We start from the raw sequence: 58,595 nt of genomic DNA, 5'->3' as shown, positions 1-58,595 counted from the left end.
TTCTTGTACATAGGAGCAGTATTATAGTAGTTATATTCTTGTACATAGGGGGGCAGTAATAAAGTAGTTATATTCTTATACATAGGAACAGTATTATAGTAGTTATATTCTTGTACTTAGGGGCAGTATTATAGTAGTTATATTTTTGTACATAGGGGGCAGTATTATAGTAGTTATATTCTTGTACACAGGGGCATTATTATAGTAGTTATATTCTTGTACATAGGGGGCAGTATTATAGTAGTTATATTCTTGTACATAGGGGGCAGTATTATGGTAGTTATATTCTTGTACATAGGAGCAGTATTACAGTAGTTATATTCTTGTACATAGGAGCAGTATTATAGTAGTTATATTCTTGTACATAGGGGCAGTATTATAGTAGTTATATTCTTGTACATAGGGGCAGTATTATAGTAGTTAAATTCTTGTACATAGGGGCAGTATTATAGTAGTTATATTGTACATAGGAGGCAGTATTATAGTAGTTATATTCTTGTACATAGGAGCAGTATTATAGTAGTTATATTCTTGTACATAGGAGCAGTATTATAGTAGTTATATTCTTGTACATAGTGGCAGTATTATAGTAGTTATACTCTTGTACATAGGAACAGTATTATAGTAGTTATATTCTTGTACATAGGAGCAGTATTATAGTAGTTCTATTCTTGTCCATAGGAGCAGTATTATAGTAGTTATATTCTTGTACATAGTGGCAGTATTATAGTAGTTATACTCTTGTACATAGGAGCAGTATTATAGTAGTTATATTCTTGTACATAGGAGCAGTATTATAGTAGTTATATTCTTGTACATAGTGGCAGTATTATAGTAGTTATACTCTTGTACATAGGAGCAGTATTATAGTAGTTATATTCTTGTACATAGTGGCAGTATTATAGTAGTTATACTCTTGTACATAGGAGCAGTATTATAGTAGTTATATTCTTGTACATAGGGGGCAGTATTATAGTAGTTATATTCTTGTACATAGGAGCAGTATTATAGTAGTTCTATTCTTGTCCATAGGAGAGGATAGACGTGTGCTTGAGAGCTCTCAGCAGGGCGGAGGCTTCTGACCCAGGTGGAGGGGAGGGGAGCTGGGCTGATGATCCAGGGAAAGCCCCTGGTCTGGAGTCTGGCTTGTAGCATGTATCTGATGGTAATGGAAAGCTGGAGATGGTGGCTGCTTGTTATGTTGGAGGAATAAATGCTAAAGTAAGAAGGCAAAGTATATTTAAGCTGGAATTGCATATCAGCAAACTAAAAGAAGAAATTAAGAAAGAGACTGATCCTAAGGTAAAGCTGATGAAGTGCGAGTGTCTGGATGATTGCAGCCGAGAGCTGCTGATCAGGAAAGAAAAACTGGAGAAAGGTTTAAACTCTGCGCCCAGAAAGGAGACTTGGGCTAAAGAGAAAAAAAAAGAATCCAGAGCCCAGACTGTGAGCAGAAAACGCTTTATAGGGAATAAGGACATTAAATATAAAACTGTGTACAGCATTGTGGAGCAAGGAAGCCCAGTGAGAAGTGCAGCGCTGATATCAGGGGCACAATGTGAGGGGTCCGAGACACCAGAAAGTGCTGCAGAGGAAAGTGTGCCAGCCAACGAGGGGTTAACTGCAGTGACCTCTCTATGCAGCAATGAAGTGAGCTCAGCTGCTGAGAGTGAGAAAGAAAGTGCACCCTGTACTGATACTGTGAGTGAGACCCCCCTCAGCGCTGTGAGTGAGACCCCGCTCACTGGTGCTAGTGAATGTCTGTCTGCAACAGATAATACAAATATTATAATGGACTCTGAACCCTCCATGTCAGTGAATGGAGACAATACTGTGCAGCAATCAGTGGTGATGGACTCTATGTCATGTATGTCAGCGGATGGAGACCACACTGCAGTGGTAATGGACTCTGAACCCTCCATGTCAGTGAATGGAGACAATACTGTGCAGCAATCAGTGGTGATGGACTCTATGTCATGTATGTCAGCGGATGGAGACCACACTGCAGTGGTAATGGACTCTGAACCCTCCATGTCAGTGAATAGAGACAATACTGTGCAACCATCAGTAGTAGATCTGGGTGTTGTTGCAGCACAGTCAGGTGTCAGTAATCATGGAGCTAGGGAGAGCTCCAGCACTAATCCTCCAGCAGCGGTGGAGATCTCCAGCACTGATCCACCTGCGGCTGGTGAAAGCTCCGGCACTGATCCACCTGCGGCTGGGGAAAGCTCCAGCAATGATCCACCTGCGGCTGGTGAAAGCTCCGGCACTGACCCATCTGCTGATCATCAGTTCAGGAGACTGTTCTCTAATGTCACCAGACCAGTGAACCCCCCACCTCAGAGGAGAAGCGCAGTCAGGATAAAATACACAGGACCAGAGGAGAACATCCCATCCAGAATTTACATTGTGAAAGTTCTCCTACAAGACTTCATGAAGTTCAATGCGTCTGAGGTCTACGCTCTGATCCATATCCCATCCAGCAGGATCTATGACATCAGCTTTAAGCTCCAGTGCGATCTGGATTTGTTCTGGAACATCTATAATGACACCAGAGAAGATAAGATCTGGGATCACCTCTATTGTGTCCAGCTGTCTAAGCCGCAAGAGATAACGGCCACTGTCCTGTTCCAGTCTGAGGTGGTGGCGGTGGCGGATCTGCAGCACTGGCTGAACCGGCAATGCATAGTGAGAAGTCATCCCGACAAGATCTATGATGAGGAGCAGATATGGAATGGAGGATATACACTGAAAATCCAGCTGATACAAGAGAGCGGTGTGACCAGACACCTGTCGCACTCCTTCTACCTGGGCTCATAGAGGGGGATATGCTACTACCCTGGTCAGCCACGTCTGTGCCATAGATGTGGGGGCCGGCACCTCGCCATAAACTGCTCTCGTATCACATGCTCATTATGTGGACAGTCAGGTCATACAAAGGACAAATGCACAGGACCCGTCATCTGTAATCTGTGCTCAGAACCAGGGCATACGTTCCGGGATTGCCGGCATGCAGAACACAATAAATATAATGGCCAGACCTCCTCAGAAGTTATTCAGGAAGATGTCACCAGAGGTTCTGATGTCCCAGAAGCTGGTATGGATGAGGACAGAAGTCACAGTATCAGTGAACCTGCTCCAGAGTCTGAGGTACTAACGGATGCTGCACTACTAGGACCACCAGCCACTGAAGAACCACCTAAAGGCCCACCAGCCACTAAAGAAAGACCTAAACCACCATCAGCCAATATAATAAGACCTAAGCTTCGATCAGCCACTAAAGTAGGGCCTAAAATGCCAGTTGTTAAAGAGAGGCCTAAGGTGTCCAGAAAGCCTGCCACCAAACCATCCAAACATCAGCCCAGTACATCTGTGGAAGCAGTTAGTCCGCCTGCACTGTCCAGTGTGGATGAGGAAGGCTTTGTGACCGCAAAAAGAAAAAATGCATCTGTGGATCCAACCAGAAAAGTCACAAGAGTACAGAAAACCTCTGAGCCTCCAGTGCTGGCGATAAGTCCTGGACGTTACAATGTGCTGGGAGAAGACCAAGATGAAGAGTCACAAATGGAGCAAAGTCCTTCATGCATCCTCGAAAACGTCTCTGATGAGGGGGATCCTGACCCTCCCGTGTCCACAAAGAGATGGGGCACTACAGGTGACAGCAGTGGAAGGAGGAAGAAGACCAAAAAGTCTAAGTGATCAGGATGCGGCTGAGAATAAGCTCCATTAATGTGAACAGTGTGAGGACTGTGAGCCGGCGGCAGGCGATTTACCAGCGTTTGTCTGACGAGAGATCTGACGTCTTCTTCTTGCAGGAGACGTATTTGAAGAGCAATGCTCATGTGTATGCAGCCAAGAGAGACTGGAGACTTGGGCCGTCATACTGGTCCTTCGGTCTGGAGAGAAATGACTGTGTGGGGGTCCTCTTTAATACCATGAATGTCCAGGTGGACAGAGTCCTGGAGATCTGTCCGGGTCGCTGTCTGATGCTGGACTTTACATTGGACTCCATCCATTATAGAGCGATAAACATTTATGCTCCGCAGACCAGGAAAGAGCGGAGGGAGCTATTTGACCACATGAAACCATATTGCTTTACATCTAAAGTATTTATATTGTGTGGGGACTTTAATAATGTGTCCTGTAATGTGGACAGATCCAGCAGTCATAAGCAACTAAGATATGATGAGGCGTTCCTTAATAATATAGTCCAGCAGGCCCACCTAGTAGACCCCTATGGGTCTCATCATACCAGTAAGACGTACACTTACCATAAGGGTGGTAATGCCAGTAGGATAGACCGGGTATATATAAAGAGGGAGGTGAGATGCTCTCAGTACAGGATCAGCCCCCTGGAGTATTCGGACCATTGTATGGTGAGTGTGACGCTGGATCTGGCCCAAGCTGTAGTCTGTGGAAAGGGGTACTGGAAGGTGAACAGCTCTGTGGTCCAAGATCCTCGGTTCAGAGAGGCCTTCACCACATTCTATAATGAGCGTAGGACCACCCAATGTATGTGTGATGACACAGCTGAGTGGTGGGAGATCATGAAGAGTGACATCAAGCAGTTTATTATACGAGCAGCCAGGAGACGTAGTAATATGGATTATATGAGATACACAGCCCTGAGACTGCTCCTGAGGCGGCTATACAGCAGGATGAATGGTGGTGAGGAGGTGGACGGACGGAGCGTCAGCTATATAATGCAGCGGATGAGGGAGCTGCAGTATGATCGCCTCAAGTCTCTCAAGGCGGAGGGACAGTTTGATAGTTGGGGCGTCCATAACCCAGATCCCTTTATTGCCTGTAAGAACAGGGTAAGTAAGAAGCTGATCACTGGCTTGTTAGATGAGAATGGGGTGGAGCAGTCAGAGCCGAAGAAAGTCCACAGGATCATTGGGGATTATTATAGAGATCTGTATAAAGGTGCTCATATTGATAGGGATAACATTAAAGCCTATCTGAAGGGGGTGTCCCTACCAACGTTAGACCTGGTGCAGGCAGATAGTATGGCCGATCCCATAACTGAGGATGAGGTGAAGAGGAGCATTGACTCCTTAAAGGCCAACAAGAGCCCAGGACTGGACGGCCTGACCAGCGAGTTTTACAAAGAGTTCAGGGACTTGTTGGCTCCGGACCTGGTGCAGGTCTATAATGATTGCCTCTCTGCAGGGAAGCTCCTACAGTCCCAGTATAGATCTGTTCTGGTTCTCTTAGCAAAGAAGGGAAATCTAAAAGATGTAAAGAACTGGCGTCCACTGTCTTTGCTAAACACTGACTATAAAATCCTGGCCAAGATCTTGTATTATCGGCTGAGTGAGGTGGCGGGTGAGCTGATCATCGCCAACCAGACGTGTGGTGTGAAGGGTCGGACGATAGAGGACTCATTGCTGCTGGTGAGGGAAGCTGTGACGTACATTAAGCAGCACAATGTGGGGGTGTATATTGTGGGCTTAGACCAATGTAAAGCCTTTGATAGAGTCCATCATGACTACCTGTACCAGGTGTTGCTACACTATGGCCTCCCGATGCGTTTTGTGCAGTGGCTGCAGGTTCTGTATAAGGAGGCTGTAAGCCTGCCGCTGATTAATGGTTACTTGGCCGAGCCCTTCAGGATCATGTCAGGGGTGAGGCAGGGCTGTCCTCTCAGCCCATTGTTGTATGTCTTTAGTCTGGATCCTTTCCTCAGAAAAGTGCAGGATCATAGAGGTTTCACAGGGCTGAGGTGTTGCCTGCAGAGTACAGTGGAGGATGTAAAGTTCTGCGCCTATGCGGATGACGTGTCGGTGGTGGTGTCTTCTAGAGAAGACTGTACGGCTCTACAGCAGGAGATGACAGCCTTCTCCAATGTGTCTAACTCCTCTGTGAACATGGAGAAGAGCGAGGCGTTGTGGTTGGGGGGTGACAGTGATGTCTTCTCTGTGCCTATGCGGATGACGTGTCGGTGGTGGTGTCGTCTAGAGATGACTGTGCGGCTCTACAGCAGGAGATCACAGCCTTCTCCAATGTGTCTAACTCCTCTGTGAACATGGAGAAGAGCGAGGCGTTGTGGTTGGGGGGTGACAGTGATGTCTTCTCTGTGCCCTTCAGAACAGTTCAGGGTCAGATAAAGATTTTGGGAGTACTGTTTGGAGCTGTAGATGATGGGAAGGTGAACTGGGAGGAGAAGCTGGTGGTGTATGAGCAGAAGGTGCAGAGCTGGAGACACTGGAAGCTGACGTATCTGGAGAAGGTCCGTCTGCTGAAGACCTTCCTGCTCCCGCTCTTCCTCTATATCAGTGTGGTGTTCCCGGTGCCCGATGTGTTACTCCCCAGACTTACCAATGTCTTCTTTCACAACAGAGTGAATGTGGTCAGGAGAAACATTGTCTATCTCCCTCATAAGGAGGGTGGTCTCTCCATGCCCTGTCCTGAGCTCTTCTTTAATCTCATGTTTCTTATGAAGAATTTCTCTATTTGTAAGAATTCAGAGAAGACGCCATGGTCTTGTTTGTTTAAGAGCCAGATCCAGCAGTTTGTGTCCGTGTGGTCGGTAGGGGACCCCATCAAGAGAATCTCAGGCCAACTAAAGAATAATGTTTCTTGGTATGGTGTCCATGTAATAAGTAAGGTTATTAGATGGAGGATCCTGTATGAGGACGTCAGGCAGCTCAGTAGGAAGGAGTTGTATAAGAACGTGCTGTCATCTCACTTTAGTGTCCATGTTCAATTGAGGGGCGCCCCAAGTCTAGATGTAAAACAGGCTGCAAAAAATGTACTAGATCCCAGAGTTCCCCCTCATATGAGAGATGTGGCGTGGCTGGGGCTCCATGGTAAGATGTACGTCAGAGATAACCTAAAGTGCAGGAATGTATCAGACAGATCCTGTCCTAGGGAAGAGTGTCCCCGTATACAGGAGACTATGGAGCATCTGCTTCTAGAGTGTCCTTTTAGTATGCAGGTATGGGAGTGTGTGTCCTTTACCCTAAAGTTACCGCACCTGGTGGGACAGTCGTATGGTCAGCTGCTGTACGGAGACTTCCAGCCTGAGCTCAGGGCGTATAACCGAAGCTCACTATATGTAATAAATGTGGTGACCATCTATCATCTGTGGTGTGCACGGTGCTGTCTGCTCATCAATAAGGAGGTACTGTCCTGTGATAGTGTCAGGTATAAGATCCTGGAAAGTCTCAAGTCAGTGTATAAGAAAGATATAAAGATTAACTCAGGTAATGTGAACTGGAGGAACATTCATGTGGCGGGATTTATCAATGTTATCTAATATTATTGTGTAAGTGATGTAACAACACAGTATTTATTTTCTTTAATATTTATTATTTTGTGATTTTAATGTAATTATTCTGTAATATTTGGTTGTCAGTTTTAAATAAAAAGATCATTATAGTAGTTATATTCTTGTACATAGGGGGCAGTATTATAGTAGTTATATTCTTATACATAGGAGCAGTATTATAGTAGTTATATTCTTGTACATAGGGGTCAGTATTATAGCAGTTATATTCTTGTACATAGGGGGCAGTATTATAGTAGATATATTCTTGTACATAGGGGCAGTATTATAGTAGTTATATTCTTGTACATAGAAGCAGTATTATAGTAGTTATATTCTTGTACATAGGGGGCAGTATTATAGTAGTTATATTCTTGTACATAGGGGGCAGTATTATAGTAGTTATATTCTTGTACATAGGAGCAGTATTACAGTAGTTATATTCTTGTACATAGGGGGCAGTATTATAGTAGTTATATTCTTGTACATAGGGGGCAGTATTATAGTAGTTATATTCTTGCATATAGGGGGCAGTATTATAGTAGTTATATTCTTGCATATAGGGGGCAGTATTATAGTAGTTATATTCTTGTACATAGGGGGCAGTATTATAGTAGTGATATTCTTATACATAGGGGGCAGTATTATAGTAGTTATATTCATGTATATAGGGGCAGTATTATAGTAGTTATATTCTTGTACATAGGAGCAGTGTTATAGTAGTTATATTATTGTACATAGGGAGCAGTATTATAGTAGTTATATTCTTGTACATAGAGGGCAGTATTATAGTAATTATATTCTTGTACAGAGGAGCAGTATTAGTAGTTATATTCTTGTATATAGGAGCAGTATTATAGTAGTTATATTCTTGTACATAGGGGCAGTATTATAGTAGTTATATTCTTGTACATAGGAGTAGTATTATAGTAGTTATATTCTTGTTCATAGGGGGCAGTATTATAGTAGTTATATTCTTATACATAGGAGCAGTATTATAGTAGTTATATTCTTGTACATAGGAGCAGCATTATAGTAGTTATATTCTTGTACATAGGGATCAGTATTATAGTAGTTATATTCTTGTACATAGGAGTAGTATTATAGTAGTTATATTCTTGTACATAGGGGTCAGTATTATAGTAGTTATATTCTTGTATATAGCTGGCAGTATTATAGTAGTTATATTCTTGTACATAGGGGCAGTATTATAGTAGTTATATTCTTGTACATAGGGGGTAGTATTATAGTAGTTATATTCTTGTACATAGGGGCAGTATTATAGTAGTTATATTCTTGTACATAGGGGCAGTATTATAGTAGTTATATTCTTGTACAGAGGAGCAGTATTATAGTAGTTATATTCTTGTACATAGGGAACAGTATTATAGTAGTTATATTCTTGAACATGGGAGCAGTATTATAGTAGTTATATTCTTGTACATAGGGGGCAGTATTATAGTAGTTATATTCTTATACATGGGGGGCAGTATTATAGTAGTTATATTCTTGTACATAGGGGAAGTATTATATTAGTTAAATATTCTTGTACATAGGGGCAGTATTATAGTAGTTATATTCTTATACATAGGGGGGCAGTATTATAGTAGTTATATTCTTGTACATAATGGCAGTATTATATTAGTTAAATATTCTTGTACATAGGGGGCAGTATTATAGTAGTTATATTCCTGTACATAGGGGTCAGTATTATAGTAGTTATATTCTAGTACATAGGGGGCAGTGTTATAGTAGTTATATTCTCATACATAGGGGACAGCATTATAGTAGTTATATTCTTGTACATATGGGGCAGTATTATAGTAGTTATATTCTTGTACATATGGGGCAGTATTATAGTAGTTATATTCTCATACAATAGGGGACAGTATTATAGTAGTCATATTGTTGTACATAGGGGCAGTATTATAGTAGTTATATTCTTGTACATAGGGGCAGTATTATAGCAGTTTTATTCATGTACATAGTGGGCAGTATTATAGTAGTTATATTCTTGTACATAGGGGGCAGTATTATAGTAGTTATATTCTTGTACATAGGAGCAGTATTATAGTAGTTATATTCATGCATATAGGGGCAGTATTATAGTAGTTATATTCTTGTACATAGGGGGCAGTATTATAGTAGTGATATTCTTATACATAGGGGCAGTATTATAGTAGTTATATTCATGTATATAGGGGCAGTATTATAGTAGTTATATTCTTGTACATAGGAGCAGTGTTATAGTAGTTATATTATTGTACATAGGGAGCAGTATTATAGTAGTTATATTCTTGTACATAGGAGTAGTATTATAGTAGTTATATTCTTGTACATAGGGGGCAGTATTATAGTAGTTATATTCTTGTATATAGCTGGCAGTATTATAGTAGTTATATTCTTGTATATAGCAGCCAGTATTATAGTAGTTATATTCTTGTACATAGGAGCAGTATTATAGTAGTTATATTCTTGTACATAGGGAGCAGAATTATAGTAGTTATATTCTTGAACATGGGAGCAGTATTAAAGTAGTTATATTCTTGTACATAGGGGGCAGTATTATAGTAGTTATATTCTTATACATAGGGGGGCAGTATTATAGTAGTTATATTCTTGTACATAGGGGCAGTATTATATTAGTTAAATATTCTTGTACATAGGGGGCAGTATTATAGTAGTTATATTCTTATACATAGGGGGGCAGTATTATAGTAGTTATATTCTTATACATAGGGGCAGTATTATATTAGTTAAATATTCTTGTACATAGGGGGCAGTATTTTAGTAGTTATATTCCTGTACATAGGGGTCAGTATTATAGCAGTTATATTCTTGTACATAGGGGGCAGTGTTATAGTAGTTATATTCTCATACATAGGGGGCAGCATTATAGTAGTTATATTCTTGTACATATGGGGCAGTATTATAGTAGTTATATTCTTGTACATAGGGGGCAGTATTATAGTAGTTATATTCTCATACAATAGGGGGCAGTATTATAGTAGTTATATTCTTGTACATAGGGGCAGTATTATTGTAGTTATATTCTTGTACATAGGGGCAGTATTATAGCAGTTTTATTCTTGTACATAGTGGGCAGTATTATAGTAGTTATATTCTTGTACATAGGGGGCAGTATTATAGTAGTTATATTCTTGTACATAGGAGCAGTATTATAGTAGTTATATTCTTGTACATAGGGAGCAGTATTATAGTAGTTATATTCTTGTACATAGGAACAGTATTATAGTAGTTATATTCTTGTACATAGGAGGCAGTATTATAGTAGTTATATTCTTGTACATAGGAGCAGTATTATGGTAGTTATATTCTTGTACATAGGGGCAGTATTATAGTAGTTATATTCTTATACATAGGGGCAGTATTATAGTAGTTATATTCTTATACATTGGGGGCAGTATTATAGTAGTTATATTCTTATACATAGGGGTCAGTATTATAGTAGTTATATTCTTATACATAGGGGGCAATATTATAGTAGTTATATTCTTATACATGGGGGCAGTATTAAAGTAGTTATATTCTTATACATAGGGGGCAGTATTATAGTAGTTATATTCTTATACATAGGGGGGCATTATTATAGTAGTTATATTCTTATACAAAGGGGGCAGTATTATAGTAGCTATATTCTTGTACATAGGGGCAGTATTATATTAGTTAAATATTCTTGTACATAGGGGGCAGTATTATAGTAGTTATATTCTTTTACATAGGGGCAGTATTATAGTAGTTATATTCTTGTACATAGGAACAGTATTATAGTAGTTATATTCTTGTACATAGGAGCAGTATTATAGTAGTTATATTCTTTTACATAGGGGCAGTATTATAGTAGTTATATTCTTGTACATAGGAACAGAATTATAGTAGTTATATTCTTGTACATAGGAGCAGTATTATAGTAGTTATATTCTTGTACATAGGGGCAGTATTATAGTAGTTATATTCTTGTATATAGGAGCAGTATTATAGCAGTTATATTCTTGTACATAGGGGCAGTATTATAGTAGTTATATTCTTGTACATAGGGGCAGTATTATAGTAGTTATATTCTTGTACATAGGAACAGTATTATAGTAGTTATATTCTTGTACATAGGGGCAGTATTATAGTAGTTATATTCTTTTACATAGTGGGCAGTATTATAGTAGTTATATTCTTGTACATAGGAGCAGTGTTATAGTAGTTATATTCTTGTACATAGGGGGCAGTATTATAGTAGTTATATTCTTCTACATAGGGGGCAGTATTATAGTAGTTATGTTCTTGTACATAGAGGCAGTATTATAGTAGTTATATTCTTGTACATAGGAGCAGTATTATAGTAGTTAAATTCTTGTACATAGGAGCAGTATTATAGAAGTTATATTCTTGTACATAGGGGGCAGTATTATAGTAGTTATATTCTTGTACATAGGGGGCAGTATTATAGTAGTTATATTCTTGTACATAGGGGGCAGTATTATAGTAGTTATATTCTTGTACACAGGGGCATTATTATAGTAGTTATAATCTTGTACATAGGGGGCAGTATTATAGTAGTTATATTCTTGTACATAGGGAGCAGTATTATAGTAGTTATATTCTTGTACATGGGAGCAGTATTATAGTAGTTATATTCTTGTACATAGGGGGCAGTATTATAGTAGTTATATTCTTATAGATAGGGGGGCAGTGTTATAGTAGTTATATTCTTATAGATAGGGGGGCAGTATTATAGTAGTTATATTCTTGTACATAGGGGCAGTATTATATTAGTTAAATATTCTTGTACATAGGGGGCAGTATTATAGTAGTTAAATTCTTATACATAGGGGGGCAGTATTATAGTAGTTATATTTTTGTACATAGGGGCAGTATTATATTAGTTAAATATTCTTGTGCATAGGGGGCAGTATTATAGTAGTTATATTCCTGTACATAGGGGGCAGTGTTATAGTAGTTATATTCTTGGACATAGGGGTCAGTATTATAGTAGTTATATTCTTGTACATAGGAGCAGTATTATAGTAGTTATATTCTTGTACATAGGGGCAGTATTATAGTAGTTATATTCTTGTACAAAGGGGGCAGTATTATAGTAGTTATATTCTTGTACATAGGAGCAGTATTATAGTAGTTATATTCTTGTACATAGGAGCAGTATTATAGTAGTTATATTCTTGTACATAGGAGCAGTATTATAGTAGTTATATTCTTGTATATAGGGGCAGTATTATAGCAGTTATATTATTGTATATAGGGGCAGAATTATAGCAGTTATATTTTTGTACATAGGGGCAGTATTATAGTAGTTATATTCTTGTACATAGGGGCAGTATTATAGTAGTTATATTCTTGTACATAGGAACAGTATTATAGTAGTTATATTCTTGTACATAGGGGCAGTATTATAGTAGTTATATTCTTGTACATAGGGGGCAGTATTATAGTAGTTCTATTCTTGTATATAGGGAGGAGTATTATAGTAGTTATATTCTTGTACATAGGGGCAGTATTATAGTAGTTATATTCTTGTACATAGGAACAGTATTATAGTAGTTATATTCTTGTACATAGGGGCAGTATTATAGTAGTTATATTCTTGTACATAGGGGACAGTATTATAGTAGTTATATTCTTGTATATAGGGAGGAGTATTATAGTAGTTATATTCTTGTACACAGGGGCAGTATTATAGTAGTTATATTCTTGTACATAGGAACAGTATTATAGTAGTTATATTCTTGTACATAGGGGCAGTATTATAGTAGTTATATTCTTGTGCATAGGAACAGTATTATAGTAGTTATATTCTTGTACATAGGAACAGTATTATAGTAGTTCTATTCTTGTCCATTGGAGAGGATAGACGTGTGCTTGTGAGCTCTCAGCAGGGCGGAGGCATGGCTTCTGACCCAGGTGGAGGGGAGGGGAGCTGGGCTGATGATCCAGGGAAAGCCCCTGGTCTGGAGTCCGGCCTGCAGCCTGCACCTGATGGTAATGGAAAGCTGGAGATGGTGGCTGGTGAGTCTTCTAAACCTGCTTGTTATGTTGGAGGATTAAATGCTAAAGTTACAAGGCAAAGTATATTTAAGCTGGAATTGCATATCAGTAAACTAAAAGAAGAAATTAAGAAAGAGACTGATCCTAAGGTAAAACTGATGAAGTGCGAGTGTCTGGATGATTGCAGCCGAGAGCTGCTGATCAGGAAAGAAAAACTCGAGAAAGGTTTAAACTCTGTGCCCAGAAAGGAGACTTGGGCTAAAGAGAAAAAAAAAGAATCCAGAGCCCAGACTGTGAGCAGAAAACGCTTCATAGGGAATAAGGACATTAAATATAAAACTGTGTACAGCATTGTGGAGCAAGGAAGCCCAGTGAGAAGTGCAGCGCTGATATCAGGAGCACAATGTGAGGGGTCCGAGACACCAGAAAGTGCTGCAGAGGAAAGTGTGCCAGCCAACGAGGGGTTAACTGCAGTGACCTCTCTATGCAGCAATGAAGTGAGCTCAGCTGCTGAGAGTGAGAAAGAAAGTGCACCCTGTACTGATACTGTGAGTGAGACCCCCCTCAGCGCTGTGAGTGAGACCCCGCTCACTGGTGCTAGTGAATGTCTGTCTGCAACAGATAATACAAATATTATAATGGACTCTGAACCCTCCATGTCAGTGACTGGAGATAATACTGTGCAGCAATCAGTGGTGATGGACTCTATGTCATGTATGTCAGCGGATGGAGACCACACTGCAGTGGTAATGGACTCTCAACCCTCCATGTCAGTGAATAGAGACAATACTGTGCAGCAATCAGTAGTAGATCTGGGTGTTGTTGCAGCACAGTCAGGTGTCAGTAATCATAGAGCTAGGGAGAGCTCCAGCACTAATCCTCCAGCAGCGGTGGATATCTCCAGTACTGATCCACCTGCGGCTGGTGAAAGCTCCGGCACTGATCCACCTGCGGCTGGGGAAAGCTCCAGCAATGATCCACCTGCGGCTGGTGAAAGCTCCGGCACTGACCCATCTGCGGCTGGTGAAAGCTCCGGCACTGACCCATCTGCGGCTGGTGAAACTCCGGCACTGACCCATCTGCGACTGGTGAAAGCTCCGGCACTGACCCATCTGCGGCTGGTGAAAGCTCCGGCACTGACCCATCTGCTGACCATCAGTTCAGGAGACTGTACTCTAATGTCACCAGACCAGTGAACCCCCCGCCTCAGAGGAGAAACGCTGTAAGGATAAAATACACAGGACCAGAGGAGAACATCCCATCCAGAATTTACATTGGGAAAGTTCTCCTAAAAGACTTCATGAAGTTCAATGCGTCTGAGGTCTACGCTCTGATCCATATCCCATCCAGCAGGATCTATGACATCAGCTTTAAGCTCCAGTGCGATCTGGATTTGTTCTGGAACATCTATAATGACACCAGAGAAGATGAGATCTGGGATAACCTCCATTGTATCCAGCTATCTAAGCCGCAGGAGATAACGGCCACTGTCCTGTTGCAGTCTGAGGTGGTGGCGGTGGCGGATCTGCAGCACTGGCTGAACCGGCAGTGCATAGTGAGAAGTCATCCTGACAAGATCTATGATGAGGAGCAGATATGGAATGGAGGATATACACTGAAAATCCAGCTGATACAAGAGAGCGGTGTGACCAGACATCTGCCGCACTCCTTCTACCTGGGCTCAGAGAGGGGGTTCTGCTACTACCCTGGTCAGCCACGTCTGTGCCATAGATGTGGGGGCCGGCATCTCGCCATAAACTGCTCTCGTATCACATGCTCATTATGTGGACAGTCAGGTCATACAAAGGACAAATGCACGGGACCCGTCATCTGTAATCTGTGCTCAGAACCAGGGCATACGTTCCGGGACTGCCGGCATGCAGAACACAATAAATATAATGGCCAGACCTCCTCAGAAGTTATTCAGGAAGATGTCACCAGAGGTTCTGATGTCCCAGAAGCTGGTATGGATGAGGACAGAAGTCACAGTATCAGTGAACCTGCTCCAGAATCTGAGGTACTAACGGATGCTGCACTACTAGGACCACCAGCCGCTGAAGAACCACCTAAAGGCCCACCAGCCACTAAAGAAAGACCTAAACCGCCATCAGCCAATATAATAAGACCTAAGCTTCGATCAGCCACTAAAGTAGGGCCTAAAATGCCAGTTGTTAAAGAGAGGCCTAAGGTGTCCAGAAAGCCTGCCACCAAACCATCCAAACATCAGCCCAGTACATCTGTGGAAGCAGTTAGTCCGCCTGCACTGTCCAGTGTGGATGAGGAAGGCTTTGTGACCGTAAAAAGAAAAAATGCATCTGTGGATCCAACCAGAAAAGTCACAAGAGTACAGAAAACCTCTGAGCCTCCAGTGCTGGCGATAAGTCCTGGACGTTACAATGTGCTGGGAGAAGACCAAGAAGAAGAGGCACAAATGGAGCAAAGTCCTTCATGCGTCCTCGAAAACGTCTCTGATGAGGGGGATCCTGACCCTCCCGTGTCCACAAAGAGATGGGGCACTACAGGTGACAGCAGTGGAAGGAGGAAGAAGACCAAAAAGTCTAAGTGATCAGGATGCGGCTGAGAATAAACTCCATTAATGTGAACAGTGTGAGGACTGCGAGCCGGCGGCAGGCGATTTACCAGCGTTTGTCTGACGAGAGATCTGACGTCTTCTTCTTGCAGGAGACGTATTTGAAGAGCAATGCTCATGTGTATGCAGCCAAGAGAGACTGGAGACTTGGGCCGTCATACTGGTCCTTCGGTCTGGAGAGAAATGACGGTGTGGGGGTCCTCTTTAATACCATGAATGTCCAGGTGGACAGAGTCCTGGAGATCTGTCCGGGTCGCTCTCTGATGCTGGACTTTACATTGGACTCCATCCATTATAGAGCGATAAACATTTATGCTCCGCAGACCAGGAAAGAGCGGAGGGAACTATTTGACCACATGAAACCATATTGCTTTACATCTAAAGTATTTATATTGTGTGGGGACTTTAATAATGTGTCCTGTAATGTGGACAGATCCAGCAGTCATAAGCAACTAAGATATGATGAGACGTTCCTTAATAATATAGTCCAGCAGGCCCACCTAGTAGACCCCTATGGGTCTCATCATACCAGTAAGACGTACACTTACCATAAGGGTGGTAATGGCAGTAGGATAGACCGGGTGTATATAAAGAGGGAGGTGAGATGCTCTCAGTACAGGATCAGCCCCCTGGAGTATTCGGACCATTGTATGGTGAGTGTTACGCTGGATCTGGCCCAAGCTGTGGTCTGTGGAAAGGGGTACTGGAAGGTGAACAGCTCTGTGGTCCAAGATCCTCGGTTCAGAGAGGCCTTCACCACATTCTATAATGAACGTAGGACCACCCAGTGTATGTGTGATGACACAGCTGAGTGGTGGGAGATCATGAAGAGTGACATCAAGCAGTTTATTATGCGAGCAGCCAGGAGACGTAGTAATATGGATTATATGAGATACACAGCCCTGAGACTGCACCTCAGCCGGCTATACAGCAGGATCAATGGTGGTGAGGAGGTGGACGGACGGAGCGTCAGCCATATAAAGCAGCGGATGAGGGAGCTGCAGTACGATCGCCTCAAGTCTCTCAAGGCGGAGGGACAGTTTGATAGTTGGGGCGTCCATAACCCAGATCCCTTTATTGCCTGTAAGAACAGGGTTAGTAAGAAGCTGATCACTGGCTTGTTAGATGAGAATGGGGTGGAGCAGTCAGAGCCGGAGAAAGTCCACAGGATCATTGGGGATTATTATAGAGATCTGTATAAAGGGGCTCATATTAATAAGGATGACATTAAAGCTTATCTGAAGGGGGTGTCCCTACCAACGTTAGACCTGGTGCAGGCAGATAGTATGGCCGATCCCATAACTGAGGATGAGGTGAAGAGGAGCATTGACTCCTTAAAGGCCAACAAGAGCCCAGGACTGGACGGCCTGACCAGCGAGTTTTACAAAGAGTTCAGGGACTTGTTGGCTCCGGACCTGGTGCAGATCTATAATGATTGCCTCTCTGCAGGGAAGCTCCTACAGTCCCAGTATAGATCTGTTCTGGTTCTCTTAGCAAAGAAGGGAAATCTAAAAGATGTAAAGAACTGGCATCCACTGTCTTTGCTAAACACTGACTATAAAATCCTGGCCAAGATCTTGTATTATCGGCTGAGTGAGGTGGCGGGTGAGCTGATCATCGCCAACCAGACGTGTGGTGTGAAGGGTCGGACGATAGAGGACTCATTGCTGCTGGTGAGAGAAGCTGTGACGTACATTAAGCAGCACAATGTGGGGGTGTATATTGTGGGCTTAGACCAGAGTAAAGCCTTTCATAGAGTCCATCATGACTACCTGTACCAGGTGTTGTTACACTATGGCCTCCCGGTGCGGTTTGTGCAGTGGCTGCAGGTTGTGTATAAGGAGGCTGTAAGCCTGCCGCTGATTAATGGTCACTTGGCCGAGCCCTTCAGGATCATGTCAGGGGTGAGGCAGGGCTGTCCTCTCAGCCCATTGTTGTATGTCTTTAGTCTGGATCCTTTCCTCAGAAAAGTGCAGGATCATAGAGGTTTCACAGGGCTGAGGTGTTGCCTGCAGAGTACAGTGGAGGATGTAAAGTTCTACGCCTATGCGGATGACGTGTCGGTGGTGGTGTCTTCTAGAGAAGACTGTACGGCTCTACAGCAGGAGATGACAACCTTCTCCAATGTGTCTAACTCCTCTGTGAACATGGAGAAGAGCGAGGCGTTGTGGTTGGGGGGTGACAGTGATGTCTTCTCTGTGCCCTTCAGAACAGTTCAGGGTCAGATAAAGATTTTGGGAGTAGTGTTTGGAGCTGTAGATGATGGGAAGGTGAACTGGGAGGAGAAGCTGGTGGTGTGTGAGCAGAAGGTGCAGAGCTGGAGACACTGGAAGCTGACGTATCTGGAGAAGGTCCGCCTGCTGAAGACCTTCCTGCTCCCGCTCTTCCTCTATATCAGTGTGGTGTTCCCGGTGCCCGATGCGTTACTCCCCAGACTTACCAATGTCTTCTTTCACTTCTTGTGGGGTAACAGAGTGAATGTGGTCAGGAGAAACATTGTCTATCTCCCCCATAAGGAGGGTGGTCTCTCCATGCCGTGTCCTGAGCTCTTCTTTAATCTCATGTTTCTTATGAAGAATTTCTCTTTTTGTAAGAATTCAGAGAAGACGCCATGGTCTTGTTTGTTTAAGAGCCAGATCCAGCAGTTTGTGTCCGTGTGGTCGGTAGGGGACCCCATCAAGAGAATCTCAGGCCGACTAAAGAATAATGTTTCTTGGTATGGTGTCCATGTAATAAGTAAGGTTATTAGATGGAGGATCCTGTATGAGGACGTCAGGCAGCTCAGTAGGAAGGAGTTGTATAAGAACGGACTGTCATCTCACTTTAGTGTCCATGTTCAATTGAGGGGCGCCCCAAGTCTAGATGTAAAACAGGCTGCAAAAAACGTACTAGATCCCAGAGTTCCCCCTCATATGAGAGACGTGGCGTGGCTGGGGCTCCATGGTAAGATGTACGTCAGAGATAACCTAAAGTGCAGGAATGTATCAGACAGATCCTGTCCTAGAGAAGAGTGCCCCCATATACAGGAGACTATGGAGCATCTGCTTCTAGAGTGTCCCTTCAGTATGCAGGTATGGGAGTGTGTGTCCTTGTCCCTAAAGTTACCGCACCTGGTGGGACAGTCGTATGGTCAGCTGCTGTACGGAGACTTCCAGCCTGAGCTCAGGGCGTATAACCGAAGCTCACTATATGTAATAAATGTGGTGACCATCTATCATCTGTGGTGGGCACGGTGCTGCCTGCTCATCAATAAGGAGGTCCTGTCCTGTGATAGTGTCAGGTATAAGATCCTGGAAAGTCTCAAGTCAGTGTATAAGAAGGACATAAAGATTAACTCCGGTAATGTGAACTGGAGGAACATTCATGTGGCGGGATTTATCAATGTTATCTAATATTATTGTGTAAGTGATGTAACAACACAGTATTTATTTTCTTTAATATTTATTATTTTGTGATTTTAATGTAATTATTCTGTAATATTTGGTTGTCAGTTTTAAATAAAAAGATCATTATAGTAGTTATATTCTTGTACATAGGGGCAGTATTATAGTAGTTATATTCTTGTACATAGGGGCAGTATTATAGTAGTTATATTCTTGTACATAGGAGCAGTATTATAGTAGTTATATTCTTGTACATAGGGGCAGTATTATAGTAGTTATATTCTTGTACATAGGGGCAGTATTATAGTAGTTATATTCTTGTACATAGGGGCAGTATTATAGTAGTTATATTCTTGTACATGGGAGCATCATTATAGTAGTTATATTCTTGTACATAGGGGCAGTATTATAGTAGTTATATTCTTGTACATAGGGGCAGTATTATAGTAGTTATATTCTTGTACATAGGGGCAGTATTATAGTAGTTATATTCTTGTACATAGGAGCAGTATTATAGTAGTTATATTCTTGTACATAGGGGCAGTATTATAGTAGTTATATTCTTGTACATGGGAGCAGCATTATAGTAGTTATATTCGTGTACATAGGAGCAGTATTATAGTAGTTATATTCTTGTACATAGGGGGCAGTATTATAGTAGTTATATTCTTGTACATAGGGGGCAGTATTATAGTGGTTATATTCTTGTACATAGGGGGCAGTATTATAGTAGTTATATTCTTGTACATAGGGGGCAGTATTATAGTAGTTATATTCTTGTGCATAGGAGCAGTATTATAGTAGTTATATTCTTGTACATAGGGGCAGTATTATAGTAGTTATATTCTTGTACATAGGAGCAGTATTATAGTAGTTATATTCGTGTACATAGGAGCAGTATTATAGTAGTTATATTCTTGTACATAGGGGGCAGTATTATAGTAGTTATATTCTTGTACATAGGGGGCAGTATTATAGTAGTTATATTCTTGTACATAGAGGCAGTATTATAGTAGTTATATTCTTGTACATAGGGGGCAGTATTATAGTAGTTATATTCTTGTACATAGGGGCAGTATTATAGTAGTTATATTCTTGTACATAGGGGGCAGTATTATAGTAGTTATATTCTTGTACATAGCGGACAGTATTATAGTAGTTATATTCTTGTACATAGGGGGCAGTATTATAGTAGTTATATTCTTGTACATAGGGGCAGTATTATAGTACAGTAGTTATACTCTTAAACATTTAGGGCATTGTTCAGATGAGCATACTGTATGGATGTTTACTGACTGTGTTAAAACTGGATAGGACATGACCATAGGACAGAATAATGTTATGAAATTGTGGTGTGCAGATGAAAGTTTTTGTGGACACAGAACCAGTGTCCTTGTGATAAATAATTGCGGCATGCTCGAGTCTCTTCAGTGTTTTGGATGAGATTTGCCCATTCAAATCTGTGGGTGTGCAAAAAATTAAACAATTAATCCCAAGAGAATCATCTCTATTGCATCCATTTTTACCGATATATTGTAACTATTATTGGCATCGAGCTTTCTGTGTGAGAAATCTTACCTCTCCTGTCTTGCATTAACCCATTATGTTTGTCTGCTGACCCCTGCACTTCCCCCGTTCACCTCCTTTCTTTTCTTTATGACCAGCCTGTTTTACTTTGCTTGTGTTATATCCTGCATTTTGGCCAATTTGTAATTATCTGATAAAGATGAGTAGAGGCCTCTCCCTCCGCTTCACACCTGAATATTAGCAGGTATATTGTGAGCAGGAATTCTGGTGACCTAGTCTGCCCAGTGTATCACCCTAGTGTGTTATACAAGTATAATGCATGAATTAGACCCGAATTGGACCAGAAGGGAACTGAAGAAAACTGGATACACAGTAAAAGTAAACAATGTTTCTGTTAGTTTTCACTCTCTTCCCTGTAATCCTCCACTTTCTATTAACCCCCTAATCCCTACACCTAGTAAGGAACTGGTCATCTCTCCCTCCATTCTCCCCATCCATCTCACCTCCTCCTCAGATCTGTCCCTGAACATTCAATCCTGTGTCTCTAAACACAGACAGCAACCTCATGCTCTCTCCTGCTCCCACCTACTAACACTTTCCCTGCTCCTCTTCACTGTTGGCAATATCTCTCCAAATCCTGGTCCTCCTCAGCACATCCCTACAGTCAGGTGGTCAGATGGTTTTCTCCTGTCAGATAATTGCTTCTCCCCATTCCCACTGTGTGCACATCTATTCCACCTCCAGCCTCCAACTGGCCGTCATTTACCACCTCCCAGGACCAGCCACCACCTTCTTTGAAAACTTCACCATCTGGCTACTTCACTTCCTTTCCACTGACATCCCCACTATCATCATGGGCGACTTCAACATCCCCATTGACACTTCCCACCTATCTGTCTCTAAGCTTCTATCCCTCACTTCCTCTTTCGGCCTTGCTCAATGGTCTTCCACAGCCACTCACAAAGATGGCCACACACTGGACCTCATCTTCACCAGCCTCTGTTTACTATCTAACCTCTCTAACTCACTTCTCCCTCTTTCTGACCACAACTTACTCACATTCTCTTCCCTCTCCTCTCCAGGTGCACAATCCCCACTCCACAAACTTGCACACACTCGCAGAAATCTCAAAAACCTTGATCTACACTCATTCTCTGAATCCCTTCTCCCTCTTACAGACATAAGTTCCTTACATGATGCAGATGCTGCTGCCATTTTATACAACACCACAACAGTTGCAGCTCTCAATTCGGTCGCCCCCCTCACACATACCAAAGCTTGCACGATCAACAGACAACCCTGGCACACCATCCTAACTAAAGAACTGCAACAGGCCTCCAGGGTTGCCAAGCGTAGATAGAAAAAGTCCCACTCCAATGAACACTGCATCACATTCAAACAGTCCCTCACTACCTTTAAGTCCACACTCACTGCAGCAAAACACACATACTTCTCATCTCTCATATCCTCCCTGTCTCACAACCCCAAACAACTATTCAACACCTTCAATTCTCTCCTCCGTCCCCCAGTGCCTCCTCCGTCTCCTCTTATTTCAGTAGAAGACTTTGCCTCATTCGTCAAGAAGATGGACACCATCAGGCAAAGCTTTTGCCTACAGTCCCCAAAGCCCCTCCTCATATCTTCTCAACCCTTCTCCTCCAAAACCAGCTTCTTCACCATTACAGAAGATCAACTTTTCTCTTTACGCTCCAAATCACACCTCACCACCTGTGAACTTGACCCAATCCCATCCCACCTCATCGCTAACCTCACCACAGTCTTCATCCCAACCGTAACCCACCTCTTCAACCTGTCACTAACAACTGGTGTCTCCCCCTCATGTCTCTAACATGCCTCAATCACATTCATCGTCAAAAAGCCCTATCTTGTCCCATCCTCAGTGTCTACCTGTCGCCCCATATCACTTCTCCCCTATGCCTCAAAACTACTGGAACAACATGTCCATTTTGAACTGTCCTCCCACCTCTCCTCCTGCTCTCTCTTTGACCGCCTACAATCTGGCTTCCAACCGCATCACTCCACTGAAACTGCCCTGACTAAAGTCACCAACGACCTACTAACCGCCAAATCCAGGCGACATTACTCTATCCTCCTCCTTCTGGACCTGTCATCTGCCTTCGACACAGTGGACCTTTCCCTCTTACTACAGACTCTCTCATCTCTCGGCATCACAGACTTGGTCCTATCCTGGATCTCCTCATACCTAACAGACAGGACATTCAGTGTCTCCCACTCACACACCATCTCCTCATCTCGCCCCCTATCTGTCGGTGTCCCCCAAGGTTCAGTCCTAGAATCCCTGCTCTTCTCCATCTACACCTTAGGCCTGGGACAGCTCATACAATCTCATGGCTTTCAGTATCACCTCTATGCTAACGACACACAGATCTACCTCTCTGGACCTGATATCACCTCCTTACTACCTAGAATCCCACAATGTCTGTCTGCTATTTCATCCTTCCACTCTGCCAGATTTCTAAAACTTAACATGGACAAAGCGGAATTCATAATCTTTCCCCACCTCACTCAACCCCCCCATCTGACCTATCCATCAAATTCAGTGGCTGTTCACTCTCCCCAGTCCCACAAGCTCGCTGCCTCGGTGTAACCCTGGACTCTGATCTCTCCTTCACACCTCATATCCAAGCCCTTTCCACTTCCTGCCGACTCAAACTCAAAAATATCTCCCAGATCCGCACATTCCTCAACCAAGAGTTTGCAGAAACACTAATGCATGCCCTCATCATCTCCCGCCTCGACTACTGCAACCTCCTGCTCTGTGGCCTCCCCTCTAACACTCTCGCACCCCTCCAATAATAAACTCTGCTGCCCGACTAATCCACCTGTCCCCCCGCTATTCCCCGGCCTCTCCTCTCTGTCAATCCCTTCACTCGCTCCCCATTACTCAGAGACTCAAGTTCAAAACCCTAACCATGGCATACAAAGCCATTCACAACCTGTCTCCTCCATATATCTCTGACCTAGTCTCCCAGTACATACCTGCACGCAACCTCCGATCCTCACAAGATCTCCTGCTCTACTCCCCTCTTATCTCCTCTTCCCACAGTCACATACAAAATTTCTCCCGTGCTTCCCCCCTACTCTGGAACTCTCTACCCCAACATATCAGACTCTCGCCTACCGTGGAAACCTTCAAAAGGAACCTGAGACCCACCTCTTCCGACAAGCCTACAACCTGCAGTAACCACCGCTCCACCACACCGCTGTACGACCAGCTCTACCCTCACCTACTGTATCCTCACCCATCCCTAATAGATTGTGAGCCCTCGCGGGCAGGGTCCTCGCTTCTCCTGTACCAGTCGCTGACTCTTTTTTGTTCAAGATTATTGTACTTGTTTTTGCTATATATACCTCTTTTTACATGTAAAGTGCCATGGAATAAATGGCGCTATAATAATAAATAATAATAATATTATTGTAGGAAACTTTTCTTGGCCATGTAAATTTTGGATAACTGTTGATTATATGACAACGTACATGACAATTGTCCATTTTTTTGGACAGTTTTTCTCATGCTTGCGTAAACCTGGCCTAATCAGGACAGCAAGCAGTGATCTTGAAAATGGTGAGAAATTGGAAGGTGCATGAGATTAGAAATTTGCTGCATTTCCCAGCATACAATCATTGTGCTTTGTTATGTACAGATCTTTACATACAATGTAGAGCGATAAACTGTAAGCAATCCCCCAGGACTACGATACTTGTCATTCTGCCTCTATAGAATTTGCAGTTTTCTCTGCTTCTTATAATTGATTCCTTGGTTTCCTGCACACTTATCTAATTAGCAGACGCTTTGGAGAGTGGGGGATGGAAGAAGAAACCGTTTCCAATGGCAATGCAAAAATCTTACAAAGTCCCTGTAATACTTACTGTACTTTAGTTTGCAACTTTTCTGAAGTGAACAATACAGCTCCTCGAGACGCCGGCGGGAAAGGAGCGCTGCGCATTTTTAATAGTGCAACCATTTCAAAACAACTTTATTTAGAGCAATTATTCTCCCGCTGCTCAAGTTACAGTCAATAGAAGGGATTCAAGCGTTTATTGGGGGTGTTCAGAAAAAAGCCATTAAAAAACCACAGAGGAACATATGCGGCTTAGACGGCGCTGAGTGGGCGCAGATTTACCTACTCTGCTCCACTGATTCTAAAATATTATATTGTAACAGGGGCATAATGAGCGCAGTCACAGAGAGTGCGACCACAACCGGGCCGCGCCGGAGGGAGGTCCGCCAACGCCAGAAGCTATTTCAGCTGGATGTCTGTCGGACACACTTTCAGATGACATGTACTGCGGCCCAGAGACCTGCCGGCTCCCTGCACTGCAAAACATGCTACTGGCCAATCAGAGGCTGGCAACTGATGTTGGCGTGACAGTTACGAGCGGCGCACGACAGTGGCGTCATACGCCGTCAATGACTGACACGCAGCTGCTGGCTGTAGAAGAGGGCACTGCACTTTGTGGGAGTGGAGGAAGTTGAGAAAAAATTTATTTTCTAAATGTGTTGTTAAAGAGCGAAATAATAGGCATTATACCAGAAAGGGGCTCAAGGGGGATATTATATCAGGAAAGGGTCTAGGATGGGGGATATTATACCAGGAAGGGGCTTAGGATGGGGGATATTATACCAGGAAGGGGCTTAGGATGGGGGATATTATACCAGGAATGGGCTTAGGATGGGGGATATTATGCCAGGAAGGGGCTTAGGATGGGGGATATTATACCAGGAAGGGGCTTAGGATGGGGGATATTATAGAAGGAAGGGGCCTAGGATGGGGGATATTATAGAAGGAAGGGACCTAGGACAGGGGATATTATACCAGGAAGGGGCCTAGGACAGGGGATATTGTACCAGGAAGGGGCCTAGGATGGAGGATATTATAGAAGGATGAAGCAGAGGATGGGGGATATTATACCAGGAAGGGGCCTAGGACGGGGGATATTGTACCAGGAAGGGGCCCAGGATGGGGGATATTATAGAAGGATGTAGCCGAGGATGGGGGATATTATACCAGGAAGGGGCCTAGGATGGGGGATATTATAGAAGAAAGGGGCCTAGGATGGGAGGCAGTATACCAGGAAGGGACAAACGATGGGAGAGTCACTGGCGGTGAATGTCAGTGATGTCATGCGCTGCCCGTCGCTTGTATGCTGAAGTCAACTGCTAGCTCCTGCGTTGGCTATGGAAGAGGATGCCGCATGTCTTCGGAGCGGGGGAAGAAGAGTATAATCGTTTATATTTGTTGGAGAAGAGCCACAAAACAGGGACATTATTACATGGAGAAGCCCAGGATTGGGGCATTATATCAGGAGGATATATGCACAACCAGGAAGGGGGAAGTGGGAGAGTCAGCTCACCGTATTCAACTGCACCTGAAGAGGATAGAGATCATCGCACGGAGCTACCCTGGTTGGGGTCGAAGTTAAAATTCAGGAAAAACAAAAACTTGCCAGCAATGACATGATTGTCACCGCTGGAGAATTTTTGCTTTTCCTACATTATACATTGGATGGGGGACATTATACCAGGAAGGGGCCAAGGATGGAGAACAATATAATAGGAAAGGTGAATATTATACCAGAAAGAATCCCAGGATGGAGACATTATACCAGGATGGCGGACATTATAGAAGGATGGGGAATATTACTGGAAGGGACCCAGTATGGGGGACATTATACCAGGAAGGGACCCAGTATGGGGGATATTATAGAAGGATGGGGGATACTATTACTGGAAGGGACCCAGGATGGGGTCACTATACCAAAAAAGGCCCAGGATAGGGAACCGTATTACAGAAAAGGGGACTTTGTTACATGAGAGGGCAAACACGAATGTCTTCACAGGATCTGGCACACCTCAAGGGCCCATACATTGGACGAACATGTAGAGGGGGGCCAAGATCTAAATTTTGCTCTGAGACTCATTGGACTCTACTTACGCCATTGACTGTAAGGCCCATTAATTGATGCATACATGAAAAATATGCTCAAATGGGTCACCACTCACACATTTCCCTGCTCTTTCACACATCCTTATGTTAGAGTATACAGAGCCTCCTGGTTCATGAATAGAATGCAAAAACTTCAGAAAGGTCAAATGTTCTGAGCCACAAAGAGGAGTCTGTGGAAAGCTGGCAGGAATGGCCTCTCAGCACATGGCTGGGGGTAAAGCTCCTCATAGAATAATTGCATTACTTTTTTCCTTCCGCCTCGTGCATCATTAAAAGATACTTCAACACAACATTTCCCCCAAGAAAGAAGAAGTTACAGTATATCTAGAAAATATTTCTGCAAATTCATACATATATCTGTGATTAATATACTGCGTGCAGATATAAACATATGTAGAGTGTTGTGAACTTTGTGCAATGCTTGTATAGATGTATAATAGGTGTATTGTGTATGTGGTATAGCGGGTTTTACATGTGTTGTGTAGCTAGTATTGTGGACTGTGTGTATATATGTATTGTATGTGTGTATTGTGTATATATATATATATTGTATGTGTGTATTGTGTATATTGTGGATTGTTGATGTGTACGGTGTATATATGTATTGTATGTGTGTATTGTGTATATTGTATTGTGGATTGTGGATGTGTACGTTGTATATATGTATTGTATGTGTGTATATATATATTGTATGTGTGTATTGTGTATATATGTATTGTATGTGTGTATTGTGTATATTGTATTGTTGATGTGTACGGTGTATATATGTATTGTATGTGTGTATTGTGTATATTGTGGATTGTGGATGTGTACGGTGTATATATGTATATATTGTATGTGTGTATTGTGTATATTGTGGATTGTTGATGTGTACGGTGTATATATGTATTGTATGTGTGTATTGTGTATATTGTATTGTGGATTGTGGATGTGTACGTTGTATATATGTATTGTATGTGTGTATATATATATTGTATGTGTGTATTGTGTATATATGTATTGTATGTGTGTATTGTGTATATTGTATTGTTGATGTGTACGGTGTATATATATATTGTATGTGTGTATTGTGTATATTGTGGATTGTGGATGTGTACGGTGTATATATGTATTGTATGTGTGTATTGTGTATATTGTATTGTGGATTGTGGATGTGTACGGTGTATATATGTATTGTATGTGTGTATTGTGTATATTGTGGATTGTTGATGTGTATTGTGTATATATGTATTGTATGTGTGTATTGTGTATATTGTGGATTGTTGATGTGTACTGTGTATATATGTATTGTATGTGTCTATTGTGTATATATGTATTGTATGTGTGTATTGTGTATATATGTATTGTATGTGTGTATTGTGTATATTGTATTGTGGATTGTGGATGTGTACGGTGTATATATGTATTGTATGTGTGTATTGTGTATATTGTGGATTGTTGATGTGTACTGTGTATATATGTATTGTATGTGTGTATTGTGTATATATGTATTGTATGTGTGTATTGTGTATATTGTATTGTGGATTGTGGATGTGTACGGTGTATATATGTATTGTATGTGTGTATTGTGTATATATGTATTGTATGTGTGTATTGTGTATATTGTGGATTGTTGATGTGTACGGTGTATATATGTATTTTATGTGTGTATTGTGTATATATGTATTGTATGTGTCTATTGTGTATATATGTATTGTATGTGTGTATTGTGTATATTGTGGATTGTTGATGTGTACTGTGTATATATGTATTGTATGTGTGTATTGTGTATATATGTATTGTATGTGTGTATTGTGTATATTGTATTGTGCATTGTTGATGTGTATGGTGTATATAGCAATGTGCATATATGTATTGTACGTATACTGTGTAGATTGTAATGTGGATTCCATATATTATATTGTGCTTTGTATCATTTGTGTGTATCTTTGCATTATGTGGGTGAATTGTGTATATTTTATTGGATGCATTGTGTACATTGGAGCATACAGTATGTATTATGCTAAATGTGACAGAATTCTAGTGCAATTTTTGCCAAAAGTGTTTCTTTCATGACTTGCGTCATATTTATTACTTTTAGAACCTTTTGCACCATGTATAGTACAGGGATGTGATTACACTGGAAAGTCGTCATGGCCTAAACGCAACACTGTGCCGAAATTTTGCAACAAATTATCCGATTGGCTTTGACAGTGATGCGTTGCCCCAGATCTCTGAAACATCATGAACCACCGTGATAAAATAGTCACCTTATAATGGGGGGTTCACCTCCTAATGTGGAAGTCAGTGCTGCCAGAACGGGGCCGGTGACGTCACATCTACCGATGATGGATTGTTAGTGATCGGACGGGAGCACGACACATGACCATTGTACACGCAACGTGGCTGATACCAGAAGGTGCCAGCTCACAGGCACAGCCAGGATACCCCTTTAAGGCTGTGTAACATAGATAGTATTAAAAATAATCTCCATTGTGTAGATTTTATTTATTTATTGTGTATATTTTTGTTTGTATTTTATGTATATTTTATAGTGGTCTGGGATATATGTGTATTGTTTTGTGAGGTTAGATTGTACATTGTTGGTATATACAGTATACAGGTGTTGTGCATATTTTATCTGTATGTACAGATCCTATCTATGTGTACTGTATATTGTGCAGTATATATATATATGTGTATATATATATATTGTGTGGTGTATATTGTATATTGTGCAGCCTGTATATATACTTTTGTATATACAGTGTAGGTTTGTTCGGTATATTATACTGTATCGGACGCCTCTTATGTAACTTACTTCTTATAAACTGATACATTTCTGTGTTACCATGGAAACCCGGTTACCCATCACTATAGTGAAGGTGTGAGGTGCAGTCAGTTGTCGCACTCTTCCAGCCTGAATACTAATAGAGTAACTCTGTGATATCTGAAGGATCACACTTTACACAGTCCTGACCTTACAAGAATGGGGACAAGGATTAGATGTAGAGCAGATTGGATGGAGACCTGAAGGTCTCCATCCACCCTGAAGGTCTCCATCCGCCCTGAGCGTCTCCATCCACCCTGAAGGTCTCCATCCGCCCTGAGCGTCTCCATCCACCCTGAAGGTCTCCATCCGCCCTGAGCGTCTCCATCCACCCTGAAGGTCTCCATCCACCATGAGCGTCTCCATCCACCCTGAGGGTCTCCATCCACCCTGAAGGTCTCCATCCGCCCTGAGCGTCTCCATCCACCCTGAAGGTCTCCATCCACCATGAGCGTCTCCATCCACCCTGAGGGTCTCCATCCACCCTGAGGGTCTCCATCCACCATGAGCGTCTCCATCCACCCTGAGGGTCTCCATCCACCCTGAGGGTCTCCATCCACCATGAGCGTCTCCATCCACCCTGAGCGTCTCCATCCACCCTGAGCGTCTCCATCCAGCCTGAGGGTCTCCATCCACCATGAGCGTCTCCATCCACCCTGAGTGTCTCCATCCACCATGAGCGTCTCCATCCACCATGAGCGTCTCCATCCACCATGAGCGTCTTCATCCACCATGAGCGTCTCCATCCGCCCTGAAGGTCTCCATCCGCCCTGAGCGTCTCCATCCACCCTGAAGGTCTCCATCCACCCTGAAGGTCTCCATCCACCATGAGCGTCTCCATCCACCATGAGCGTCTCCATCCACCCTGAGGGTCTCCATCCACCATGAGCATCTCCATCCACCATGAGCGTCTCCATCCACCCTGAGGGTCTCCATCCACCCTGAGGGTCTCCATCCACCATGAGCGTCTCCATCCACCATGAGCGTCTCCATCCACCCTGAGGGTCTCCATCCACCCTGAGCGTCTCCATCCACCATGAGCGTCTCCATCCACCATGAGCGTCTCCATCCACCATGAGCGTCTCCATCCACCCTGAGGGTCTCCATCCATCATGAGCGTCTCCATCCATCATGAGCGTCTCCATCCATCATGAGCGTCTCCATCCACCATGAGCGTCTCCATCCACCATGAGCGTCTCCATCCACCATGAGCGTCTCCATCCATCATGAGCGTCTCCATCCACCATGAGCGTCTCCATCCACCATGAAACTTTTTCAGCGCCTGTGCTCTGATAGAACAAACCTGGAGAACAGCGGTGACAGAGAACTAATGTAGGAAGGAGAACATCATTGTCATGGAGTCTGGTCGTCCCATTCATATTCATATCAACATATTTGTATTTTTCATTGAGCTCAGAATATAATGAAGATTCAGTGACTGCACCAGCAGAATAGTGAGTGCAGCTCTGGAGTATAATACAGGATGTAACTCAGGATCCGTACTGGATCAGTAATATAATGTATGTACACAGTGACTGCACCAGCAGAATAGTGAGTGCAGCTCTGGAGTATAATACAGGAGGTAACTCAGGATCAGTAATGTAATGTATGTACACAGTGACTGCACCAGCAGAATAGTGAGTGCAGCTCTGGAGTATAATACAGGAGGTAACTCAGGATCAGTAATGTAATGTATGTACACAGTGACTGCACCAGCAGAATAGTGAGTGCAGCTCTGGAGTATAATACAGGATGTAACTCAGGATCAGTAATGTAATGTATGTACACAGTGACTGCACCAGCAGAATAGTGAGTGCAGCTCTGGAGTATAATACAGGATGTAACTCAGGATCAGTAATGTAATGTATGTACACAGTGACTGCACCAGCAGAATAGGGAGTGCAGCTCTGGAGTATAATACAGGATGTAACTCAGGATCAGTAATGTAATGTATGTACACAGTGACTGCACCAGCAGAATAGTGAGTGCAGCTCTGGAGTATAATACAGGATGTAACTCAGGATCAGTAATGTAATGTATGTACACAGTGACTGCACCAGCAGAATAGTGAGTGCAGCTCTGGAGTATAACACAGGATGTAACTCAGGATCAGTAATGTAATGTATGTACACAGTGACTGCACCAGCAGAATAGTGAGTGCTGCTCTGGAGTATAACACAGGATGTAACTCAGGATCAGTAATGTAATGTATGTACACAGTGACTGCACCAGCAGAATAGTGAGTGCTGCTCTGGGGTATAATACAGGATGTAATTCCAGATCTCAGGATGTGTTGCATAATGAAAACTCTATTAAGTAAATATTAACACAAGAGATATAAAGAATTTGCTTTATCACAGAAAGCCTCTTTAACATTGGATCTGCTATGGGTCCAGCTAGATTTCCTGGTGAACTTGCCTTCACTTGGTAATTTGCTGCTGATAAAATGAACAGCTCTCTATTAAGGATCTCCTTGTCTCCTGACAAGTTTTCTAGACAGGAAAACCCTTAAATTAAACACATTGATGAAAGAAGATGGGAAAATGGGGATGAAAATACTCATCTCCACAGTCTTCTCCAGAGCAATGATACTGTATCATCTGATCAGTCAGGGAACGTCTCTGTACTCATGTATAGATAATGAAGTTTCTAATTGAGCAGCGCACAGAGCCCCGGACGGAGGAGACTCATCTAATTCTCAGTGATGTTAATAGATTAAAATCAATCAGGGCAAATTTTCATCTGTGTAAGGGGAACACATGCCGAGGGCTGGTGGGCTACCAGCCAATGACTTCCATGCCCCCCAGAGTCACTAAGTCACATAACATAATGCAGGAGACATAAACAGTTTGGGAAACATTTCAAGTTTATGTATCATAGAAAACAAGGCTGTGACCTTCTGATCAACATTCAAGGACAAGTCCAAGGATTGGAGTTTCCTCATATCTTCTTATGTCTTCTGGCAAGTGGATAATATATTAAAGATTCGGACAATGATGTTCCATAGCGAAATCTAAGTGGTCCTCTGTTAGGGCAGGTCCATGGCATTAAAGAAGCGGTGACATGAATCACCACAACTAGAGGACATTCACCCAGCCTTGATACAATGTAGCAAATACACAAATCAGAATTACTATAGATTACTTCTTTAGTTGCGGAACATTCTGATACTTGCCTCAGTCAAATTAAATTATATTATTAGCTAAGTAAATTTCTTTTTCCAAATCAAGTAAAGAAAAAAATATTAAATTACAAAAAAAAATAAATGAGTTATAGTGGTTTTCTTGTCATCATAAATGGCTAAAATTACAAAGTACTTGTAAAAATAAGGAACTGTGCAACCTCTCTGATTTGTCTAGGTTACCGGCCACTGCTGCAGTCTATCAGAGGTGTCTGGTTTCCTAGGCAAAGGGAGCAACACTTACAAGTTCTTCAACTGCTGACTAAGGCCGGTCACCGCTGCAGCCAGTGATTGGCTAAGGAAGAATTTCTGATGTGCTGAGATGGGACCAGGAGGCTGAGACCGTCAGGAACGCTGTAAGCGATGGAAAGGAGTTGCAAAGTATTGGGAGTAACCATTTATTTCTTCTTCTATACCAGCTTGATCCCTTTTTAAAAACGTATTAAGGTGTCCCATGTTCTGCTGCACAGGTTGCACCTATGGTATGCCTGCCCCGATATAGGGATTAGAAAACTTAATTATAATGTGGCTCTATTTTGCCAATCTGAAGCAGTAAACTCACTTATTTATCTTTCCTTTGTGGGAAATTTCTGATTTCTGTAATTCTGAGTACCTGTATCCACCACTAGGGGGAGCTCATTGACACTTATCTATCTCTTTAAGACCCATAGACTTTGAATGGAACGGAAGTGCACATGCTCAACTGCTATTCTGAGTGAATTGTTGAGGGCCCAAAGATCGGGCCCTCACAGATCCTGCAGTTATCACCTATCAAGTGCCCAATCCACAACAGAAATAGTGACATGCTGCTGACGGCATACTCTGCAGATTAGGACAATTTCTGATGGATTATGTCCGAGGCACGCGTGAGATTTATTAAAATTATATCCACTTGCATTTGAATTGTTTTCAACTGTGGATTTTTACGGTGCAGATTAGCAGCATTTCCACATAGTGTGAATTTAACCTGGTGAGTGGAGGATGAATATCCAGCAAAGTGACCTCCGCTGTAAATGGGGCCAGATCAGGAAGCGGACATTTCAGCCCCAGAGAACCGGACAGCTCCCTGCACAAAAGCCTAATGGAGAAAGCCAAGAATCCGCATCACTCCTGTGTCAGGATATCCCATACAACCTCTTCTATAATGTGTAATATCATTGACCTTAGGACATGATACATAGTATCACAGTAATCATAGTAATGATTGCACAGCGCCAGGAACAGCGGACCATTCATTCATTTATGTGATACAATGTAACACATTGGAAATCTCTTTATTAATAAAGGGGATGCATGAGATTAGAAGTCTATTTCTGCTTAGAAACAGCGCCACCCTTGTCCACAGGCTGAGTCTGGTATTGCAGTTCAGCCTCCTTTGACACATGAGGTGTTATTAATGACGCGTGATTTCTCTTTTATCAGATCCTTGAAGATAATGCTGTATGGCAAGACTGAAATGAAGCAGTATGAGTGAATGTGGGTCACCAGATGTGCCCGATCTCCGCCGGAGACGCCTCTTGGAGGATTTTTCTACCTCTAGGATGAGGTTTGACAAGTTGACTTTCTGATATGAAAGCGGCACGATCGATATGTGCCATCCTGATGTTCAATAAATAATGGTGCGTGGGCGTCTCTGAAGATCCATCGCCCCAGGCGGCGGCCCCACACAGGGCCCAAACTCTGCCTGATTCAGAGGGAAATGAAAAATTCAGTTTTACTTTCTGCATCTAATTGTATAAAATAAAAGCTGCGCAGCGTCTCCTTGGAGACAACGATTCTGCTCATTTACATCTCACCTTGTTTCCAGGCTGAAAATAACACAAAAAGGGAAAGTTCAGGTGGAAAAGAAACGGGATTGAAAAATGCTGCACCCAGCTTTCCAGGACTCCTGCATGACAAAGAAGGTCAATAAATCTGCCAATTAGGAAGTTGGGAAAGTTGGGTGAAAGGACAAAGAGTAGATGCAATGGGTGTTATATTGTTTCCCATCCAACTTTCCCAAAGTTCTGAAGGGCAGAACTGATAATAATACAACGTATCACTGAGAATCAATGTTATCTGTGACTTGTACGATACAAGGTCTGTGTAAAGTCTGTTATTACGCCTCCATAATATCCATCATATACACACCCATCCCCCGCAGCCGTCTCTAAAGGCGAATACTTCCCAGCTGTATATAACATATGGCTCCAGCAGCCGAGCGTATGCGTCATGTCAGTAAATGTCCAATAATATATCTGTAATGTCAGTAAATACCCAATAATGTATCTATAAAGTCAGTAAATACCCAATAATATATCTGTAATGTCAGTAAATGACCAATAATATATCTGTAATTTCAGTAAATACCCAGTAATATATCTGTTTGTCAGTAAATGCCCAATATTATATCTGTAATGTCAGTAAATACACAATAATGTATCTATAATGTCAGTAAATACCCAATAATGTATCTATAAAGTCAATAAATGTCCAATAATATATCTGTAATGTCAGTAAATATCCAATAATATATCTGTAATGTCAGTAAATGACCAATTATATATCTGTAATATCAGTAAATACCCAGTAATATATCTGTTTGTCAGTAAATGCCCAATATTATATCTGTAATGTCAGTAAATACACAATAATGTATCTATAATGTCAGTAAATACCCAATAATGTATCTATAAAGTCAATAAATGTCCAATAATATATCTGTAATGTCAGTAAATGTCCAATAATATATCTGTAATGTCAGTAAATGACCAATTATATATCTGTAATATCAGTAAATACCCAGTAATATATCTGTTTGTCAGTAAATGCCCAATATTATATCTGTAATGTCAGTAAATACCCAATAATGTATCTATAATGTCAGTAAATGCCCAATAATATATCTGTAATGTCAGTAAATGACCAATAATATACAGTACAGACCAAAAGTTTGGACACACCTTCTCATTTAAAGATTTTTCTGTATTTTCATGACTATGAAATTTGTACATTCACACTGAAGGCATCAAAACTATGAATTACCACATGTGGAATTATATACTTAACAAAAAAGTGTGAAACAACTGAAAATATGTCTTATATTCTAGGTTCTTCAAAGTAGCCACCTTTTGCTTTGATGACTGCTTTGCACACTCTTGGCATTCTCTTGATGAGCTTCAAGAGGTAGTCACCGGAAATGGTCTTCACTTCACAGGTGTGCCCTGTCAGGTTTAATAAGTGGGATTTCTTGCCTTATAAATGGGGTTGGGACCATCAGTTGTGTTGTGCAGTCTGGTGGATACACGGCTGATAGTCCTACTGAATAGACTGTTAGAATTTGTACTATGGAAAGAAAAAAGCAGCTAAGTAAAGAAAAACGAGTGGCCATCATTACTTTAAGAAATGAAGGTCAGTCAGTGTGAAAAATTGGGAAAACTTTGAAAGTGTCCCCAAGTGCAGTTGCAAAAACCTTCAAGCTCTACAAAGAAACTGGCTCACATGAGGACCATCCCAGGAAAGGAAGACCAAGAGTCACCTCTGCTTCTGAGGATAAGTTTATCCGAGTCACCAGCCTCAGAAATCGCAGGTTAACAGCAGCTCAGATTAGAGACCAGGTCAATGCCACACAGAGTTCTAGCAGCAGACACATCTCTACAACAACTGTTAAGAGGAGACTTTGTGCAGCAGGTCTTCATGGTAAAATAGCTGCTAGGAAACCACTGCTAAGGACAGGCAACAAGCAGAAGAGACTTGTTTGGGCTAAAGAACACAAGGAATGGACATTAGACCAGTGGAAATCTGGGCTTTGGTCTGATGAGTCCAAATTTGAGATCTTTGGTTCCAACCACCGTGTCTTTGTGCGACGCAGAAAAGGTGAACGGATGGACTCTACATGCCTGGTTCCCACCGTGAAGCATGGAGGTGTGATGGTGTGGGGGTGCTTTGCTGGTGACACTGTTGGGGATTTATTCAAAATTGAAGGCATACTGAACCAGCATGGCTACCACAGCATCTTGCAGCGGCATGCTATTCCATCCGGTTTGCGTTTAGTTGGACCATCATTTATTTTTCAACAGGACAATGACCCCAAACACACCTCCAGGCTGTGTAAGGGCTATTTGACCAAGAAGGAGAGTGATGGGGGCTACGCCAGATGACCTGGCCTCCACAGTCACCAGACCTGAACCCAATCGAGATGGTTTGGGGTGAGCTGGACCGCAGAGTGAAGGCAAAAGGGCCAACAAGTGCTAAGCATCTCTGGGAACTCCTTCAAGATTGTTGGAAGACCATTTCCGGTGACTACCTCTTGAAGCTCATCAAGAGAATGCCAAGAGTGTGCAAAGCAGTCATCAAAGCAAAAGGTGGCTACTTTGAAGAACCTAGAATATAAGACATATTTTCGGTTGTTTTACACTTTTTTGTTAAGTATATAATTCCACATGTGTTAATTCATAGTTTTGATGCCTTCAGTGTGAATGTACAATTTTGATAGTCATGAAAATACAGAAAAATCTTTAAATGAGAAGGTGTGTCCAAACTTTTGGTCTGTACTGTATCTGTAATGTCAGTAAATACCCAATAATATATCTGAAATGTCAGTAAATACCCAGTAATATATCTGTAATGTCAGTAAATACCGAGTAATATAGCTATAGTCAGTAAATGTCCAATAATATATCTGTAATGTCAGTAAATGACCAATTATATATCTGTAGTGCCAGTAAATGCCCAATAATATATCTGTCATGTCAGTAAATACCCAATAATATATCTGAAATGTCAGTAAATACCCAGTAATATATCTTTAATGTCAGTAAATACCCAATAATATATCTGAAATGTCAGTAAATACCCAGTAATATATCTGTAATGTCAGTAAATGTCCAATAATATATCTGTAATGTCAGTAAATACCCAATAATATAACTGTAATGTCAGTAATTGCCCAATAATATATCTGTAATGTCAGTAAATGCCCAATAATATAACTGTAATGTCAGTAAATGCCCAATAATATGTCTGTAATGTCAGTAAATACCCAATAATATATCTGTAATGTCAGTAAATGTCCAATAATAAATCTGTAATGTCAGTAAATGTCCAATAATAAATCTATAAAGTTAGTAAATGTCCAATAATATGTCTGTAATGTCAGTAAATGCCCAATAATTTGTCTGTAATGTCAGTTAATACCCAATAATATATATGTAATGTCAGTAAATGTCCAATAATATATCTATAAACTTAGTAAATACCCAATAATATATCTGTAATGTCAGTAAATGCCCAATAATATATCTATAAAGTTAGTAAATGCCCAATAATATATTTATAAAGTTAGTAAATGTCCAATAATATATCTGTAATGTCAGTAAATGCCCAGTAATATATCTATAAACTTAGTAAATGCCCAATAATATATCTGTAATGTCAGTAAATGTCCAATAATATATCTATAAAGTTAGTAAATGCCCAATAATATATCTGTAATGTCAGTAAATGCCAAATAATATATCTATAAAGTTAGTAAATGTCCAATAATATATCTGTAATGTCAGTAAATGCCCAATAATATATCTGTTATGTCAATAAATACCCAGTAATATATCTGTCATGTCAGTAAATGCCCAATAATATATCTGCAATGTCAGTAAATGCCCAGTAATATATCTGTCATGTCAGTAAATACCCAATAATATATCTGTAATGTCAGTAAATACCCAATAATACAACTGTAATGTCAGTAAATGCCCAATAATATGTCTGTAATGTCAGTAAATGCCCAATAATATATATGTAATGTCAGTAAATGTCCAATAATATATCTATAAAGTTAGTAAATGCTCAATAATATGTCAGTAAATACCAAATAATATATCTGTAATGTCAGTAAATACCCAATAATATATCTGTAATGTAAGTAAATACCCAGTAATATGTCTGTAATGTCAGTAAATACCCAATAATATATCTATGTCAGTAAATGCCCAATAATATATCTATAATGTCAATAAATACCCAATAATATATCTGTAATGTCAGTAAATACCCAATATATCTGTAATGTCAGTAAATGTCCAATAATATAACTGTAATGTCAGTAAATGCCCAATAATATATCTGTAATGTCAGTAAATGTCCAATAATATAACTGTAATGTCAGTAAATGCCCAATAATATATCTATAATGTCAATAAATACCCAATAATATATATGTAATGTCAGTAAATACCCAGTAATATATCTATGTCAGTAAATGCCCAATAATATATCTGTAATGTCAGTAAATACCCAATAATATATCTATAATGTCAATAAATACCCAATAATATATCTGTAATGCCAGTAAATGCCAAATAATATATCTGTAATGTCAGTAAATACCCAATAATATATCTGTAATGTCAGTAAATACTCAGTAATATATCTATAATGTCAATAAATACCCAATAATATATCTGTAATGTCAGTAAATGCCAAATAATATATCTGTAATGTCAGTAAATACCCAATAATATATCTGTTATATTATAGGGTATTTACTGACATTACAGATATATTACAGGGTATTTACTGACATATCTGTAACGTCAGTAAATATCCAATAGTCAGGCACAGAATAACATATTGTCTGAGACATCATGTAAAATATCTAAATGATACATTCCCATAAGCAAAGTAGAAACACCTGCTGGGGCACCACATAAACTAGAACAATGTGGGAAGGGAAGCAAAAGGCCAGAAAAAGCCATACAACTGACAAATACTATTGAGATCTCTGCTACTGGAAGTGGAAAGGAAGAACAAAGACAAAACAATTTAAATAATAAAAATATGGGAGGAAGAGAAACCAATCACAAACTAAAATGTTTTTATACAAATGCACAAAGCATGGGCAACAAACAAGGAGAATTGGAACTACTAATGCAGGAAAAGGAATATGATGTCATTGGAATCACTGAAACTTGGTGGGACGATACACATGATTGGAATAAAAGGCTAAAAGGATACAACTTATTTGCAAGAAACAGACTTGATAAACGAGGAGGAGGTGTCGCATTGTATGTTAGAAAAGCGTATATCTGCACAGAGATTGAAGCAGAGACTGGGAGTTCTGTGGAAACTGTTTGGGTAAGAATACAAGGAGAGAACAACGGAAAGGACACCATTGTAGGCATTTACTACAGGCCACCTGGGCAAGCTGAAGATATGGATGAACTCTTTATGTATCAAATGACCAAGTTCTCCAAAAAATATGACGTAGTGGTCATGGGAGATTTCAACTATCCAGACATTTGTTGGGAATCTCTCTCAAGTAAAACTAACAGGTCAAGCAAATTCTTATCCTCTCTTGCTGACAACTTTATCTTCCAAAAGGTAGGGGAGAAAACAAGGGGATCTGCTACTTTGGATCTAATCCTTATAAACAGGGAGGAAATGGTTGAGGAGGTAAAGGTGGCTGGGACCCTAGGAGGCAGCGATCATGCTATTATAGAATTTTGGATAACTAGAGGAGGAAGACATGTGAAGACTCAAACTTCAAGGTTAGATTTTAGAAAGGCAGATTTTAAGAGACTCAGAAAGAGAATAGGAGGGATCCAATGGCTGGATGTCCTTAAGGACAAAAATGTCCAGGAAGGATGGGAAATTTTTAAAAATGAGATTCTCAAAGCACAATCGTTAACAATCCCGAAAAGTAGGAAGAATGGGAAGCATTTAAGGAAACCAGGATGGATGAACACAGAACTTAAACACATGCTAAAAAGAAAGAAAGAAATGTTTATTAAATGGAAAGAGGGAGGCATATCTAAAGAAGATTATAATGCAGTCTGCAGATCCTGCAGGGCACGTATCAGGATAGCTAAAGCTGACAATGAATTAAGGCTTGCAAGAGATGTCAAAAGCAATAAAAAAGGATTTTGGGGGTATGTCAAAAGTAAAAGAAAAGTCAAAGATGCTATAGGATTTTTACAGGATGAAAATGGAGAAATGGTAAGAGAGGATGTTGAGAAGGCCGAACTTTTTAATTCCTATTTTGCATCTGTTTTCTCTCAGAAAAAAAATGTAACATCAGCTGATCGTCACTGTCCTTTTAAAGGAATAGAGGAATCCAAGTTATCTGTAAACAGAAAGATTGTGAGGGAATATTTAGCTAACATAAATGAGTTCAAGTCTCCAGGTCCAGATGAATTACACCCCAGAGTACTGAAGGAGATCGTAGAAGAAATTTTAGAACCACTCTCCATAATCTTTGAAAATTCTTGGAGAACAGGAGAAGTCCCAGAAGACTGGAGAAGAGCAAATGTTGTTCCTATCTTCAAAAAGAGGAAGAAGGTGGACCCAGGGAACTATAGGCCGGTGAGTCTGACTTCTATACCAGGAAAGATCTTTGAACAAATTATTAAACAACATGTATGTAAGTACATGGATAAGAATGAAGTGATTAACCAGAGTCAGCATGGGTTTGTAACTAACAAGTCATGTCAGACTAACTTAATTTCCTTCTATGACAGAATCACTGACTGGGTGGATCAGGGAAATGCTGTAGATATAGTATATCTTGACTTCAGCAAAGCATTTGACAAAGTATCTCACACCATCCTTATTGAAAAAATGACCAAGTATGCAATGGACCAGGCAACTGTTAGGTGGATTCATAACTGGCTTAGTGATCGGACTCAAAGGATGGTTGTAAATGGCTTCACATCCAGCTGGATGAATGTCTCAAGTGGGGTACCACAGGGCTCCGTCCTGGGACCTGTATTGTTCAACATCTTTATCAATGATTTAGGTGAAGGAATTGAGGGTAAACTGATTAAATTTGCTGATGACACAAAGCTAGGAGGGATAGCTAATACTAGAGAAGAGAGAGAGAGGATTCAAAAAGACCTAAATAAACTGGAGCAGTGGGCAGCAACCAACAGAATGGTTTTTAACAGGGAAAAATGCAAAATACTACATCTGGGCAATAAAAATGAAAAAAGCATATACAGAATGGGAGGAATAGAGCTAAGCAACAGTACATGTGAAAAAGACTTAGGTATACTAATAGATCATAGACTGAACATGAGTCAACAGTGTGATGCAGCAGCAAAAAAGGCAAATACAATTCTGGGATGTATTAACAGAAGCATACAGTCTAGATCACGTGAAGTCATTATCGGTCTTTACTCCTCTTTGGTCAGACCTCATCTGGAATACTGTGTACAGTTTTGGGCACCACATTTTAAAAAAGACATAGACAAACTGGAGCAAGTTCAGAGAAGAGCGACCAGAATGGTGACTGGTCTGCAAACCATGTCCTATGAGGAACGGTTGCAGGATTTTGGAATGTTTAGCTTACAAAAAAGAAGACTGAGAGGAGACTTAATAGCTGTCTACAAATATGTCAAGGGCTGTCACATTGTAGAAGGATCATCTTTATTCTCATTTGCACAAGGAAAGACTAGAAGCAATGGGATGAAACTAAATGGGAGGAGACACAGATTAGATATTAGAAAAAACTTTTTGACAGTTAGAGTGATCAATGAGTGGAACAGGCTGCCACGAGAGGTGGTGAGTTCTCCTTCAATGGACGTCTTCAAACAGAGGCTGGACAGACATCTGTCTGAGATGATCTAGTGAATCCTGCTTTGAGCAGGGGGTTGGACCAGATGACCCAGGAGGTCCCTTCCAACTCTACCTTTCTATGATTCTATGATTCTATGATTTGGAAAAATGGAAGTTATTATATATCTGCTGCCACCATATGGTTGAAACAGAGAACTGCGTCTGAATATGATGCGCAAGTCTCTTTTAAAGGGATAGTACAACCATTTATATCTGCATTTGTAATCAAACCTCAGGATTCCAGAGCCCTGGCTTTATATGCACCCACACAGAAATATTGCCCCCCGCAGTCCCTAAACACAATACGATGCCCCCACATTATACCCCCCACACACACACAGTATGATGCCCCCACACACAATATGATGCCCCCATATTTAACCCCATACACAGTTTGATGCCCCCACATTACACCTTTGCCCCTTACAAACACAGTATGATTTCCCTACAGTACATCCCGCCTACATACAGTATGAAGCCCCCACACACAGTATGATGCCCCCACATTACACCTCCCCACAAACACAGTATGATGTTCCCAGTACTTTGCCCCTCACACACAAAGTAGGATTTCCCTACAGTGCATCCCCCCTACACACACAGTATGATGCCCCTACAGGCCCCCACACATTATAATACCCCCTCACACTTGCCTGTTACATTCTTGCTCCCTTCTCCTGTGTGACTTGTCTCTGCTGCCAGTCTAGATGGTGCCTGAAAACCGGCCAAGGCCTCAGTTCATGTGAGAATGTCATGTGACCTGAAGGTCCTTATAGGCTCTACCTAGATGGAATGGTGAAGCTAGGATCTGACGGCTCTCTGCTCCACCATTGTATTCAACTGCATCAGTGTTCTGAGGACGTACCCCTGACCTCCCAGGACTGTGGGGCATCTCCACAAATTGGAGACTGGCTCTCTGTGGATCCAGGATGGTTGGGAGGTATCTAGTTCCCATGATGGCCCATATCAGATGCGTAATTAATGTTCCTTTTTATTGGGGCTATGGCTTCTGGCAATCTGATATATGACATTACGGTATCCATCCCATGAATGCCGGGCAAGTAATATGTATGTCCTTGGGTGCATGAATGTAATTCATTTTACTGTAAATATGGGGAGGGCAGAACTGGAAGCTCCTGAGCCACATGGAAAACATCTGTAACAGGGGCTGAGGCATAACTTGAATCTCTTGGGTCCTTATTACAGGGGTCAGAGGGAAAGAAAAATAACTTATAGGTCTACGGCTCCTTGCAAAGTCTGTAATAGGGGCCCGGAGGGAAGTGGCTTTGGGGTCAGACCTCCCACACTGCGGCCATGCAGTAATGGGGGCTCCATATGATTACTGCCCGGATGTTATTATCTGCATAGATTGTAGCTGAGGCCCTCACTCCTCTCGGTATCTCTTGAATTATGTGTTACTCTGTAATGTCTTTATTGTCTGTACCAGTCCCCTCTGTAATGTAAAGTGCTGCGGAATATGTTATTATTATTATTATTATTATTATTATTATCTGCTATGACTGCAGCTTCTCGGATCAGTTTGATCTGCTGGGCACAATTCTGGAGCAGTAGGGGGCAGCAGAGCTCCATCGTCGCTGTGTGTATCATGTCCTTATATATTTTGATACATTTCTTGCTTGTTTCCTATTGTTTCCTGCAGTGTTACAATATTAGTAAACAAAGTCGCACACAATCCACTCAATGTACATTTTGCTAAAGATTTAATTGCATTGGTTGTCAGGACTCCGGTGACGGTTGTCAGGACTCCGGTGACGGTTGTCAGGACTCCGGTGACGGAGGCCCCAGCAGCGCAGAGTATTTCAGGAGGAAGGTTTGCTGATCATATGGGAAGTAGTCATAGACTGAGAGTTATCATAGCTCAGAATGAGCAGAGGCCCCAGCAGTGCAGAGTGTTTCAGGAGAGAACTGTGCTGATCATATGGGGGTAACAGACAGAGAGATGCCTAGCAAAATTATCAGGGTCCTCCAGCAGCACAAAGTATTTCAGAAGATTGTATTGATCTGGTGGGAGGTCACCGACTGAGAATTCCAGAATGAAAGGATCAGCACCCCAGCAGCACAGAGTATTTCAAGAGAGGAATTCACTGATGTTGTAGGAAGTTTCAGACTGAGAGTTATAGATCAGAATGAACACAGTCCACAGCAGCACAGAGTATTTCAGAAGAGAAGTGTGCTGATCAGGTGGGAGGTCACAGACTGGGATCTACATAGAGGTAGGAACCTGGTCCATCAGCAGCACAGAATATTTCAGGAGAGGAGTGTGGAGATATTGGACAGGTTGCATAGAATTACCTGGGTCCCCCAGCAGCACAGAGTATTTCAGGAGAGGAGTGTGCTGGTCTTGTGGGAGGTCACAGACTGGGATCTACACAGAGGTAGGAACTGGGTCCATCAGTAGCACAGAACATTTCAAGAGAGGAGTGTGCAGATATTGGAGAGGTTGCATAGAAGAACTTGGGTCCCCCAGCAGCACAGAGTATTTCAGAAGAGAAATGTTTTATGTTACCATCCTGCAGTACTCAGAGTGGTCGTTCCTCAGGAAATGTCCCAGAACATGCGAGCAGGTCGTACCCTTTCCCCATTCACCATATTTCCATCCTGTCCCCAGAGCAGAAAGACCTGAGCTGAGACGAGGACGTCTCAATTAACATTCGCAATTTATATTAAGAAATCAATTAAAGCAAGAATTAAACAAGCTGCTAATTGTACGAGAGCCATGAAATCACAAGGGGGGAGGGGTATTGGAACACCAAGCAAATATTAATCTAATTAATCATTGTCATCACATCAGTTGCATTAACCATCTCCCAATTACTTATGCAAATCATCCCAAAGTTCAGAAAACATCAACGAAGCAAAGCGAATGACAGTGAAGGTCGCGCTTTGAATTCCGGAGCTTTTAGAGGCTGCTGAGGTTCGGGCTTGTTTGATGCCTCCTTGAGGCTTTTCCCATTATACTCCATGGCGGAGACGTCACTTTTACATCTCAGATGAGAACATTAAATATGACCTTTGAATAACCTACAATTAGACGCCTTTAATAAAAAATCACTGCTAGAAAGGTTGTGACAAGCGTCTTCTGCTCCGGCACAAAGGAAGTCCCAGCTGAGAGAAGGAGGAAGGACGCGGACCCCTCGTTAGTCACAGGCTTTCATATCGTCTGAATAGACAGCCCTGTAATACCTAATGAAAACCACAAAATTACATCAAATGTTGCAATTCTGGGACACAGAAACAAATGTGTCCTCACATGGAAACTCCTCATTTAAAGGGATTCTCTCACCCTTTCATTAGGTGATAAAGATCATATAAAAGGTCTGGGACTCCCACAGATGACTCTCCTCAGTATTGTATGTCCTTGACATGACCATGACTTACATCTGGAGCAAATGAATTTGCCTTGGATCCACCTGTACATAATATTTGGTTTTCTTACACTAAGAAGATTTCTTATAATTCTTTATATCAATCAGAGCTCCTTTGTCTTTACAGAAAGCAGGGGTGGGTCCTTGTTTCTATAGGAAGCAGGGGTGGGCCCTTGTTTCTATAGGAAGCAGGGACGGGTCCTTGTATTTACATGAAGCAGGGACGGGTCCTTGTATTTACAGGAAGCATGAGCGGGTCCTTGTCTCTACAGGAAGCATGAGCGGGTCCTTGTCTCTACAGGAAGCAGGGGCGGGTCCATGCCTCTACAGGAAGCAGGGACGGGTCCTTGTCTCTACAGGAAGCATGAGCGGGTCCTTGTCTCTACAGGAAGCATGAGCGGGTCCTTGTATTTACAGGAAGCAGGGACGGGTCCTTGTCTCTACAGGAAGCATGAGCGGGTCCTTGTCTCTACAGGAAGCATGAGCGGGTCCTTGTCTCTACAGGAAGCAGGGGCGGGTCCTTGCCTCTACAGGAAGCAGGGGCGGGTCCATGCCTCTACAGGAAGCAGGGGCGGGTCCATGCCTCTACAGGAAGCAGGGGCGGGTCCATGCCTCTACAGGAAGCAGGGGCGGGTCCATGCCTCTACAGGAAGCAGGGGCGGGTCCATGCCTCTACAGGAAGCAGGGGCGGGTCCATGCCTCTACAGGAAGCAGGGGCGGGTCCATGCCGCTAAAGGAAGCAGGGGCGGGTCCATGCCGCTAAAGGAAGCAGGGGCGGGTCCATGCCGCTAAAGGAAGCAGGGGCGGGTCCATGTCGCTGCAGGGGCGGGTCCATGTCGCTACAGGAAGCAGAGGCGGATCCATGTCTCTACAGGAAGTAATGATGGGTCCTTGTCTCTGCAGGAAGCAGGGGTGGGTTCTTGTCTCTACTGGAAGCAGGGGCAGGTCCTTGTCTCTACAGGAAGCAGGGGCGGAACCTTGTCTCTACAGGAAGCAGGGGCGGGACCTTGTCTCTACAGGAAGCAGGGGTGGGTCCATGTCTCTACAGGAAGCAAGGATGGGTCCTTGTCTCTGCAGGAAGCAGGGGTGGGTTCTTGTCTCTACAGGAAGCAGGGGCAGGACCTTGTCTCTACAGGAAGCAGGGGCGGGTCCTTGCCTCTACAGGAAGCATGGGTGGGTCTTTATCTCTACAGGAAACAGGGACGAGTGCTTATCTCTGCAGGAAGCAGGGGAGGGTCCTTGTCTCTACAGGAAGCAGGGGCGAGTCCTTGTCTTTATAGGAAGCAGGGGCGAGTCCTTGTCTTTATAGGAAGCAGGGGCGGGTCCTTGTCTCTACAGGAAGCAGGGGCAGGTCCTTGTCTCACCAGGAAGCAGGGGCAGGTCCTTGTCTCTACAGGCATCAGGGGTGGGTCCTTGTCTCTACAGGCATCAGGGGTGGGTCCTTGTCTCTACAGGCATCAGGGTGTCATAGAAATATTAAGAATTTCTCCCAAACCGCTTTTCCCCCTCCCTTATCAACCATCTGTCAGAGTAGAAAAGCTGGCAATCTAAAGGAGATGGTTATGCAAATTAGCACACACAGGAGAAGTGGCTAATAGGTAAATGCTAGTACAAAGGGAGCTACTAACCCAATTGACATACGAGTGTATTTTCTAGTGACGCCGGTCTGTGACAAATATACACCTGGGTGAGAAGGATGCAGTCCCTGGCTTCAAGAGAATTCTCTCTCACCTCCAGGGCATCCCCCTTTGCTCAACAGAAATCTACAGTCTCGCCGGCACTGACACGAAATATGAAATATCGGAAGTTTTATACTTCCATTAATATTGGGTCACATATTTTTAGTGCCAGGGTCATCTAAGGAACAATACGCATATTTTTCCAAAGCTATGAGCCCCTCCGGTGAGCTGTGGCGCAAAAGTACCAGAATAACAGACCACAACTATACCATGTGTAGTCTCTAAGGAAAGGTAAATTTGTAAAAAAGAATGTGGGGTCACTTGTAAGCTTCTGCGATCAACCAGCGATAAGTTATCATGGAAGGTAGATATTTTAATAAAAATATGAAGGCTGAAGTGTGTGTTACGCTTGCGCCCGGACTGACTGGCGTGAGCGTGATTAGTGATCCCACTGTACCATGAACCGAGGAGTGCCTGGAGGGGCGTAACTAAGTATCAACCCAATCATACCAAGGTCGCACGACGGCTCAGTCGACTCCGTGAACCAAGGAGGAACCGAGCAGAGGGACCAGGTGCTACTCGAGGTCAGACCTCTGTCACAGCTGTTGACCCACACCGAGGAATGCAGCAACAGGCAGGTTAGACTGGCATACAGGCAGGTGGGTATTAGCAGGCACGGCTGGTATGCAGACAGGTGGATACTGGTAAGCACGGCCGGAATGCAGACAGGTGGGTACTGGCAAGTACGGCTGGTATGCAGACAGGTGGGTACTGGCAAGTATGGCTGGTATGCAGACAGGTGGGTACTGGCAAGTACGGCTGGTATGCAGACAGGTGGGCACTGGCAAGCACGGCTGGTATGCAGACAGGTGGGCACTGGCAAGCACGGCTGGAGTGCAGACAGGTAGGCACTGGCAAGCACAGCTGGAGTGCAGACAGGGAGGTACTAGCAGGTTGGAGCGCAGGCTGGATAGGGTCCAGTACAGACTGGGAAACAGGTACAGAGCCGCAAATGCAGTAGACAAGCAGAGTAAAGCGAAACCGCCGGAGCGGAGAACAAGGCAGAGCAGAGAGGAACTGCTGGTGCGGTGAGTATGCAGAGCGGAGCGACAACCGCAGGTGCAGTGGGCAAGGCAGAGCAGAGCGGAATCGCCTGAGCGGTGGACAAGGCAGAGCAGAGAGGAACCGCCGGAGCGGTGAACAAGGCAGTGCAGAGCGAAACCGCAGGTGCGGTGAACGAGGCTGAGCAGAGCGAAACCGCAGGTGCGGTGGACAAGGCAGAGCAGAGGAAAACCGCCGGTGTGGTGGACAAAGCAGAGCAGAGCGGAACCACCGGAGCGGTAGGCAAGGCAGAGCAGAGGGAAGCCGCAGGAGCGGTGGGCAAGTCAGAGCAGAGAGAAACCGCTGGTGCGGTGAGCAAGGCAGAGCAGAGAGAAGCCGCCGGAGCGGTAGGCAAGGCAGAGCAGAGAGAAGCCGCCGAAGCTGTGGGTAAGACAGAGCAGAGGGAAGCCGCCGGAGCGGTGGGCAAGTCAGAGCAGAGAGAAACCGCTGGCGCGGTGAACAAGCAGAGCCGAACAGGGCTGAAGGTGCAGGCAGAGAGGACAGGGCTCTGTTCACATGGCTCTGTTCAGATGGCTAGAACACAGGAGGAAGATACGGAGGAAGGGAAAAGGGACAAGCAGAACCAGATACACACAAGGTACTTACTATGAAGTAGAGAGTGGACACAAAACTCACAAACAGAAGTACAGAGACAACGAGTTGGAGTTAGGTGCAGGTTCAGATACTGCAGGAAAAGTGAAGGTACGGACATAGAGACAAACAGGTAACAGGCTAGGATACAGTTCAGCCAGGAACTGCTACTGCAATGAGATGCAAGAATGAGCCTGGGTATACAGCCCCCAGAGTGGCGGAAACAGACTAGAAGTCAGAAATAACAGGCCTGGGTATGCGGCCCCCAGGGTGGCAGAAACAGACAAGATACAAGACAAGACCTGGCAACTTAGAGGCAGAGAGCACACTGATAGTTAGTGTTGCGCAGGCCCCTCCTTCTGGGTGGAGGGGGTTTAAATATCCAGTGACTCACAGCAATAGGCTGGGGATGCATTGGGAGTGCGCCTACAGCAGCTATAAGAATCAGGAAGTAACCGGGCCGCCGCCCTAAGCAATCAGACAAGAGACATGCACACAGCATGAACTGGAGCAAGGTTTGCAGGCTGAACTGACAGGTAAGATTGCGGTCTTGCATAGTGGGAGGTGGTGCACTATGCAAGAATGCCGCCAGGGATGTTACAGTACCCCCCCCCCCCTTTACGCCCCCTCTTCTTCAAGCCTGCAAGGGTCTTCTGCAGAGAATTTGGAGGCCAATCCTTCTCTTCAAGAGGATTACCTCTTCTGTCCATTAGAGGAAACTAAACTGATCTCATCATCTTGGTGACTAGGATGCTTCCTCCTATCAAGCCATCCTCAGTAACAGATGAAGTGGGTGAAGTACCAGGAACAGCACACAGGAAAGTCTCTCTCCATTTGTTATCAGGTAGCACCCTGGTGGATTCAGGAGACAACTGGAGGTCCTCTGCCTGGTTGGAGGAGTGCAGAGACTCAGGGGTAACCATCGCCTTGACGTACACTTTGCCAAGCTTACTGGATGAAGTGGGCGGCGTACCAGGTACCGGGTGTAGGAAAGTCTCTCTCCGTTTATCAGGTAGCACCCCGGGAAATTCAGGAGACAACTGGAGGTCCTCCGCCTGGTTGGAGGGGTGCAGAGACTCGGGGGTAATCACTGCTTCGATGTACACTTTGCCAAGCTTACTGGATGAAGTGGGCGAAGTACCAGGTACAAGGTGTAGGAAAGTCTCTCTCCCTTTGTTATCAGGTAGCACCCCAGAGGACTCAGGAGACAACTGGAGGTCCTCCGCCTGGTTGGAGGGGTGCAGAGACTCGGGGGTAAACACCGCCTTGATGGACGTAGGACCAGATTTATTAGAGACGGAGGGTCCTTGCTTTAGGACCATCTTCAGACTGGTTTCAGAGATTACATGTCTGTAAGGAGGGACGGTACCTGAAGCCAGATCATTGGTACAATCGTCGAGACTGTGTGGGGACATCGCCTCTGCTTCTCTTCCTTCGGAGACTTCAGCGCACAGCGAGTCAGCAACTAGCAGATCTGGTGAAGAAGAAGAAGAAACTGCTGACTGTCCTGAAGATGTGGGGACTGGACACCCCTTGTACCTTAGCAGTCCCCCAGGATACACCATGCAGGATCTCCAGACCTGAGAGGGCACTAGATCTCTCGGCTCTGGACGACCTGTGGGTAAGCCAGTCAGCACCTGAAATGTGAACTTCTTCATGCGTAATGCTCCAATCTGGAGCTTAATTTGTACAGACATATTTTGACTGTTTCTGAGTAGGGCTCGTCCTTCTGCTGACAATGCCCAAACCGGCTTCTGGAGTTGTCGGACGGGAATCAGACACCGACTCTTCAAGGCTTTAAGCCCGAAACTTCCAGTTAACCCGAGGCCTTTACTTGCCACGGAGACAGTCATGGTCATCTGTGGAGAGGAAACACTAACGCCAAGGTCAGCCTCTCCTACAGGCCTAATGTCTTGGGATTCTCCAACCTTCGCTGGACAAAGACGGTCAGGGGGTCCCAAACCACCACAGCGGGACCGCAATCCGACTTTGTGACTGAGTTCTGGCTTCTGCTTTGCCTGACGAACATAGTCATCCTTCATGGATTCTGTGCAGACAGCTGCCTCTACAGGCTGGGGAACAGGAGGTCTTTGGGAGGACAGAACCTGGCGTGACGGTTTACCTCTACGCCTTGCACGTCTGGACTGCCTCTTGAGGTTGGGAAGAGAAGTATTCTGTGGAGCATAGTCATCCTGTGTGGATTCTGGGTGGGCAGCAGTCTCTTCGGGCTGGAGGACTGGTAGGCTACCTACACACATTACCCATCGGGGCTGCTCCGGGATATTGGGAAGGGAAGCTTTAGCAGAGGCTTCAGGATTAGGGTAATCGAAGACCATTAGAAAGGCCACCAGGAAGGCCTGCAGGTCAAAGACGATAGGATCCCATGCTTCCCATAGGGGGGTGATCCATTTCAAGGAGTCACCCACTAGGTAGGACATCATAAATGCCACTTTAACCCGATCCGTAGGAAAATAATGAGCATAGAACTTGAAATGCAGCATGCATTGCTCCACAAACGCACGGCTTCATTTTGGATCCCCATAGTACCGTGGTGGATCCGCAGGAACGAGTGCTGATAGATCCATTTGGGCTGGTGCGTAAATCGCCTGGGCCATAGCTTGAGAAAATTATTTTTTTTCTTCTTGGTGCACGTATTCGCCAGACAAGGATTCAACATGTCTCTGAGAGCGAAAGGCTGTGGGGCTCAACGGGAACCATGGCCTGAGCAAACTGTTATGCACACGTCCGGACTGACTGGCGTGAGCGTGGTTAGTGATCCCACTGTACCATGAACTGAGGAGTGCCTGGAGGGGAGTAACTAAGTATCAACCCGATCCGACCAAGGTCGCACAGCGGCTCAGTCGACTCCGTGAACCAAGGAGGAACCGAGCAGAGGGACCAGGTGCTACTCCAGGTCAGACCCCGGTCACAGTTGTTGACCCACACCGGGGAATGCAGGAACAGGCAGGTTAGACTGGCATACAGGCAGGTGGGTATTGGCAGGCACGGCTGGTATGCAGACAGGTGAATACTGGTAAGCACGGCAGGTATGCAGACAGGTGGGTACTGGCAAGTACGGCTGGTATGCAGACAGGTGGGTACTGGCAAGTACGGCTGGTATGCAGACAGGTGGGTGCTGGCAAGTACGGCTGGTATGCAGACAGGTGGGTACTGGCAAGTACGGCTGGTATGCAGACAGGTGGGCACTGGCAAGAACGGCTGGTATGCAGACAGGTGGGCACTGGCAAGCACGGCTGGAGTGCAGACAGGGAGGTACTAGCAGGTTGGAGTGCAGGCTAGATAGGGTCCAGTACAGACTGGGAGATAGGTACAGATGCGGTAGACAAGCAGACTAAAGCGAAACCGCCGGAGCGGAGGACAAGGCAGAGCAGAGAGGAACTGCTGGTGCGGTGAGCAAGCAGAGCAAAGTGAAAACCGCAGGTGCGGTGGGCAAGGCAGAGCAGAGCGGAACCGCCGGAGCGGTGGACAAGGCAGAGCAGAGAGGAACCGCCGGAGCGGTGGACAAGGCAGAGCAGAGAGGAACCGCAGGTGTTGTGGACGAGGCAGAGCAGAGCGAAACCGCAGGTGCGGTGGACAAGGCAGAGCAGAGCGAAACCGCAGGTGCGGTGGACAAGGTAGAGCAGAGCGAAACCGCTGGAGCGGTAGGCAAGGCAGAGCAGAGAGAAGCCGCCGGAGCGGTGGGTAAGGCAGAGCAAAGGAAAGCCGCCGGAGTGGTGGGCAAGTCAGAGCAGAGAGAAACCGCTGGCGCGGTGAGCAAGGCAGAGCAGAGAGCAAGCAGAGCCGAACAGGGCTGAAGGTGCAGGCAGAGAGGACAGGGCTCTGCTCACATGGAACAGACTGGAAAATACAGGAAGATGGCTAGAACACAGGAGGAAGATACGGAGGAAGGGAAAAGGGACAAGCAGAACCAGATACACACAAGGTACTTACTATGAAGTAGAGAGTGGACACAAAACTCACAAACAGAAGTACAGAGACAATGAGTTGGAGTTAGGTGCAGGTTCAGATACTGCAGGAAAAAGGAAGGCACGGACATAGAGACAAACAGGTAACAGGCTAGGATACAGTTCAGACAGGAACTGCTACTGCAATGAGATACAAGAACGAGCCTGGGTATACAGCCCCCAGAGTGGCGGAAACAGACTAGAAGTCAGAAATAACAGGCCTGAGTATGCAGCCCCCAGGGTGGCAGAAACAGACAAGATAACAGGCCTGGGTATGCGGCCCCCAGGGTGGCAGAAACAGACAAGATACAAGACAAGACCTGGCAACTCAGAGGCAGAGAGCACACTGATAGTTAGTGTTGCTCAGGCCCCTCCTTCTGGGTGGAGGGGGTTTAAACATCCAGTGACTCACAGCAATAGGCTGGGGACACATTGGGAGTGCGCCCACAGCAGCTATAAGAATCAGGACGTAACCGGGCCGCCGCCCTAAGCAATCAGACAGGAGACATGCACACAGCATGAACTGGAGCAAGGTTTGCAGGCTGGACTGACAGGTAAGATTGCGGTCTTGCATAGTGGGAGGTGGTGCACTATGCAAGCACGCCGCCAGGGATGTTACAGGGTGTGTGGGCAGGTTCCCCCTTCGGCACAAAACACCCAGCCGAAGTTGGGTCAGGACTCATCCCAGGAGTATATATTTCATATAGCAGGGGTCACGTTCGCTGAACGGGCATTGGAGAGCCTCCCCTCCAGCTAGACTTAATAGTCTCTGTGATCTTTTTAGTAAGTTCTTCTTTAATCCCATTTTATTTGTGTAACTGTATTTTCTGTACTGTAATGTCTCCCATTGTAAAACCTTTTGTATATTTTTCATAAGCACTGCCTCCCTTTTGAATTAAATATAAAATTTAATAGTCCTATTTCTTTTGTCCTGTAATAGTTCCTCCGCTGAAGCCATGTACGCTACCAGAAAGCAGGCGTCCAATCAGGCCTGTATTATATTAGTGGTGGCAGCAAATAATCATAATTGGGCTATCGTGAATCTGGCAGTGACCGTATGGGTCATATAAACATATTCCATGCGTTGGAATCCGGAGGTGTGTACGCCATACACTTTCTGCTCGCTTGCCGATAGCTACATAGTGAGTAATCAGGATCTTGTTTGCACGAATCCCTGACAAAGTGACGGCAGCGGTGGGATATTGTGTGATCCCCCTGGTGTTCCCGTTGACATCCCTGACACAGGGGCAGGTCTTTGTATCTACAGGAAGCAAAGGGCGGGTCCTTGTCTCTACAGGAAGCAGGGGTGGGTCCTTGTCTCTACAGGAAGCAGTGGAGGGTCCTTGTCTCTACAGGAAGCAGGGGCAGGTCCTTTTTTACTACAGGAAGTAGGGGCGGGTCCTTGTCTCTACAGGAAGCAGAGGCGAGTCCTTGTCTCTACAGGAAGCAGGGACGGGTCCTTGTCTCTATAGGAAGCAGGGGCGGGTCCTTTTTTACTACAGGAAGTAGGGGCGGGTCCTTGTCTCTACAGGAAGCAGAGGTGAGTCCTTGTCTCTACAGGAAGCAGGGACAGGTCCTTGTCTCTACAGGAAGCAGGGAGTGGGTCCTTGTCTCTACTGGAAGCAGCGGTGGATCCTTGTCTTTACAGGAAGCAGCGGCGGGTCCTTGTCTCTACAGAAAGCAAGGGGCAGGTCCTTGTCTCTACAGGAAGCAGGGGCGGTTCCTTGTCTCTACAAGAAACAGTGGAGGGTCCTTGTCTCTACAGGAAACCATGGAGGGTCCTTGTCTCTACAGGAAACCATGGAGGGTCCTTGTCTCTACAGGAAACCATGGAGGGTCCTTGTCTCTACAGGAAGCAGGGGCAGGTCCTTATCACTACAGGAAGCAGGGACGGGTCCTTATCACTACAGGAAGCAGGGGCGAGTGCTTATCACTACAGGAAGCAGGGGCGGGTCCTTGTCTCTATAGGAAGCAGGGGCGGGTTCTTGTCTCTACAGGAAGCAGGGGTGGGTCCTTGTCTCTACAGGAAGCAGGGGCGGGTCCTTGTCTCTACAGGAAGCAGGGGCAGGGCCTTATCACTGAAGGAAACAGGGGAGGGTCTTTGTCTCTACACAAGGCAGGGTCGGGTCCTTGTCTCTACAGGAAGCAGGGATGGGTCTTTTTCTCTCTACAGGAAGTGGGGTGGGAGTATATTATTAAAACGGGGAGGGCTTTAGTGTCTCTATAAAAAGGCAAACAGAGAGTTGCCTTTCAATTTAGGGCAAGCAATACATGCTGGGGAAAAAAAGAGAGCATGGACCGCTCCTCCAAAAAATCATGCAATGATCTAACGCCTCTTGGCAGAAATACATATAACTGAACATGAGGTACTTAGTTTAACATTCTGATCAGACTGTATGTAAAGAGGGTCTAGCCTATTTTCGCTCTCACTTGAGAGCTTGAGGAAGGTGAGTTACAATGCTCTTCTCATGTGGTGTTGGTGCACTGTCGGCCATTGTTGCTGTGGTTTTGTGCTTGTGGGGCGGAGCGGTCTGGAGTTTTGGGGACTCAGTCTTGCAGCATGGGTGATGGAGGCACCAGGCCACCCGCTCTGCGGGTGCATTGTCGCTGTGGCGGTGGTTGGCGCACGGCGCAGCTCCTTTAAGGCAGGAATTGTTAGGACCCAGTTAAAGGTTTGCCGTGACGTGGCAGTGGCTTCATACAGTCTGATCACAATGTTAAACTAAGAACCTCATGGTCAGTTATATATTTTTTTGCCGAGAGGCATTAGATCATCGTATGATTTTGGGGGTGCGGTCCATGCTCTTTTTTCAGCGTAATACATGCTGGGAAGTGAGTGAAAGGAAGCTCCCACACCTATAATGCTGATAGAATGCTGATGAAAACAAACTTGCCATTGAAAATGAGTGGGTAGCAAGTTATAAATCATGAGAATCAGCAAGACTGTGGTGAGTGATATCAGTGATGGCGAGGCTTCATGTACAGGGATGCGGCATGTTTCTCCATTCACTAGAAGAACTGAAAATAGAAGAGAAGAAACACAATGAAAATGTAAGAATGCGGGAGCTGCACCCGTCACATCTGATCAGCGGCCCATAACGCAATGTGACTGAGAGAATACACAGGGAACAGTGCAGTCACATGTGCCAGATGGAGCGGCCCGAGCAGGGCAGGACAATGGATGGATGAGATAGATTATAGATAGATGATAGATAGATAATAGATAGATAGATACATAATAGATGATTGATAGATAGATGATTGATAGATGATTGATAGATAATAGATAGATGATAGATAATAGATAGATAATAGATTGATAGATGATTGATAGATAATAGATAATAGATGATTGATAGATAGATAATAGATAGATAGATAATAGATTGATAGATAGATGATTGATAGATAGATGATTGATAGATAATAGATAGATAATAGATTGATAGATGATTGATAGATAGATAGATAATAGATAGATAGATGATTGATAGATGATAGATAGATAATAGATAGATAATAGATTGATAGATGATTGATAGATAGATAGATAATAGATACATAGATGATTGATAGATGATAGATGATTGATAGATAGATAGATAATAGATAGATGATTGATAGATAATAGACAGATAATCTTATTACTATGGTCTCCATTAGAAACAGTTTTCGTCTTTGTGATCTTTTCCGGCAGACTCGTCTTCATCACGAGCCTTCATCGGGGGGGGGGACATGAGGCAGTGTCCTCATATGTCGATCAGAGTTCCTAAATGTCCAGAATTTTATGGACCCCCCGTAAACAATAAGGCACTTTTTCCCAGTGCGTAAAAAAAACGTATTGCCTCTGATTTTTGTTTTTGCAGCTGCAGAGCAGAGTACAGAATATTGTGATTGCTGCCGATGTCTTCATATCAGTTCTCGGCTATAGACTTATATTGCCTAAAACCACAATGAGTTATTATGATTTTCCAAATGTAACTGTCCAAGAATTACGCATGAGTTGTTAAAAAAATAAAAATTCAAGATTTCCGCCCTGATACTGTCCGACTCACTTTGGATTGTTGTTCTTCCTGGACTGTCCCCCTCCTCACATAATGACTATGACCCCTATGACATGAGTCCTGTCCTCACTGGTTGTGTATTATGGGGCAATAGACCAGAACTCGGGGGACGTTACTTTTAGCCCCAATGTTCCCATTGTCTTACAAACAGAAGCTCAACCCATAAAAGTCAGAGTTTCCATTGTCACAAACCCCAGGCAAACAATAGGAAGACCCCCGCCCCACTATCCCTCATCTGCAGCATTTCTGATGACGCATATCCCCCCTGCGGCTCTGCGTGTGTAACCCCCTTTGAGAGACAGGACTGGGGTTTGGAATAAACCAATTTAGCAAAATATGACCTATGAACAGAGCAAATAACGACAAACAATCCAACAGAGCGCATCTCTAAATGCCATCAGCCCTGACTCCACTTGGCCGTGCATCAAGAACTGGTGACAGAAATCTAATGGGAATTTCCAGATACAGAGGTGAAGCTCTGCACCACCAAAAATAGACACAAGTTATGAACGCAACGATGCAACTTCACCCTCAGGCAAAGCACTGTCACATGGTGCGAGGATGAAGACTTATCATCATCAGTAAACCTGGAGTAATCCGCATCACAGAAGATAGTATCAGAAATGGATCTAAAGAATAGAAACATATCACCGACAGATCAATAAATCTTTACAATTTTGTAGCATGAAAATCACAATGGCTATTCAAAAATTAGTATAAATGATTTCAATATTCTTAAATTGACACCAGATGAGTCCAAATTCTGTGCTGATCAAATTATGTCTGCAGCCACCACTAGGGGGAGCTCCCTGTATACAGAGATACATAAGATTCTGTCTGCAGCCACCAGTAGGGGAAACTCCCTGTATACAGAGATACATAAGATTCTGTCTGCAGCCACCAGTAGGGGAAGCTCCCTGTATACAGAGATACATGATAAGATTCTGTCTGCAGCCACCACTAGGAGGAGCTCCCTGTATACAGAGATACATAAGATTCTGTCTGCAGCCTCCACTAGGGGAAGCTCCCTGTATACAGAGATACATAAGATTCTGTCTGCAGCCACCAGTAGGGGAAGCTCCCTGTATACAGAGATACATGATAATATTCTGTCTGCAGCCACCACTAGGGGGAGCTCTAAGTATACAGAGATACATGATAAGATTCTGTCTGCAGTCACCACTAGAGGGAGCTCCCTGTATACAGAGATACATGATAAGATTCTGTCTGCAGCCACCACTAGGGGGAGCTCCCTGTATACAGAGATGCATAAGATTCTGTCTGTAGCCACCACTAGGGGGAGCTCCCTATATACAGAGATACATAAGATTCTGTCTGTAGCCACCACTAGGGGGAGCTCTCTGAATGCAGAGATACATGATAAGATTCTGTCTGCAGCCACCACTAGGGGGAGCTCCCTGTATACAAAGATACATGATAAGATTCTGCCTGT

The 58,595-nt window shown here is 43.5% G+C and overlaps 1 long non-coding RNA gene across 1 annotated transcript; it reads left to right on the top strand.

Moving 5' to 3' along the window:
- Positions 1–13,187: 13,187 nt before the first annotated feature.
- Positions 13,188–34,410, top strand: LOC141152846 (uncharacterized). The gene is made up of 3 exons (XR_012247166.1): positions 13,188–13,306; positions 32,944–33,121; positions 34,188–34,410. It is a non-coding gene; the product is annotated as an uncharacterized lncRNA (long non-coding RNA).
- Positions 34,411–58,595: the final 24,185 nt, after the last annotated feature.

The sequence above is a fragment of the Phyllobates terribilis genome, unplaced genomic scaffold (assembly GCF_046119375.1).
Source record: "Phyllobates terribilis strain yellow unplaced genomic scaffold, ASM4611937v1 Scaffold_7__3_contigs__length_470593459, whole genome shotgun sequence".
Lineage (NCBI taxonomy): Eukaryota > Metazoa > Chordata > Amphibia > Anura > Dendrobatidae > Phyllobates > Phyllobates terribilis.
Note: the sequence above shows the minus strand (reverse complement) of the source record. Positions and strands in the feature narration are given on the sequence as shown.